Source organism: Oryzias latipes, chromosome 14 (assembly GCF_002234675.1).
Source record: "Oryzias latipes chromosome 14, ASM223467v1".
NCBI lineage: Eukaryota > Metazoa > Chordata > Actinopteri > Beloniformes > Adrianichthyidae > Oryzias > Oryzias latipes.
In genome coordinates, this window is record NC_019872.2 from 7,261,656 (window position 1) to 7,332,097 (window position 70,442).

At 38.4% G+C, this 70,442-nt stretch overlaps 5 protein-coding genes across 8 annotated transcripts; 2 read left to right on the forward strand and 3 right to left on the reverse strand.

Moving 5' to 3' along the window:
* Positions 1 to 5,843: 5,843 nt before the first annotated feature.
* plac8l1 (PLAC8 like 1) lies at positions 5,844 to 7,955 on the reverse strand. The gene is made up of 4 exons (XM_004076233.3): positions 7,825 to 7,955; positions 7,222 to 7,448; positions 6,248 to 6,384; positions 5,844 to 6,111 (listed from the first exon to the last, which is right to left on the reverse strand). Exons 1-4 carry the CDS (start codon positions 7,848 to 7,850, stop codon positions 5,980 to 5,982), a joined length of 522 nt encoding a protein of 173 aa, XP_004076281.1. The 5' UTR covers positions 7,851 to 7,955; the 3' UTR covers positions 5,844 to 5,979.
* A 3,877-nt stretch (positions 7,956 to 11,832) lies between these two features.
* Positions 11,833 to 32,353, reverse strand: lars (leucyl-tRNA synthetase). The gene is made up of 32 exons (XM_023962133.1): positions 32,218 to 32,353; positions 31,803 to 31,924; positions 31,535 to 31,622; positions 31,037 to 31,117; positions 30,533 to 30,670; positions 30,262 to 30,423; positions 29,485 to 29,597; positions 29,217 to 29,280; positions 28,986 to 29,074; positions 28,610 to 28,835; positions 28,296 to 28,383; positions 27,701 to 27,777; positions 27,430 to 27,483; positions 27,182 to 27,322; positions 25,889 to 25,966; positions 25,669 to 25,754; positions 25,419 to 25,484; positions 25,250 to 25,332; positions 23,846 to 23,984; positions 23,403 to 23,615; positions 21,875 to 21,932; positions 21,631 to 21,694; positions 21,132 to 21,315; positions 20,563 to 20,653; positions 19,017 to 19,157; positions 18,285 to 18,425; positions 17,491 to 17,601; positions 17,227 to 17,337; positions 15,867 to 15,971; positions 14,912 to 15,007; positions 14,551 to 14,683; positions 11,833 to 12,700 (listed from the first exon to the last, which is right to left on the reverse strand). The coding sequence occupies exons 1-32, from the start codon at positions 32,221 to 32,223 to the stop codon at positions 12,495 to 12,497; spliced, it is 3,555 nt and encodes a 1,184-aa protein (XP_023817901.1). The 5' UTR covers positions 32,224 to 32,353; the 3' UTR covers positions 11,833 to 12,494.
* Positions 32,354 to 32,570: 217 nt separating this feature from the next.
* Positions 32,571 to 49,702, forward strand: rbm27 (RNA binding motif protein 27). 4 transcript variants are annotated; one of them, XM_023962137.1, is made up of 21 exons: positions 32,571 to 32,778; positions 34,952 to 35,070; positions 36,186 to 36,322; positions 36,461 to 36,540; positions 36,663 to 36,853; positions 37,243 to 37,554; positions 38,058 to 38,282; positions 39,525 to 39,707; positions 40,143 to 40,289; positions 40,412 to 40,565; positions 41,221 to 41,374; positions 41,573 to 41,806; positions 41,891 to 42,022; positions 42,222 to 42,347; positions 42,483 to 42,557; positions 42,668 to 42,844; positions 43,055 to 43,162; positions 46,136 to 46,354; positions 46,813 to 46,896; positions 46,973 to 47,092; positions 47,496 to 49,702. In XM_023962137.1, the coding sequence occupies exons 1-21, from the start codon at positions 32,720 to 32,722 to the stop codon at positions 47,595 to 47,597; spliced, it is 3,138 nt and encodes a 1,045-aa protein (XP_023817905.1). In that variant the 5' UTR covers positions 32,571 to 32,719; the 3' UTR covers positions 47,598 to 49,702. The 4 variants fall into 4 exon arrangements, with proteins under 4 accessions (XP_023817905.1, XP_023817906.1, XP_023817902.1 ...); XM_023962138.1 differs by having other exon boundaries at positions 40,161 to 40,289; positions 47,493 to 49,702; XM_023962134.1 differs by having other exon boundaries at positions 32,572 to 32,778; positions 47,493 to 49,702.
* A 2,404-nt stretch (positions 49,703 to 52,106) lies between these two features.
* pou4f3 (POU class 4 homeobox 3) lies at positions 52,107 to 56,674 on the forward strand. Its single transcript, XM_004076131.4, has 2 exons — positions 52,107 to 54,487; positions 54,816 to 56,674. Exons 1-2 carry the CDS (start codon positions 54,335 to 54,337, stop codon positions 55,743 to 55,745), a joined length of 1,083 nt encoding a protein of 360 aa, XP_004076179.2. The 5' UTR covers positions 52,107 to 54,334; the 3' UTR covers positions 55,746 to 56,674.
* An 11,889-nt stretch (positions 56,675 to 68,563) lies between these two features.
* LOC100216003 lies at positions 68,564 to 69,764 on the reverse strand. The gene is made up of 4 exons (XM_004076236.3): positions 69,568 to 69,764; positions 69,413 to 69,463; positions 69,199 to 69,318; positions 68,564 to 69,021 (listed from the first exon to the last, which is right to left on the reverse strand). Exons 1-4 carry the CDS (start codon positions 69,697 to 69,699, stop codon positions 68,905 to 68,907), a joined length of 420 nt encoding a protein of 139 aa, XP_004076284.1. The 5' UTR covers positions 69,700 to 69,764; the 3' UTR covers positions 68,564 to 68,904.
* Between the last annotated feature and the right edge of the window lie 678 nt (positions 69,765 to 70,442).

Below are 70,442 nucleotides of genomic sequence, written 5' to 3' on the forward strand. Positions count from 1 at the left end.
CTTTACCATTAAAAACATTCGTAACCATCCTATAAATGTGTCCACTTGACCTAAAAATGTCCCAGAATTCCTGTATGCCTCTATGCTGATGACACAACTGAAAATAAAATTGCTGTAACTAGTGCTATATGGACATGGACATCTTTTTAAAGCTGAGAGTTTCAGTGAGATCCTATTCACATGACTATTGAAAGTTTACAGATGCAGTGGGACTCATTACAAACAATTTAAAAAGAAAAACAGATGGACCACTTGTACTAATCTATAGGATTTGTTTCAAATACATTCTTCTTCCAAAACACCAAAAAAAGGTATGGAAAGTTGCAATAGAAAAAGATCTGCATGGGTTTGATAAGTGAACTCTGCTCTCCTGGGAGAACGCTCACTACTTGTGTAACTGGCACCTTTTGCTTCCTTTCAAAGCAAGACATGCTTGAAAAATGGGTTGAACTGGTAATTTATTTAGTGTGAGTTGTATGGAGTGCTTTGATTATATAGATTTAGAAATTATTAAAATTAAGACATTTTTGAGTCTTTAGATAACTGGGATTTTTGTGGTTTTGAGACATTAGTGGAAATTTAAATATATCAGATGATAAATGAGTTTGTTTATTATTATGGGGACTCTTTTCACCCATTTAGATGTGATTTAAATGGAATGTTAAAACCTGCTTACATACTTCATGGGTGTCATTCAGAAGAAACACCCAGGTGGATTCAGGCTTAAACCTGGTTGGTACTGTAGATCGATGAAAAACAGCCCTAGGGCCAAGGCACAGGTGCTCTGGAAAATGGCTGAACATATTCTTACTGCAGACAAAGGACAGACTTTTCCCCTTCAGCTCATCACAGATAAAAGTACTCGTTACTTCTGAAGAAGTAGATATTTCAAGGGATTTTCTGATGGAGAATGAATGTTAATGGTCTGGACTTGGAAATCCTCAGTTCATTTGCAGTAGAAAAATGTCTAAGAAAGTTTGGACCCTGCTCTCATATGCCAAGTTTTCACTTCCAAAGAAAAAATGTATTTCCACTTACACAATAAAAACACCTTTAGATTAGATCATAATTTAGAATTTGTGGGAAACAATGCAGGAGTCAGAGATAAACATAGAAGGTTTTGTAGTTTCAAGACAGGAAAGATAAGACTAACTACTGAATACATCCAAGGAGAATCTGGAGATAAAAGATGGTGCAAAACCAAAGTGCAGTTGTCCAAATTGCTTTAACATGATTTGGTTAAAATTATGGCCAAACTTTTGCTAGAAAAGACCAATTAATGCTTATCTGGACATTCAAATGCATAACACAAACAGTTTTTTAAACCAGAGAATATAAATCGCCAAGTCTCCTAGCTTTAGGCTGAATAGCTGAAATGGAAACTTGACTACAAGAAAAATATATATGATTTTACTGCATCTTAGAAAAAATATGAGGGCAAGGAAGTGTGTGGTTCTATGAGTTATATAAACCCCGTGTCGTAGTTGCACAGAATTCACCAGGGACGATGACTGTTCCCGCTTAGCAGGTCTCTCCACACTTCTTTTATTCATTTCCTTTTCCTCACAATATGGAACCACCAGGATTCAGAAAGGAAAGAGGATGATGAGCACAGGCAGGTTACAAGCACGGATGAACTACTACATTGACGAGCTGGACTGTGGGTAGTAGAAGAGAGCATTGAAGAATTGGAAATGCCGGTAATTCCTCTGTGAGGCAAAGAAAATCGGCTGATATAAGACGTGGACAGAGGACTTTGGATGGATTTCAAATTGTGTTCGATTCATGTTTATGAGCACAATTATGGCATAAGCAGTTTTAGAAAGGCCTGTATATATTAGACAAAAATACCTCATTGAAGGGCCTTTGTCCGCGTGTACACTCCATCTGATGTCTGTGTGAGGGTTCTTGCATCTCCATGCTGAAGCTGCAAAAAAAAAAAAAAAGTGCTAAAGAAAAAATATAATAATACTGCATGTCTGACTGCTGACAGGCTTCTCTCTTCCAGATCTTGACCTCTACAACTGCTGTGGAAATCCCAACTCTAACACCACATCAGCACTTAAAGCTGATGTCACCCCAGACAGTAATTTGGAAGCAGGGGTGAAAAAAAGAAGAATTTGGAACAACACTGCCCCCTAACGGTTCAGCTGTGAATGTAAAGCTGGTGGGGATGACGTAAGGGGAGATTGCCAGTTCAGTTAAAGCCTTGAAAGATGTCCTGATTATTTTTTTTATTTTATTTTTTTTACAATTTAAAACAATGGGAAAATTATGTACCATATACTATTTTTTTAAATAAATGAAATGTTAAATTTCAAGACAACACAGCATTTGGAATGGAACATTTTCACACTGTGGACTTCTGTTCAATTTATTCAGAAACATTAGAAAGACCAGGAAAAACTATTAAACCATATTTAGTTTGCATTGTTTTGAAACATTGGTCTCTAAAAAAACCTAACTGGAAGAAAGAGAAATGAAAACCTCAAAATCCCAAAATTAAAAGGAATACATTTCAGAAAGAACATTATTTTTCTAAATTTCAAAAACAATGAAAAAAAAACCTGTTTTAATCATCGTCACTCCTCAAGAAGAAATAGTAAAGCCAAGACAAAGCCTCATTTTCAACAACAGCATCTTTTTTAAGGCTTTTATTAAGAAATGTGAAAATAAAATGTTTCCTATCACAAGTTAAAATTGTTAAGCAATAACAATGAAAAAATATTTTTTACTGAGTAATTTACTCAAACGTTGAAAACCTTTATTGGGATAGAGTTAGAAAGCTGATGCTGAGGCTGTGCTCTTTATTCAGGTTAGCTGACAAAAAATAAGCTGCAACCCAAAATATTTCATTTACAAGTTTTGCAAATGCAGAGAAATGTCAGATGTATTATTTACATAGTATAAACCAAAAACATACGTTCAAACAAACGTGGTGGATGCAAACATATCAATACAGTTACTGAATATTAAAAATGCCTCAACGGAGAGCAGAAGAAAGCACTGCTCACTTCAGTAGAACTATAACAAAAAAGAACAGTTTTCAATTATAAAAATAAAAAATCCCTTAAAACGAAGTTTAAACAGAGTAAACTTTGGACAAAAACAGAGCTCATTTAAATTTTGCTGAAAGCTACAAACGTTCCAGCTACAACAATGACAGAAACAGGACAACTCCACAACTTGGAGTAAAAAGGACAATTGAGATCTTTTTTCCCTTATCTGGAAATCTTAAACTTATCTAAAAGAGGAGCAATATTGCAATTCTAACCACATTACCTGAATGTTAACATCTGCCACGAACTCTTTGAGCAGCATGATTGCAGAAAAGGAAACAGGTGTTAGAGCGCCACCACCTGCAGCCAGTTAGGAGTTCAAACTCAGCACTAGTCTCACGTCCTGTGTTATTGTCTCTGTTAGGATCCTTTAAGACACGTTTAGAGCATAGTTTTTATTATTTTTATTAGTATCATTTCATTAAGGGATATTGGCTTGCTACCAAACACCTTGACCTTGTGTTGCTTCCTGAACTTTGGAAATACCTAATAAAACCTATTCCGTTTAGCTCTGCTTCCTAAAAATCTTTCTAAAAAAATCCCAACTGTGACTCAGTCTTCCCCTCCACCTACCTGCCACAAGTCTGGAGCAGTTCTCCAACCCTTTTCTGTTTAGTTAAAACAGATTTAACTCACATTCATCAGTTATGTTCCTTAAATGACACTCGCCCTGAAATGGGAAGTTCATTCCACAGAATTTGGTCAGATTTTATTAATCACATCTCTGTTCATTTTGATTTCAAACCAAATTTTCCCCATCTCTGGGGTTTCCTTTCTTTGACTGCACATCTGTATGAGTTAACAAATTACTTGTTTGCCCTTTGAGGATCCATCTCCGTTTGCGAATAAATAATCATTTTCATATCCGCTCAGCCCGGTTGGCATTTCAGGTTCAAGGAACTGTGGCAATCAGGACAGAATTAATGATATGAAGGCCTCGAGGAGAACTGAGAAAAATGGCTGAAAGAATAACTGGAACACGGAAATCAGATCTATTATCCCCCAACTCTACAAATACTGAGAAGCCAGGTTTTGGCCCATTCCCTGGTTAACTTGGGCAGGTGGTTTTGCCTAATGAACTTTGTTTAAGACCTTGTGATAGCCCGTTCCTTGGAAGCCAAACTAGTTCTTAGATCAATCTAAAGGGGCATGTGGCTATTTGTGCTTCCTTTACTAGATTTGCACCAGTCTAAAATGTGACATTTAAATGAGATCTGGATCGGTAATGCTCCAATGTAATTGCTCCAATATCTCACATGCATTTATGTGGTGACATTTAGCATGATTATGTGCAAAAGAACAGCTTTAAGTCTGGATAAATAATTTACGAACTCCTGGACTTTCTTCAGTGCACATTCTATTAATTGGCTTCTCTGTCTGGACGGGAAAAAGCAAAGCGAACCTGGAAAACACGCTCACTGGTCACCTAGGCACACCTGTCCAAGTGTCGGTTAACACAATTTCTAATCAGCCAATTACATGGCAGCAGCTCAATGCGTTTGGTCATGTAAGACGATCTGCTGCAGTTAAAACTGAGCATCAGAATGGGGAAGAAATGTGATTGAAGTGACTTTGAACGTGGCATGGTTGTTGGTGCCAGACGGGCTGGTCTGAGGATTTCAGAAACTGCTAATCTACTGGGATTTTCACCCACAACCATCTCTAGAGTTTACAGATAATGGTCCCAAAAAAAAAAGAGAAGGTTTTGTGGGCGGAAATGCCTTGTTAAAGGTCAGGGGAGAATGGCCAGAATGGTTCCAGCTGATAGAAAGACAACAGTTACTCGGATACCTCGAGGCAGATGGACTACAGAGGCAGAAGACCACACTGTTGCCACTCCTGTCAGCTAAGAACAGGAAACCGAGGCTGCAATTCACACAGGCTCATTAAAAGGGGACAAAAGAAGTTTGGAAAAACGTTTCCTGGTCCAATGAGTCATGATTTCTGCTGCAAAAATTGGATAGTAGGGTTAGACATAAAGCATTAAAGCATGGATCCATCATGCCTTATGTCCACGTTTTATGTTGGTGGTGGTGGTGTAAAGGGGTGGGGAATGTTTTCTTGTCACACTTTGGGCCTTTTAGTACAAACTGAGTATGGCTACAACACCATAACCTATCTGAGTGTTGTTGCTGTTCATGTCCATTTCTATCTGACCCCAGTGTACCATCTTCTGATGGCTACTTCCCAAATGGAGAGAACAGCTCAAGGAAAATCAAAGAGGAGACTGGCTACCGATAATTCTATCTATCTATACAACGTGCCATGTCATAAAACTAGAATCATCTCAGACTGCTTTCTTGAACATGTCAATGAGTTCACTGGACTCAAATGGCCTCCACAGTCACCAGATGTGGTTCCTTGGGATGTGGTGGAACAGTAGATTGGCATCATGGATGTGCAGCCGACAAATCTGAAGCAAATGTGTGATGCTATCATGTCAATACGGATCAAACTCTCTGAGGAATGTTTCCAGTACCTTGTTGAAACTATGCCACAAAGAATTACGGCAGCTCTGAAGGAAAAATGGGGTTCAACCCTGTACTAGAAAGGTGTGCCTAATAAAATGGCCAGTGAGTGTACATCTTCTATTATTTCTTCTGTTTTAAAAAGCACAATTACCCCAGTCATATTGCACTGGTCCCAGAAGATAACTAAGGCTGAGGTTGACACATTAAATGAGCTGCTAATAAGCAGCAACATTTAAGGGGGATTTAATCCCAGCGCAGTGGTTTATACTGTTTAAAGCTGTGATTTACTTGTACAAGCCATTAATCAAAGTCCTTTTGAATGACAAGCAATAGACTTAATTTATTTCCCAAAGGATCCTTGGAGGCATTTTAAAGCAAGTTCAAGAGTTACAGTATTGATTCATCGGGTTAATCTCTATTTCACTGTTAAAGGAAAGGTCTCCGGGTCTTCAGGAGCATTCCAGAGCCGTGGACACATGATAGGTCTGGGTCTTCATCCTCTGCTTCATCTCTCTTATCATCTGACACACAGCCAGAGGGTAGCAGCAGTACACAGCAGTCCAGTCCTCACACACACTTCCCTGTAGACAAAAAATGCAAGACACTAAATTTTGTTTTTTAAATCCGGTCTAATAAAAAATTCTGCCTGTCAGTGTGTTCAAGGACAGCCAGTAGACATCTTTGCCCCCACTGTGAAATATTTATTTGTACGCTCACCTGTATCTTGTAACGCTCCCTGATCCCCACCCGAATGGCAAAAGTGGATCCTGGTAGGAGAGGCAAGCAGAGGCACTCTCCATACTGGTGAGCCAAACTGAGGTCCAAGCAGCATGGCACCAGAGCCCCGAGAAGGCCTGCAAGTGCAGCCAGTGGGGAAGCAAAATGATTTCTTGTCAGATCCACATAGTCTTGCATCAAAACAAACTACAAAACCAGGAAAAGGATGTCAAACTAGTAAGCGGGTATCATCACGCTTTGTGTGATAAAAAGTCAATGTTATAAGAAAAGTTTTTCTGAGTCATTTTTGTATTTTTAAAAGTGATTCAGTCTTTTGTCCAGAAATTTTTGATTTAAAAAAAACTAATGCCACGGCTGTGGAGCATAAAAATACAATGGATTGATGCCTAGTTGTGTTTCCACAACACAAATTAGTGCTGTCAAAATTACAGCGATTGCAGTAAGCGTGTGATAAAGGGAAATATAAAACTGCAGCTGTCGCTGGAGCCTGTCGCTTCACAGTGATGCATTTTGCATCAAGCTTTGACGCACATGGACGCCAATTCTCACGCTGTTTAATTCAGAGAAGGATGGCGTGCTGAACTGAGATGGATGGACTTCTGACTGGTGAATCGAAACCTCTAATAAGACTACAACATCGTGTGAGAGGTGCTCTGGGCAAAAAAAATAGAGAAATTAAGAAGCATGATCCTCTGCAATCACTCAGGTTGTCAACATGACCTCTGCAAGACATGTCAGGTTTAAAAATGAACATTCGAGCCATGGCAAAACAAATTATCATGCGGAACAAGATACCACTTCATCCACAACACCGAGTCCTTGGCTGTCGAGGGAAATAATTTGTGAGGTCACTGTCCAAGCCTCACGTATTGATCGAGAGCTTTAAATTTCACATGTGGTGCTGATCAGATGGGTTCCAACTGTGTTCATGCGATGCAGCGCGCTCGTGTTACATGTCGTCTTGTCTCCCCAGATGTTGAACAGGCCAGTGCTCCAGTTTCCTCCCGTCTGGGTGATGGTGGTGATGGTCGTGGTGGTGACGCCGAGGCCGGGCTGCGTGAGCACGACGTCCTCAACTGCAGGGAGTTTGCTGAATTTGCAGCCATCTTCACTTCCTGCAGTGGAACTCTTCACTTCCTCATCTTCACCGGCAGACGTTTTCCTGATTGATGCCTCTGGCCTGAAATAAGTTAATAAAAAAGATAGGTGCTCTGTGTGTGAAGTTCTGCTTTGAAACAAGAGCAAGACCTCGAAAATCTTTGCATTTCTAATTAATTCTGTGACTTTATTTCCTTCATTCATTTTAATTTTAATTTACAGAAATCAAACTTATATAAAGTTTAATAATAACTGAATGTAAGAGATTTACTGCAGGAGTTTTCAATTAAAAAAGGCCATCTATTGTCTTCCAATCATAATTTATCACAGAGGCACAGAAGAATGAAGTAGCTGTGAGGAAAAAGCTGAGTTACACACAAAAAAAATAGCTGTTTGCTGTAATTCGATTGTGTTCGGTGCTGACAACTGTGTGTGTTGGTAGGGACAAAAACACTTACTGGTCTGTGACTGTTGTCTCCTCCATGACTAGGAGCCACTGGCATCCGAAGACGAGTGAGACAGGGAGGCAAGAGGAGAGTGAGCAACGGAGTCAGCAGCAGTGAGGAGGAGGTGGAGGGGGTGGAGTGACACTCTCCCCGTGTGAGGGTGTGTGTCGGCGCAGATAAGTCAGCAGTCAGATGGCTCGGCCAGAAGCTGCGTGGCCGAGATAAGTCTCGCAGTTGTCTTGTGTTTGAGACCTTCTTTCACTGCCTGCTAAAAACAGCAAATGACGAAAGGGCAGATGCACATCAGGGTGCAGAAGGGGATGAAATAAGGTGGCTGCTGACTTTAAACACACACGTGCCACAGCAGGTCGGGAAATTTGATGTGAAATGATTGCAATCACTTCATATTTACCCACTCAAGCTTGGCAATCTAAGAATCAAAAAGTAAAAGCATAAAACGATTTATTTTAACTAAAATGAAATAAAACGGGCTTGTTGGGGAACGGCGGAAATCATTTGAAAAAGAATGAAAGACGTGTGGTTTCTGTTTGAGAGGGGGCTCATTTTGTGTGTCTACAGTGACTTTTTTTGCACAACCCTGTGAAAAACAGGAAAAGGGATGCAGTGGTTGCTTCATGCATGGTGCAAGGACACGTAATGAAACCATGACAGGTTTGAAAGCTTAAATCAAACTCACGTTCACTTACCTCAAAAAGAAGTCTGCATAAATAAACATGACACATTTCACCTTAAGACAGGGACAACAGGTTCATGTATTAGGCACTAATGATAAATTATATTTATCTGGTTATTAACCCCTGTTATAACTATTATGTACCTCATTCCTTTTACATTTTGCTTCAACTCCAGTCTTTTCCTCAGAAGGATTATCAATACCAGTCAGGGTCGTTGCAGGAGGACAGGCATGTCCAACATCCAGCCCGCGTTCAAATTTCCACCGGCCCTCAGGTTCCTGTCATATAATCAATAATATGTGGCCCCCAGCACTTTCTAAAAAGTATTGTTTATTGATTATGATTGGCTAAATTACATTATAAGGCATTGTAAACCTGTGGCAAAAACATGTGGCCTTCAGTGCCTCAAGGGCCAAATGAAACGAACAGATTTGTTTCTGTGATCAGAACCACAGTTTGTAATTCTGACTAAGATAACTATTTGTTTTTTTTATTTTCCTGTTAACATGATTTTATTTTAGAAGTTCACAATGAGCATGTAACATTTCATCTGAATCCATATTTAGTGTTGGCAAATGTTGTTTTTTTCACAGACTTTTACTTTATTTTAATTCTGGTGTATAAATGTGAAATTCGCAGTAATTTTGATAAAAACGCATTAAGATGTTTATCAAGATTTTATGTAAAGAAATGAAAAGTATCCCATTGCAGTTCGTTTTGCATTTAATGTTATTCTAAAGGTTGACAGGATGCAGGACGATTGGTTGTCCCTCAAACCTTTTCACCCCACCAAATCCAGCTCTCCTTGAAAAAGACGTGGACACGTCCTGCAGTAGGACCTCCTGAGTCTCGCTCCTTGCTTTGAATGGGGGGGGGGGGGGGTCCTGTGGTAGCATCCTCTGTGAATGTGCGTTACGGGGGTCGCTGGTGGACACCTCAGTATAAAGCCAGATTTCTACTTTGCGTTTTGTTGATATACGATTTTATGTTTCATTATGCTGTTTGTGTGGGGGCATTGTGTGTGGTTAACTTTTTTTGTGTATGAAGGTTTTTGTTTTTGCTTTTAGTTTTTTTTTATGTAAAGTACTTTATGTTACATATGTATAACAAAGTGCTTTGTGAATAAAGTTTGCTTTTATTTGAAGTGCAATTTTTGAATTTTAGGGGTTATTGCAGACGTTGCCATGAATCCAACATTAAATGTTTAATGGGAACAAATTTTAAAAATGTCCCCTTTTAAAAACCTGTTCCAAGTGGCAAAGCAAGTGCATCATTTGTATTGTCTTGAGAGGATTTGCAAGTTTTTCCATTGATGTTTTTTCTCTGTGCTGTGGAAATCTCTACAATTTATGAGTAGGCACTTTCAGTTGAATTCGTAGGTCTAAATTGGATGTGAGCGTGCATGGTTGATTGTGTCATTAGTCTCAGTGAAGCTTGGTCCAGAGTGTAAGCCTTTTCTGCCTCTGGCTAATCCCAGCTGGGAAAAGCTCCAGTACCGCTGGGACTCTTGCGTGTTGTAAAAATGTCATAGTCTGTTTACTGGTAAAAGGTTAAGCTAGAATGAATCACCATTAAATCTCCACAGCCCTTGACATGAGAATTGTTTATATAAATATGTATTTGATTATGTATGCCTTTGCTTATGAGCCTGAAAAGTCACTATTCGACTTAAAGGGGGTTTTAGAGAAGGCAGAAACGTCTGGCTGCCTGCATTCAGGACAAACTTGCAAACCGCTTTGTTTCCTTCAGGTCTAAAAAAACCAATGGAAGCAAAGAATTTGGATTTAAAAAAGTGATCCTCATATTGGGAAGTAGCACAAACTTGTCAGAGCACTTAGACGCACAAATTTGAGGTCCAATAAAACTTTAAAAAAATGCGTTTACTTCACCTATTTTTTCTGCAGTGAAACTTCCTCAATTTGAGAGGAAAATATTCAGCCTGGTTACCAGGCAACCAGTCTCCTTAACACTAAGACCTGAATGGACATGTCTTTATCTGTGATTTTTGTTAGTGTTGTCAAACACAAAGCTGCAAAGTTAAATGCGCGGTTTCTTCCAGCTTATCTTGTGAAGACGGATTTTGTTTGGTCTGACAGATGGAGCAGCTACAAGATGAGCAGCGACCCACAGCTGAGTCGAGAACATGACATCGCAGTCAATAAGGAGGAGGAAGACATCTCTGTGAGCCCGCATTCATGAAAACCCCCTTTGTCGACAGCTAAAGCGGCTGAACTGATTTATTGAAATAGCTGTTGGGATTTGCTTTTGGCCATCAACTCCTCCGCGTGTTAGAACAGTTTGAGAGTACAGTGTACTTTTAAAGGAATTAATCCTTTGGAAGAAAAAGAACACTAATCTTAAGAAAATCACTAGAAAGTAGTAAAATTTTGTCCATACAGCCAGTCAGTTTAACTTAAAAAGCAATCTTATAAAATACTCAAATCTAGAAATGAGTATTTAAAAAGGAAAAATAGGCTAAAAAAAAGGAATACTTCAATTTGAATGTTATACAGTCCAAAAGTAGGTATTTATTGCTAGTTCTAGTTTTTTGCTAGAAAATGGTTTGGAACTTTTGAGTTTTTATGCACACAGTTGTGGTTTGTTTTGATTACGGTGATAAGATCACTGGTGTAATCAATGGAAATCACTAGTTTGAAGATGATCTAAGTACAAGTTGGCAAATCTAAATAAATCCTCAGATTGTAGAAGTGTCACTTATTCTTTGAACATAAATCTACATTTTTGTTTCCAAAAATAATGACACTGAGTGCCAGTCAAACTTTTTTTCATTTGTTAAACTTTAAAACAACAATCTTAAGATTGAACCACAAAATAAACGTACAATTTGATTTTTTCTTTTTAGTCTAAATCACATTTTTCTTTTGCCAAGAGTTTGGAGCAAAAGGATTTTGATTCATTTTAAAAACAATTTCCATATTTCTAGATCCTAGCTTTTAATGAGACAAAAATATCAAAGAGCAAATGTAACTTAAAAGCAGGTAAAACAGCTAAAAACAAGGTTTTAAATGTTATCCAGTATCCAGCAGTTTGCAGTGTATCGTTATGTCCCGACCATAAACGTACCATGTTTCGTCTTGTGTGCAGATAGAAGTCAGAGTGATATTTTTCTAATACCTAACTAAACAGAACATATTCTAAAATGTAACACAACAGGAGTTTTTTTTTTTACTGACGAGCCGAAAATCCTGGTGAAAAAATAGGAAAAGTTAATCTCCAGGGCACTTTTGACACCAGTCTCACTACAGCAACACGTCTCTTATTTTACTATGTTTAAAGGGGAATAAAAGAAAAAAACATCTCCACTTTTTTTTTTTTTTTACATTTTATTCTTTTACAAAAACCAGACGACTGTGATTGACAGCTAGAAAATAGGAACGCTTGCTGGCTGACAGGCTGACAAGCCATAAGGGAACAATATGCCACATCTTTGATGTATAAAAGAATACAACAGACACATTACCATCTATATGAAAGACATCAGGCATTCAGGATGGCGCAGGAGCAGGCTTGCAATGCAAAAACACAACATGAGTGGTTGAAGAGAGACATATGCTGAATTTCCTCTCTGAGGACCAAAGTTCTTCAAAACTTCATTAAGCAAATTTCTTTATTTTTCATCGTGTCGGGAAGGAAAATAGTAGGATTACAAAGAAAAAGTTACAAGCTGAACTTTTTTTTAGAAGAAACAAACCACAGATTGTGGTGTTATCCCTGCTTTCAGAGCTGAACAATTACATTAGAGAGATTTTATGTGGGACTGAACATTATACATTCACAACTAGGTTGCTTCTTATTTGAACAACACTAATTATCCAGGTGTCAGTAATATGTAATGTCCAAAACAAAGATTAAAAAACCCTGACATTTGTTATATGATCTAACGTCTGTTTTACCGTGACGTGAATGCATTTACAGAATGATCATTGCAACTGGCTCCTGTGTGCCTACATGAAAGCAAATGCTTCCCTAATGGATCAGATAAACCAGAGTGTCCCCGATGTCCACGGTGAGGCTGTTGTCGGCTAGAGTTACCCTCTTCTCCTCCAGGTTTACGTGGAAGACGGATTTTTCAGAGATGGGTAGTTTGCCTTTTTCTTCCTGTCCCAGGACAGGCACCCGGCGAGGCCCCAAAACAGGGTCCTCGTACCTCATGAGCTTCACCTGGGACAAATCTGGAGGGGGGCAGAAGTATAAAGAAGGCATTGATGATGAAAAGTGTACCTTGAGAGGAAAAGATGGTGATGAAGAGCTTTTAAGTGTGAGCAAGCAAGAGAAAAGTGGATGAATTAGATCAAGGGAGCAGTAAGGATTAAAAATAAAAAAAGGGGTGAGATGTGCAAAAGGCAGAAATGACTGACAGGTGACTAAGAAAATTGGATCATTTGTTGCAGTTTATAAATATATTTTTATGATTGAATTATTATTTTTTAACTTCATAATCTTTCAGCAGAGTTGAAGGCTCTTATTTTGTAAGTCGGTTCCCAATGGTTTTGTAAGCTGAAGGATTTGTGTTTTTCTGTCAAAGTCGTTTAAAGAGCTTCATTAGAAGGTTCCAGCAGAACGCTCCCAAATATGGAGTTTGCTAACTGCACCCACACACACCTCTGAGGGTCATTTTCATTCTAAAACCTTGTAAGTTTTCTTCTGAGAAGACGATTTGCTGGGTTTGTATCACTGTAATGTTGAAAGGACCAACCATCATCACACTTAAACGTCTTCATGGAGAACCTTTTCCTTAAAATAAAAATGCGTCTTAAGATAGATCATAGTAGTAGGTTTAGGGGCTGTCATCTGGACTTAGTTTTTAAAGTTAGAAGACGTTTCACCTCTTATCCAAAAGGCTTTGTCAATTCTGACAAAGGTCTGACTCCTCCCCCATGAGCGCATACCGTATTTTCCGGACTATAAGTCGCTGCGGAGTAAAAGTCGCACCAGCCCAAAAATGCATTATAAAGTAGAAAAAAACACAGATAAGTCGCACTGGACTATAAGTCGCATTTTGACAGGAAATTTATTTGACAAAATATGAGACCAAGAACTAATAACTTGCACAAACTCATATGACACAATCATAGCAGACTGTTTATCTCATAATTTCACAGTAATTCTTTCTCATACTTATTTATTCCTTTCATGAAGCATCATTGGCCAACTAATACTCTGTTTTCATCCTGTATTTGTAGAAACAGTTGTCATTTTTACTGCATTTCTGAATCTATGAAATCATTGGAAAATAGAATATCATGTTTTTAGCCTTCAAGATCTTATTGTAAAAAAAAGTTTACTGATTCTCTGAGTCACTTGACATACTCTTAACACTTAACATACCTCATACATCAAATTGACCCAGGAACATCATCTCTGTTCCTCACAAATGAACATAACAGGAGGGTTAACAATGTATTTATTTCAATTTATTTCTAATATAAGTCGCTGCGGAGTATAAGTCACACCCCTTGCCAAACTATGAAAAAAAGGGCGACTTATAGTCCGGAAAATACGGTATATACCAGCTCTTCGACAGGCTAATTCAGAATTGACAAAGCCTCTTGGATAAGAGGTGAAACGTCTTCTAACTTTAAAACAAAGTCCAGATGACATCCCCTAAACCTACTACTATGATGGAATCAACCTGGATGAATGAGTCTTCATAGACGTGTCTTAAGATAAATAAAAACTGACCCAAAAGTTGATCCGTATGTAATTGTTTCACAGAAGCGGCTAAAAAAGAATTTCTCTATTGTTGTACATGATGGATTTACTCTCTCTGCATATTCTCATTATTCTCAAACATTTTTGGATGACAGATGGTGAGGAACAGCAAAGTGGGGCAAGATGGGGGTGAAAAAAAGGGCAAATGAAGCATTTGTACATCTCGGCTGAACCTTGGAGATGCGTGATGCAACGTTTGGCACAAGAAATATGTGCCAGAATTCTGCTCAGATCATTAAAAAACAAAAACACTTTGATCCACTGAACTGAATATTATTATTATTTTTTGGTCTTACAGTCTTTAACTAACCTTTGATGAGTCTGTTGACTTTGGCCAGTCGCCGGATGACATTGTCTTTGCTGTCTCCCTGTCGGATGTCGACCTTTGTTGAGAACAGGCCATTGGACGGTTGAGGGTTTACCAGGGACACGCACACTCCGGGCTAAGAACAAGACAGTCATAGAATAAAAGGCATTAAATAGATTTATCTTTTGCTCATTGGTAAAGAGAACTACTGCTAAATAAGGTTGGTACGTATAAAAACAAGTAGTTGAAGGGATTAAAATGTGGACACACTCATAAAATATTTAAAGACCAAGAGGAAAAACCAAAAAAAAGGAACACACATACAGTCTATCAGTACAGCAGACACAGATCCAGAAACATTTACCTCTGATCTGAAAACACTAAACGGTTTCCCGGGGCAACAGTCTTCCTTCACTTTGTCATCAGCCTCAGTTGCAAATAAGACATCGATCTGCTCCAGCTGTCATGGAGGAATGATGGGAAATATATTAGTGCTCTGTTAGCTGCATAATCCACGAGTGAGGGGTGTGTTTGGTATGCACACCGGCCCATGCAGGTGGCATTAACCAGGCTGAGGGATTGATCTGGATCTGCTTTGCAGCAGCCTGTGAATGTGGATCTAGAACATGAGGGGAGAGTACCAGAGAGAACAATCCTGTTCAAAGGGATTCTATTTGAAGAAGAAGAAAAACATTTGTTCCTTTACACACTTTAGCAGATTTTCATGATTTCTTAAAAGTAAAAAACATGTGGTAGCAAGGACTGAACCAACTAACAATGGCTCAAATCACTGTTTTGGACTGAAAGAAAAAAAACCTCTTCAATATTTTATTTTGAAGAACGTAAAGCGATATCCTTTGATGGGGACTTGACAGAACAGCATTAATTCACTTTCATGAGCTCTTTTTCTGCTCTAAACCTGTCTTTGCCTAAGATTTATCAAAAACCAGGGAATTAAGGTTCAGGCTTTCCCCTCTGATGTGCTTTCTGTCAAGCCTTCCATTCTGAGCGCGTTTCCCCAAAGTATTTTCTGGACTCTGAGTTTTATTTCCTGACAAGTCTGAGCTTTTGTGCAGACAAAAGTATTAAGGGATTTCTCAAATGACAGTTTAGCTCAGACTGGGATGAAGCTCTGAAACAGAATTATGTCATAGTTTTACATTTATGCTTAAATGAACAGAGGCTGGTCAAGTTTAGAGTTTTTCACTAAGAATGAAACAAACACTGTTCAACGCTAAGCTCCAAGATTCTTATAGGGATGAACGGCTGGAATCTTTCTGCTGAGGGTTACATCTGTTGACTGATGGTGAACAACAAACCTCCAGAGAATTTGTAAGGTAGACCAGGTTCTCCATGAGAACGGTCCTCTCATCAAACTCCAGCTCCAGATCCAAGACCCTGGGTCCATTCTTCTCCAAGTTCTCCTAATGAACAAGACATAGAATGATCAAAGATAACTGACTGAGACTAAATCATGCCATTCATTTGAAATGAACTGCTGAACTGAAACATTAAAACAAAATTAAGAAAATATGTTTTCTATCAAATTCAATGACTTGGCATTAAAATCAGTCTCAGATGTAAATGAAAAAATATGTCTGAGAAATAAAAACATAATCTAACAGATTGAATTTATCACATTTAAATTAATGCCTGTTCTAATTCAGCAGCTTCAGCATATATGTTTCATTTGACAGAAAAACATAAAATTTCAGCCTAAACTGACGATTCTCTTGTGATGATAAAAAAAAGGAAGCAGTGTCTGATATAACACCATAACTGCAAGTGTGAAATGCAGCCATAGAGGTGTCGAAGTGTCAAAACAAACCTGCACCTAAGCTCACAAAACAAAACAGACAAAAAAATGCATTTCAGGCAAAAGTTGTCTTTCAGAACTCTAGGAAAAATAAAACATGTCTAAACATTCAAAGACGCACTCCGATGAAAACCGTATTTTTAACACGTTTTTGTGGCATTTTTCTTACGATGGAGGACGTATATCAACAAAATAAACCTTAAAATTGCCTTTCTGACTATTTCTTTATTCAAGTCTTTGTGAATCAGGAGCAGATGAAAAAATTGCAGTTTGAAAGAGCTTGTTGTTGTGACGCAGATGCTACAATGGACAGGTCACAAGCTCGGTGCTCCGCTCCATTCTGATTCATTCGCTTGCAGACAACTAGATCGTATGAGCCGGTATCCGGCTAAAAATTGTCGGCTGAATAGCTTCAATAAATTTCGCCACTTTTGTTGCACCGGTAATGTTAGGTTGGGGTTGTGCGCGTATGTAAGTTAGCAGGAGCGAGTGTTCATAGATGGATGATGGGAAGTGGGGGAAGGCTTGCTCAGTTACCAAGGGTCGGGCCTACAACCCAGAGGCAAATTCTTAAATGAATTCTGAGCTCTGCAGAAACTATGTCCAAGAAAAACACACAGGTTTGGCTAAAAACAGCATAACCATAAGTAAAAGACCACCGGGAACCCTATGAAAATACATCAAAAGATGATCAGAGTGGGACTTCAAAAAAAAGTATTCTATTGTAATTTCCCAAAAGCCTGAGAATCACAATATGGAGTTTAACGCAAATCATCTTATTTTTGTATCTGTTGGTCTCCAGACACAAAAAATACATCATACCAGGATAAAGCTGCCCGTTGGTGTTTGGTTGGATGGTTTACCTTGATCATGGCTACAAACGGCATGACTCTCTTCATGTACTTCTTCAGCTCAGGCAGGGCTCCCAACTCGCCTGCTATCACCTTGTTGTCTGGAAGAACTCCGTTATTGCTCTGAAAAGACCCCAAAAGAAGTGACAATCAGGAGAAGATGCTCCAGAAAATTTCGCTGAAAAATAACAGCATTCAATCTGTCTTTGTTGATTTGTGTTTCAATTCGCAGACTACATTCTGTGTACATGTCAGATTGTGGATTTGCTTCCCTACCCTGTAGTGCTTGCCAAGCAGGCATAAGGCACTGTGCTGCCAGGGAGGATAACTCTTGGCCACGTAGATGTTGCAGTGGGAGGGCTTGACTGGGGGCTTTGTGTCACCTTTCTGTTGGAGAAACAGGATTGAGAAACATTTTAGATTTAAAATGTTCATTTAGAATAACAAAAGAAAGTGGTTTATTCAAGATGCTTCTGTGTAAAAAATGTCACAATCTCTAAACTTAAGTCTGCATGACAGCTATTAAGTCGACTCAAAATGTGTTTTCTTGTAGAAAGAACAAAAATAGAGAAATATCACTGAAAATATAAATGCCAGAATGGAAAGGACTTGTATGCAGTTCTTCAGTTACGCCTTGACAGCAGAAGAGCAGCAAAAAACACAAAAATCTATATTTGTGTGCTGAAAGCCCAACTTATCACCTGACTATGAACTTGTCAATAATGGGTTGTGCTTTCCTCTCTCAGCTGCCTTCAGCCATGTATTGAACTGCACAAACTTGTCAGCAAACAATAGACCGGATTCCTGCTGTGAACACAACCATCCCTCCAGTCTTTATGCGAGTCTTACAGAATAGAGAATATCGTGAGGAAATCACAGAGTTTGACATCAATAGATCCACATTGAGAGTGTGCAGGTTTGGGCCACAAAAGAAGAGAAAAATACACAAAGTCTTAAAAGGGAAGGATCGATTCAGACGGCTTTCAGGTATTTTTGTTCTTTCCGTGTGCATTACAAGAAACACTGCCATGTGAAGTTAACCATGCAGCATTACAGAGCAGTTAAGTTACCTTGTTTTTAGGAGGAAGCATGTATGCTTTCAACCGCAAACGGAGGTCATGTGCAGTTTCCATTAAATACTGGGAGGAGCGGACCAGAATCTCATCGACTGGACCTGCTGCAGGCCATGATGCCTTCATCAGGGAAGTCGTCTGTCATGAGGAAAAGGATAAGGAGGGAGGTGTAAAAAAACAACAACAAAAAAGCCAGGTATAAGGCCGATCAAAGCTTTACAATCACATTCACACACAGCAAGAGGTTGCATTAATATTAGACAAAAAAAAAAAGGAAAGTCAGGAGTGTCTTTGCCATTTGGCAATTATGACAATTTTACAAAACACAGTAATGCTTCGAAAAAAGATTGTGGGGCTTTGTTGTTGCTAAGCGACAACTGAGGAGGCCATTACCAGCACAGCAGCACTCTTTTATATTCATAAATTTGAGTGTAAAAATATTCTGGGCTGTCATTGCTGGAAGTGTGCAACAGCGTGTGCATTTGCTTCACGCTGCAGAGACAACAGCTCGGTTTGAAGGCGGGCTCCCAGCAGACTCTGGGAAAGTGTTATCAACCGGCATACACGGGTTAAGCAGCAGCGGGACCGGCACTACCCCGGGCCCCTCATGAATCTCAAGGCAAAGAGTCCATCCCAAGATGCAAGAAAAACTTGGAAACACATTCCAGCACAGATATGACTCAGTAATATCTGTGTGGCAGGGTGGTTGCAAGTCTGATCACCACTTACTTTGACCAGCAGCCCCCATGTGTATTCGCAGAGGTGTGGACAGATGGGGGCCAGCAACAGAGTTTGTCTCTCGATGAACTGGAAAACCAGATCCCGGTGCATGCCTTCAATGGCCAGCTCACGGTACTTGTCTTTGGCAGCCTAGAAACACACATTCATGCCTTTTTAACATTCATCTATAGAAATAAAGGCCTGTTCCACTTTTGAGTTAACTATTCTTACTAGATAAAATGCTGTAATAAAAGATTTAAGGATTTAGAACTGTTTAAAAAAAAATCATACTTACACATACTAGAGTCACAATAAACTATCTAGTGCACATGGACTTGTCCCAATATTTCCTCACATATATTTCACATTTCCTCGCCGTCATGGCATCACTTGTTTTTAACAGATGAGGGCTATGTCCGAATACCTTCCCTAGTCACTACATAGTGCACTATGTAGTGTGTTCACCGTTTTGTAGTGCTGTCCGAAACTACAATTTCAAAATCAAGTTCCCTAGAAGAAAAACCAGTGTGCATCAATGCTCACTAGATTGGCGAATATAGACCACAATGCATTGCGTTTAAACAATTTTTGTGAAAAAAATTGTATCTACATTTATTTTTTTAATAAACCTTCAACGTTTTTATCTTCTAAATCATTGGATTCATAAATGGTTGCAGCAAAACGCTCATATAAATTAGATTTTCATTTTGTGAAATCTAGGATGTCATATTTGCCATAAAAAAAAAAAAAAAACAGTGGTGAACATGCTGTCCGAATCGCTTTTAAAATACAGGGCACCAGATAGTCCCACACTATATAGTTTTTAGTAGTTAGGGCTTAGGGTGGGAATTCGGACATAGCCGATGTCTCAAAGCTTTTACCCTTCCCAAAAAAATAAAACGAAAATGTCTTAATCCAAAAGAGCCGACACTTGGTTATAGATGCTCCAAATCTCTTGCACTCTCTTTTTGAATCAAAACACTTGTTACATGATCCTCTTTTTTGTTGTATGTATATATATTGTATATATTAACAGATTTGAATTTTTTTAACATGATCTTAATTTGAAGGAGACAGACTTTGTTGCCAAGCATTTTTAGAACGACAGAAATGTGAAAAAAGGACACAAATAAAAGTAAAACAAGGACATGTCTGAAAAATGAAACCTAAAGCCACCGTATGCAGACATGAAACTCTTGCATCTTTTGAGTAATATACCTTTCTTTAATTTTACTGATTTTGTGGTTCTGTGTTAAAAAGTTAAAAAAGAATAAAAAACACGTCAATGTCTAAAAGAACTCTAGACATTCTGGAACTACGTAAAGAGACCAAATATACAAATAAAATATTGCAGTGCAGTTGAACTTTTTCAGAGCAAAGAATAAAGACATAAAAGGATGCACAAAAATTTAACCTAATTTGTGACTAATTTTGTGGTCAGCATTACTTACTTTTAGGGCAAAATTAAAGTTTTGTACACAAATATTTCAATTATTTTTAGGACCTTTTACATTTTTCCACGTACTCCCTGCTTTAATCTAGCTCCCATTTGTACCTGAAACTCGAAAAAGCCGCTCTTCAGAGCCTCCTTGTACATCATTCTTTCATAGTGCTGCTCCGTCTTTATGATTCCTGCGTTCATTTCGCTGAAGAAGACAGAGAAAAACCATCAAATAAGGAGATCATGCAAGCAAACAAGCAAACAAACAAACAAACTGTTGTGTAGGTTGAAGCTCAGGAAATAGCGGTCATCCTTAAACACATTTATGGCTTGTTTCAGTTGGTCACATAAGGATCCTTAGCAAAGACATTTAACCGGCAGTCCCCTACTTTAGAGTTTTTTTTTTATTGTGAATAAACAAATGGATAAACAAAACAGGAAGAGACCATTTACACGTAATTAGGGCTGGGTTACTGTTAGGGTTAAAAGATGTGCGGGCACTGCAGCAATGTGCGTTTTGACCGCATGAATTACGAGTGGACAACATCCATTTTCATCAGTTTTGTACTTGGTCACACATAAATATGTGCAAATAGTATTGGATAAAAAAACTAATTATTCAAACAATCAAATTACAAAACCTGATTTTGCCAATCCATTTACAATTTCATCAACTTAACTACCTGGCAAAGACCCGATCATTAAAGGTATCCGCAGGTCCGGTTCTAAGGTTGTTCTGGTTGGCAATCATCTCCTTTACCCATTCCACCCAGGTGTAGAGGCGTAGGATGCCTGCATCAGCCATGGTCTCCACAAAGTTTGCATCCTCCACCGTGTCCCCGGCGTCAGCCAGAGCCAAGCGCATCCCTGTGATAAAAAAACAAACATCAGACGCACCGTGAAGGTCCTGATTGTTTTATTTATATCTTTGTTCATAGACATGTCCTAACAGGTTTTCCTTCAGAGACTTTAGACGAGATACAACATCTGAGTGCAATGTTTTCTTGACAGTTTAGTAAAAACAAGGTAAATTAATGACAAGTTTCTGATGCTATAAACCATCTTAACATCGCCAGTAGACAGAAAATATATTAAATTTTGCAAATAAATAAAAAGCATATACAATAGTCAGAAAAAAGTAGATGGTAGACAAAGAATAAATCAGAAATAAAGTGATTTTACCATCTGCTGAAAACTTTTCAACAGCTTGGCTAAGAGTGAGGAAGTTTCCGGTTGATTTGGACATCTGGTGGGAAAAAGAAGAAAAAAAACCCACAGATTTTACAAGGCAGGATGCTATTTGCAGGAGAAGAAAATCTCATCTTTCAAGAATAATCGCATTAAAACTGCCCCAAAATAAACTTCAAAACAATTTGCATTTGATTGTGTTACATTCTTTAATCTTTACTTGACATTCATTAATTACCTTTTCAGAGTTGAGGAGCAGATGTCCATTGGCTCGAACTGCTTGAGGCCACTTCTTACTGCAAACAACAGAACTTTAATGTTTAAAAACACCAATCACAATAATAGCATTTTTTCTAAAAATGTCTTGTTTGAGTCTGACGCTCCATACTGTTGACAATCTATGAAGAATTGCTTCAGAAATCGCAGATATTGGGTCCCTCTCTGAGCTCCTTCTGGGCTCTTAGCTAAGATGCATTTGGAAAAACTGAAAAATGTTCCTGTTCTGTAAATTTAGCATTTTGGATGTCAGTGGTAGAGAGAGCTGTCAATCACATCCATCTTAAACCTCCAAGTTGTGAACTGATGAGTGCAAAGGCCTTGATGATTTTAATTTCAAACCTTTCAGGAATCTCAAGTATGTCCTGCATAACAGTCCCATATTTCTCAGAGAGAAATTTCCCACCAGGATAGACATGTTTCACAACAAGAAATAACTCTGGATTTATTTGCAGTGACCCTTTTTCTGAATCCAAAAACAAAAGGACAATAGGTGGGTTGGTTGTGTCTGCGAAATTGTCCGTTTAGAGACATTATTGTGTTCCTAAATAGTAGTTGTGTTTATATAAATAAAAAAAGAGGAAGGTTTGGATCTTAAAACGTACAAAGAGGTGTAAAAACAAAGCTGTAAGTAAATCAAACTAAGTCACAGTCAACTGGAAAAAAACACTAAAATGTTGACTTGCATACAAAAAACTACTCTCTACATAAGTGAAATACATGTTGATTATTATTACTGATTTCTATGCATCTTGCTTAAAAGCATTTCATTGGTTTTTAGGCTATAAACATGCAAAATGTCCGTTATGTAAGAACTAGAACATATGCCTCTGCTTTAAGATTGATTTGAAGGTTAAATAGCTTTTAAATTTCTTAATGGTCTTGTGCTTTCTTATCGTACTGATCTTTTTTGTAAAGATCTTTTTTGTAAAGACCCAGAGATCCTCTGGCACTGATTTGCCACCTGTTCCCATTGTAAAAAATGAATTTTCAGCCACAAGACCTGAGGGCCACAGAAAGAGGGTATGTTTCTAAGAAAAGGCTTAAAGACCCACTTTTAAAATAGTTTTATTTCCAGTGCTTCCTTAGTTGGATTCTCTCCCTCTAGGTCGGCTGCTGATCAGTCACTGCTGATCAGTCACTGCAGCTCTAGGTGGAGATCTGAATCGCCGCCTTGCTGTGGCGAGGCTGCCCCCCTCCCCCCTCTGGGATGCTGGACTTGGCTGGCAGGCTGGCTACGCTTTCATCCACAGAAGAGCGGGTTTAAACTATTAGCATTTCAACCTACCAACTTTTGTCAGCCTGATGTCCAGTTCTTACCTCCACGGGTTAAAGAGGTGAGAGACGAGAGGAGGAATGTTGATGTTTGTTTTTATAAATGTATGCATGTGTTGGTGTACAGCACTTTGTGTTACCATGTATGGAAAGAGATGTATAAATAAAAATTGTGGATTTGATGTGTTTATTGTGTAATTGTTAGTCAAACTCACTTGTCTTTGGGCCACACAGCCACGTGGTTGTATAGAAAGTAGGACAGGTGGTTGGGCACCAAATCTTTGCCGGACACACGGACATCCACAGGGTACCAGTACTCAAACTCTCTCCTCAGCTTCTGTAGGTGCTCTTTAGGAATGTCTGTCTTTGGGAAAGGAGCCGTCTTAAAAAAGATAAAGTCCCACACCTCCCTGGTCATCTGCTCTGGCCTGGGTAAAGAGGAGGAGGAGGGACAAGAAATCATGGAAATGATCACAATTAGGAAAAAGAGCTGTGGTGGGTTCAAGAACAAACCGAATCTAACTTCTGTAAAGTCACTTAACTCCTGCTTTTAACAACAATTTTCCTTTACAGAAATGATTAAACAACAGTTGAAGCAGAACTCCATGCATTGCTTCAAGACAAGCACTTGTTTTTGTGTGCAAGTGCGTGCTCATACTTGATGCCCAGCGGCGAGTCTCCCCGTCCGTTGAGCACTCCTCCCTGAAGGAGGTGGGCTACTGTGTAGTAAGCCATGTAGATGGTGGAGTCCGATAGAGACTCAATCAGCCACTGTTCGTCCCAAGGCAGTCGTGTTCCTATGGTAACCGAAGGACAGGCAACCAGAGACATTAACACACATTCAGGCAGAGATACACACACAAACAGCAGATCGTTTAACATCTACCACATCAGTAAAACATGTCAATAGTCATGTTTACTTAAAAAAAAAAAAAAAAAAAAAAAAACTTGGTTTGCCATTTGTGTTAATATGTTAACAAATACCAAATAACACTCAACAAGATTTAGAAGTTACTAACTGTAATTCCTGTCTATGCATGTGAAACCTGAGCCAGCTTTAAAGCCTTAAAGATCCACTCCAAAGAAAATCGTGTCTTTGGTGTTTTAACACTTCTTGTGGCATTTTTCTTGTCATCATTTAAGAAAATTTTGCTCAAAATTGCATATTTGAGTATTTCTTTATTTAAATAACTGCTAATCAGGAGCAGAGGAAAAAGTGCCGGTATTTGTGACATGGAAAATATGCTGGGAAGGCCACAAGCTCCTTGCTTCAATCCGCTCCACAAAGGGGAAGGAAAAGGGGGCGGGGCAGTAGTTCTATTGAACGAGTGTTGCTCCGCAGAAACGACGACCTAAAAAACAACAGTTTTTCCTCATTTTGGCTAAAAACCGCATAATCAAACCTGAAAGACAACTGGAAATGCTTTTACAATCCATCAAAAGACGATCGTAGTGGGACTTCAAACATTCCTTAGTAGCAGCTGATTAAAATACTTCACTGAGGTACTTTAACTGTTTTTGATCAAAAACGTTTTTTGGCTAAGAGTCAGAAAAAGTTAAAATAACTGCAGCTCTCAACCAAAATCACAGGAAATCAATAGTCTCCAAAAGAATACCCCCATCAACATAAACTTGGCAACCATTTTAACCCCAAAATGTTAAAAAAAAAGTTAAAATAAGTACAAAATAAAATGTTACTTGTTTATAATCTGAATATTAAACTAGTTTGGTTCAAACTAAACAAAAAGCGTGAACCAGACACATTTGTTTAAAGTTTCTGATGGAAGTTGCTTTAATTTTTACAAATATTTGAACAGATTTAAGACTCTACAACAAGTTCGGCTTGTCCAGCAAAGGGCTGTCCTGCATTGCAACTGGCCTTTATTCTGCATCTGTTCTTATATGAACACAAGCAGACTGTTGCTAGGAGCTTCATCATCGGTCCTCTGCCTCCACCTATAGACCAGCAAACATAATCCACAGACTATAACGACCCAGTCCTGCTGAGGCGGGAAAGAAAAAAAGTTTGTACGATCAACTCCACCTGCAGAAGAAGACTTACCGAGGCCATAGGTACGAGAGCAAGCGTGTTCCTGCAGCCAGGCTAAGGTGGCCTCAAAGTTTCTCCTTGTTTCTTCACAAAATCTGTAATTTTGCACGATTGTACAGTAAATAAAACAACAAAGGAACAAAGTTTCAAAGTCAAGAAAACTGCTGGGAAGTTTTCCTACGTCTCCAAAGACTTGAGGGCCTCAGTGGCCTGCTTCTTCCACTCGGCATCCCCATAGTCCAAATACCTTTCAGATAAGAACATAGGGCTCAAAAATACAACTTAAAAAAGCCCAAACACACATTTTTAAGTGATGCTTGACAAAGACTGAACCACAATCCGATTAGGCGCAGTAGAAATAAATCATCACTACTACTTTGGAAATATTACTGTATTAGGAACAGTGAAAGAGAGGTTTTAGAGCTGCTCACCACTGGTCACAGAGAGCCACCACACATTCGTCAGCAGAACGAGACATGACCTGTTTCTCTGGCTCCATGTAGATCATGGCCTCACCCTTTGACAGAAATCATTTTCATTTTTTATTGTAGATGTACAATTACAATTCTTTCAAATGTGCACAGGTGTAAGAAAGAGACGAACTAAAATATGAAGAGAGTTGAAATATTTCGAAGAATCTTTGAGTTTTACCTTCTCGACCATCATCTTCTGGATGGGCTTCTTAACATCCTGGACTTTCTGGCCTTTGTAGCCATCAACCAGCATAATCTGAGACAGAGATTTATTTACAAATGAACATTCAAGTGGATTCCCTTCTTTCATTCGTTGATACTTCAGCTCTGTAATAGAGTGATCCCTCCCTACATCATGGTTCACCTTTCGCTGGCTCGTTGCTTTGCTGAGATTTTTTTGAGCCCAGCTTTGCATGCTTTTTTATGTATGCATTGTGCTCTGCCTCCTGATTGATCTTGTCAATAAATCTCTTCTGTGCCATGTCTTCTGTACAGAGACGCTTACATAAATCTCAATAGGGTTCAGATGTTTATTTTCATTCTATAATACTGGATTTATTTTATTTTTCTATGAAGGCTTTAGAGTTTAAGCAAGAGAGAAAAAGAGTCAAAATGTTCATGTCTGTCTATAAAGTGTGTACTGAGAGGTTTTACAGCCCTTAAAATATCTGTAGTTCTACTTCTCCAGTTTCACTTAATGCAGGTTGTTTAAAATAATAAAATAAAGCCCCAAAAGTTAAAAAAAAAAATTTCAAGGAACAAAAATAACATTTTCTCCTGGAATTCTACTAAACCTATATTGTATGAATGTTCCGAGTAAAATCGAAGAGTAAAATCTGCTGGCGCTTCACATAGGAGCTCTACCAGACTTGTATGCTGGGACTATCAAATTCTCATCTCTAATCAGTCACAACTTCTTTCCACAGATAATTTTCTCACATTTTTTGATGACACAAATTTAACGCAGAGCAGTCCAGACAGGTTTAAAGATCGTTAAGACACTCATAACAGCTCTGTTACTATGTGGAGACATTTTTCTTGCACATTCTGAGTACACTCAAATCTCATTGTCCAAAGGATGAGCCAATGATACTGACAGAAAGTAAGGGGGCCAAGTAAATGTTACAGGACATCCTAAAAATTGTCTAGGAAAAATTCTCAACTCAGGGGTATAACTGCACTGATTAGGTTGATTTTCTGGGTTAAAATTGTGTCTTCAAATATAAAAGTAAATCATTTAAGGGCATTTGAATCCTACAGCCAATGAGTAGGGAGTATGGAATAGAAATTTAGCCTGTTTGTGTGTTTTTCAGTGGCAGACTGGATTTAATAATCTGAGGGAAAGACATGGCAAACAGTTGAATATTTGCATACTTAGACTTGTACAGATAATAGGCTCCAAACCTGAATTCCACAGTGGGTTTACAAAGAAGCAGCAGTGTGCTGGACCCATGAAGCTGTTCGCACTCACCCCCTCATAAAAGCCCTTCAGGTAAACCTTCTCTTTGGCTTCAACCAGCTTTTCTTTGTCATTCTGGCTCTGGATCTTCAGCTCATCACAAACCAGAGGAGCAGACAGGTTCCCATAGCCTGGGATCTCAATGATTGGGATCTGACGTGCATACAAAACACAGCCAATCAGCAAATTCAGATCAATATGTGAACTTAAATTGAATATTGTTGTTATTGTTTTGTTTTTTTTAAATAGGATTTGCTTACCGGCTCAAAAGGCAATACCATCTTGTCCTCGATTCCGTACTTTTCCCGTAAAGCCTTTTGGAAATGCAAAAGAAGTTCTGGTGTTACTAATAAATAAAAAATGCTGAATAATCATTCAAGTCTTACAAAAAGGGGGGTTTTGCCGACATGATAACACAACAGACAACCAAATTTAGTTCATAAAAACTTAAATTCCATCACATGTTGGTGAAACCAACTGAATAAAAGTGGATTTATTGTCACTCTGTTTTTTAAAGTTTTGAAACATCACCTGTTTCTTCTTGATGTCCCTGAGAGCAGCGATATCGTCAGGAGCGTCAGATGGAACACTGGTAACCACTCCCGTACCTGGGGAGAGTAAACACGGTTCAAAACACCACATTAAATGCAGAAAGCTAACCTCTAAAAGTCGCACTGACTGCAAACAGAGCAGCTGTGAGAAGAGACACACAACGACCTATTATGTGCTTTACTGGTAATTACTCCACTTCATAACCATTAGAAGTGGTGACACACCAAGCCTTGGAGATTCATTATTATTTAAATTCTCTTAAAAAAAGGTTCAGCTTAATGATTTGGAAATTCCTGTTACATGGCTTTGCAGATATTCATCAACAGAACAATTGAATTATGGGTAATAACCCCCCTGAAGCCTGTTTAAGCAGAAGAATAGACAAAGTTTGGAGCAGAAAAAGATGTTTTTGGCTAATTGTCCAATTCCATAAGAAAATTCTTCATTACGTTTTCCTCTGGCGGTGCTATGGGAACCTATCTGCTCCTGTCTGTTCTCAAAACTTTGAGAAAACAAAAGATCAAAACTCAAGTTGAATCACAAAAACAAAGACAAAAAGGTCTAATGCGTGTACCTTTGTCCTCCTTGATGGTGAGCATGGGAAGAGCGTAGATTATCTTGTAGGAAGTCAGAGGAGCACTTAGGGCACAACCAAGGAGATCCTACAAAATAGAAATTTGAAAAAAAGCCTCATTTCATTTCCCACACCCAGACAACGATCTCCTTTATTGCGTCTGGAAAATGTTTTACTGTAATATTTGCTTTAAACGGATAAGAAAAGCTATAAAACGTGTTGCTATAAAATTTTAAATCATAGTAAAGCAAATTGCCTAAAATGACCACAGACTGCATAAAAAAAATAAAAAGATTTGGGGGTTTTTTAAGCACCTGCCCCAGGATTTCCATGATCACGGGCACCACTCCGTTCTCCTTGGTGAAGCCCTGAAAGGACATGTTCCTGGCAGACCTCCTGGTGGAGATGAAGACGTCTCCGCTGGCTGTTTCAAACGCCACGTACTTCATGTCGGGCCTCACCCAGCAGTTCGTCTGACCAAACATGGTTTCTGGTCTCAGAGTGGCGGCCACGAGGAAGAGGTTTTTTCCCTTCATGCCACTGTAAGGAGAATAACGTTCATTTAATGTCAAGTAGGAGCAAATATAAAGTCAATGCCTTTCAAAATAAATGTAGGCTTCAAACAAATAGTTTAGAAAAATCAGGTTAAAACTAAATGAGTTAGAAGTGCAACAGTTTTGGACTTGTTACCTGCTGTAAAATACTTTGGATTTGAATTTTGCCGTATATGGTTCAACTATCTTCATCTTGATGAGAGTGTATTCTTGAGGTCCGACACCCTGCATGCAGGGAAGAAACACAAGTTCTAAATAAAAACATCTTTCTCATATCATATCGGTAACACTTTTATTTTAAGCAGTGGTGGTTGTAGATTTACTGAGGTAAATTATGTTTTTCTAAATCAAAGAGCAGGAGGTCTACCTCTCCAGTCTGTCTGTCATGGTCCATGCATGGCTGTCCGTCCTTAGGAGAGTAGATGGTATACCTGCAAAAGATTGCAGAAACAACATATATCCATAAAAAATGAAAGTAAAATGTACATCAGCTGAACATATCATTCACCATCTAGTTCTTCTATGATGCAAAAATATTCTTCTTTCCTCCAGTAAAAAAAAAAAAAAACCAATACAGCTAAAATAGTCAAATGCATTGCTTTTTTATTTTTTAAATTTATAGATTTGAAACTCACCTTTTGCCAAACTTGATCTTCTTTCTCTCCTTTAGTGTGACAAACTGCCACCTCACAAAAGAGTCATAGAAGGGGTTCACATCTGTGGTGATGAAAGAACGTCTCCAGTCCACCTTTAAAGAGATGGAAGGAAAAAACTTTGAAATAAAGGTTCAGTAAATTAGGACCAACGAAGCTGGAGATGCTTGCTGAAGTCAGATTCAGCCAGATGTTCAATTTCTAATGCTAAGACCACATTATATTTTTAAATAAATTATTTCTATTTGCATATATTTTATCAATATGCACATATGTAGGTTTTAATGATGTATGTATTTTTATGATGGTGTGTAATGAGGCATGTATTCTTTTAAAGCAGACCCCAGGAAGACAAGTCTTACCTTTAGTTAAGGTTAATGAGCATCAATCAATCAATCAATCAATCAATCAGAAATTGAATGTGGGTTTGTCGGTTCATGACTCCTCCCACACCATCTGTGCTCACCTTAATCCTTAGGAGTAGCTCTTAGTATTTAGGGGTCAGTGAGAGGGAGGAGGAAAAGATTTTTTGAAACCACAAATCCTCATAACTTCTGTCCCCATAACTCTTGTTCGAGTAAAATAAAAGGCTTTTTTAGAAAGAGGAAGCCAACGAGTGTTTTTGCCAATGCGAGTTCCTTCCACAAGGTGGCCGCAAACAATGTTTTTCATTTTTATTTTATTTTTCTGCATATAATTTTGGTAACTTCTGGTGTAAGCTTAACTGAAGGAGAAAAAGTCATAAAAAATTACAATTACCTTGACTCCCATTTTTTTAAGATCTTTAATAGCCAAGGGTGGGAAGTACTCCAGCCAGTGTTCTGCATTCGCAAACCTAACAATTTCCTTGTCATTAAGGCCCAAAGATCTCATGATGTCCCACTGGAAGCTGGAGGATCCAGCTTTGGCCACTGCTTTACTCTGACAAAGAAATAAGAAGATGTTAAAAATAATTGTTGGTATTGGTAACAAAAACAATTCCTGCTGGAGTGTTGATAATTAGTTTACAAAATAAATTGCAGATTCTCACCTTCTTGCCCTTTGCTTTGTCCTTGATGATGATTTCATCAGATGCTTTTGGTTTTTCCTTCTCTTCTTCCTCATCGTCAGGAAACTGTGGAGGTGTCCCATACAGCTCCATCTCTCTCTTCAGTTTGTCTGCACAAGCCTGGTTGAAAAAATGTGGAGTTTAGAGATTTGCTGTTGCATTAATCAGAAGAAGAACAATGTTTCAGAAATGAAAAAAGCAATTAAAATATAACATTCTGTTTGGAGCTTTAACTTTTTTATGGCATATTGGCAACATCCTGAATACTATTGTAGCTATCCACATTAAGCAGAGACTGTATTTTGCTTAGATTGTTTCTTCATATTTTATTTATTTAGACATTATCAATGTAAAACAGTCTTTCTTGGTACATGGCTATTGAACAATGAAAATCTTCCAAACTAATTTTCCTTTTATTTCGCAAGTCATAAATGAAGAAACATATTTCAGACCTGGAAAAAATGCAAAACACAGGAATAAACTGACCTTGATTGGCATTCCTGTGCAGTGCAGCCCAAATGGGAAAAGGCATTTCCTCCCCTTGAGAGACTGATAACCAACAGCAAACTACAAAAACAAAGATCAGTGAGTTAAAAAGAAAATAAGATCTGGATATAAATATCAAACTATTGATAGATCAGTGAAATCATAGAGATCAGTTTTCCAAGAAGCCTTGCTCTGTTCTTCATGTGATGTTAGAATGCTTCTCTTTAAAAAAATATTTTTTTTTCTTAAATCCAGCCTCAAATAACAATAGGATAATCAAATCTATAAATATTACTTGAGAATTATTTATGACCTTTTAGCTCAACAGACATAATTGGTCAATGAATGCAAATGTACATCTCAGGCTTATATATATATATATATATATATATATATATATATATATATATATATATATATATATATATATATATATATATACACACACACACACACACACACACACACACACACACACCTTTGTAATTAAAAACTCACCTCACACTTGGACAAGCTGAATGTATGACCAAGATGTAAACGGCCATTCATATAAGGATAGGGAAAGGTGACGAAGTACTTGTTTTTGCTAAAAACAAATAAAAAATAAATAAAAGTAATGGGTAAGAACGGGCAGGAAGACTTTGTATTCCACTTTATTCTTAGCTAAAGGGGTAAAAATTGCAAGTCTTGGGTAATAGGATTCGGAACATTACATACAAGAAAAATGAATATTCAGATTGACACTCCTGACAATGAATGTACTCACTTTGAACTTTCTCCAACTGTTGTTGGTGCATCCCTCTCAAATGTTTTCTCCTTCTCCCATTTCTCCTGAATATCTAATTCAATCTTTCTGAGGTAGTCCAACTTTGCTGTTCCTTTTCGCTCCTATATATAAAATATATGAATGTGACAAAAATCTAAAACGATATTTGTAAAGCTATTATAGCCAAACACGGAACTGTAATAAAAGCTCATATGCATTATTTATCTCTATAAAAGAGGAACGTGCAGAATGATGCTATATTAATACCGGTTACATTTCCATTCCTGCAGCTGGTTCGACAGCTCATGATGTTAGCTAACTTAGCTAACAGTCGCACAAGTTGATGTACTTAGTTGGTTTCTTCTAAAATGACCAACCATTAGGAATTTCTGAAAATTTGTTAACTTAAACTTACCGTCATTTTCGGCAAATGTATCTGCTCTTCGTCACTCTGCTGTTGGTGAAAAAGAAAAGACGGTAATACTCTACAAATTTGACAAGAGAAAAACCACGCCACCGGTGTCTGAATGATGACACCCACAATCAGCTTTTCGCGGGGTTTCTTGGGAAATGTAGTTAGTCGATCAAAAAGCTGAAAATTGATTGTTTTATTATTATTATAAAGCTAATTAATTGCATTATTTTTTCTAGTTTTAAACGTTGTATTTGGTCTCTTCGTATTTTTAGAGCCACTGTTGTTGATTTTACTGCAAAAAAGAAAACAGATAAACGCGCGCTGCCAGGCAATGCGTTACGACACAGATCTGTTTGTGTCGCTAAAGCCGTAAACCGTTTTGTCCGACCTGGCAGAGAAGAGAGACATAAGGCCTTAAGGCTTATAAATACATATAGACGATGAAAATAGAGTTGATAAAAGGCGCTTTCGTATTATAGACAGTACTTCAGTCTTCCTCAAGATGATCATTGAAAATGTGGATGCCTTGAAGTCATGGCTGGCAAAACTCCTGGAGCCTATGTGAGTGCTGAAATGAAATGACATTTAGCTTATACGTTAGCCGGGTTAGCTCGGCATCAATGGGTCCGTGGTGGGACTCGGATAGCAAATATATGCACGAGTTAGCAAGCCACCATTGGCACGAGCTGGCCTTTGTATAGTGCTTATTACTGTAGTTCTATGAAAACAGAATTATTATTAGCGTGCCTTCTTTTCACTGCTATTGTAGAGCAGCTCCCCGCGATTTACTACTTGGCGCACAACTTTGTTGCGGCTCACATCAAATTATTGAGCGTTAAATTCAACTTTGAACAAAATTATATTTAAACGTTACTGTTGTTGGCTGGTTTCCGTAGTGACGCATCGTTACTGTGCTTGAACACGTTTAAAAATGTCACTTTTAAAGAACACATTACAAAAGTCAAATTATTACACGATTTTTTTCCTCCCCCAGTCATCATCGGGGTGATTATGAATCGGATTTATAATAAAAATGTGTTAAATGATGGGGGAGAGGGTGTAAAATACACAATGAAACGTATAGTTTTACATGAAACAGAGAATAAACCCGCCTGGAGATTTAAAAACTCTGCGGAATCATTTTCATTTTTCTCGTTTTTCCTATTTTACTGACCAACACAAATGAAATGAAATGAAATCTTGTTAAGATTTAATCTCTGAGTTTAAAATCAAGTCGAGATTAAATTAAGGGATTGAATTAGAGATTAGTAAAATTTTTAGAGGAAAGAAAGTTATTTTTACTTTGTTTTTTTGTTTTTTGCAACCGCTGTCAAAACTGCCCTTTGATGAGCAAAAATAAGTGTGTTTTAGCTTAATGTTATCAGTAACTGCATAAGTTGTTTTGCAATGTATCTTTTCTTGATCAATATAGACTCTAAACTGCCTGGTTTGGGTTGTAAAATGCTTTTTCAGTAACAATTATTAATATGGCATAGGGCTGAACGATATGAAGAAACATTTTAACATGAGCTCCTGATATAAAGAAAATCCCGATCTTAGTGATGAATATTGCGATAACGGTATAACTTGCGATACATGAACAAATAGAAAAACAAACAGAAACATCATTTCACTGCAACTGCTTCATTTAAATAACAGTTAACCCTAGTCTACATAGGAGGCGAAAATCTAATATAAAAGGGCTTCATCCGATTGGTCAAATGCATAAATGGATTTATTTGATTTGTTAAATACTTCAAGCTGCCAGAAGATTGTTTTATCACATTTATGGTAACCATAAATTGCAATTATTATTGCAATTACTGCAATTTTCGCCATCTTTTGCGATATGCATATTGCACAGCTTGATATTGCGATAACCATAAATTTGCGATTTATTGTGCAGGCCCAAAATGGCAGTGTATAATATATTTACCAATATAAATATTTTTAAATAATAAAATTCTGCTTTGTTTTTGTTCCTATGTGGAACCATTGAATTCGTTGTCTATGCAGTGACTGAAAAATAAATGAAGTTATGTAAAGCTCTAAAAAATATTAGAAAGTGGTATTTTTTAAGCATGTAAACTTAGTTTAAATGTTTGCTATGTTGCCTTCTAAATCTCCAAATATCCTTCTTTTGCTTTGATTTTAACCACCACAGCTGTCCTGTCCCAGCAAAAAAAGAAATTAAATTGAAAAGAGAAGGGAAAGAAACTATGACACCTTCCAGTTGTGACATTAACAGCTTCCTCACAAGTCTATGTGACATGATGCATTCTGCAGCTATAAATGAAATGGATAATCTTTTTTTAATATTTCTTTATGGTTTATTTTATGCTCTGCTGTTTTTTGTCACTTTATCTTTGTCTTTATCTGTACTAATTTTTATTTGTCGCACCAAATGTAGCTTTGACAGTGGTGCTACATTTTCATTGTCACGCTGAATATACTGTTTACCTTTTTCAGAATTGTTATTTGTGTCAGTCTCATAAAGAAATCTATTAAAAATGTTCTTCTTTTTACTAGTCTAGAAAGCACACCTTGTTTCTTTACTTCCACTCTTCTTACACATATTTGTCTTTGGTTTTACGAAGTTTTGCTTCCGTCTCTCCATTTTGTCTATTTGTTTATTTATCTTTCCATTAAAAAAAATGTGTTTGAGCTTTTATTTTGTCATTGAAGTTTCCCTGCATAAACTCAGACAGCTGTCGTGTTTCATCATTCCCTGCAGATGTGATGCTGACCCGTCTGCGCTGGCGAATTACGTGGTGGCTCTCGTGAAGAAGGACAAACCCGAGAAGGAGCTGAAAGCCCTTTGTGCTGATCAACTCGATGTCTTTCTACAAAAGGGTACGTCGTTCACAGAAGACGATTATGACGCTTTGATGAATGTTTTAGCAAAGCAGGTTCACTCCGAAAGGCATTGCAGACACACAAGTCTCTCAGACACAGATGTGGAAAACCAGGCTATTCTTTAAGCGTTACAGTGTTAGAGTTGAGTGGTTTAAACTTAGTAAAGTTGTGTTTTATTCATTTTGAACATAGTACGGTAGCTAGCCACTCTCTGCCACAGGAATTGTGTTACTGTGGGGATATTCATGCTCAGCTGGTCTGTTGCCAGACGAAATTTGCATTTTCTCTTGAAATGAGGAGGAGGAGGAGGACTTGAAGTTTTTTATGCAACAAGTCAGAGTAGATGATTGCATTTTTTAAGAGGATTAAGCAAAACGGAAACATTATCTTCATCTCTGCAGTGTAGGGGAAGGTGGTGCAACTTATTGGACCCTAAATGTAGGAATGAAACTGACTTAAACAATGGACAGAGAAGATCTTGAGTTCCCTCAATGTTTCCAGTCAGATGTCTTCTCTAAGTTTGTGGTAGATGATGGTTTTCTTTTTTTCTTCAAATCTGAATTGGCAGCATCACGGTCTGGAAGTGCTGAGTAATAACTTAAGAATATAGTTTTGTCACATAATAAAAAAGGGTTGGACCCTCTTTTCTTGGGGGATATAATCGGCAGGCCACTAGCTCCCCGCTCCGCTCCATTTTGATGCATCCTTGTAGACGACTAGATCCTCATTTTGCAGACACCTGACTCAAAAGTGTACGGCCGGATAGCTCCAATATTTCTCGCCTTTTTCGTTTCACCGCTAATGTTAGGTTGGAAGTGTGAGGGGCTGTAAGCTGGAAGGGAAGCATGTAAACGGAGGGATGATGGGAAATGAGGACAGGCTTGCTGAACACCCACAGTTCTGCCCACAGCTCAGCGGTGAATTTTTGATGAGCTGCAGAAACTGTCCTTGAAAAAGCCAAAGTTTTTTGTTGTTTTTTTTTGCCTAAAAACAGCATAATCGCATATAAAAGACCACTGGGAACACTGTGAAGTTGATGGGAGTGGGACTCTCATTCTTAATTTGTACCAAAATTCCTTTTGTTGACGTGTTTTTTGATGTTGTTGTTGCAGAGACGGTTGGATTTGTTGATAAACTCTTTGAATGCCTGACAACCAAAATCTACCTGGGAAATACGGCACCCAAAGAGGCTCCAAAAGAGGAGGTTCAAGCTCCTGCTGTAAAGACTGAAGGAGAGGAGGGAGCAGTGGTATGTATCCTTATTCAAACTAGGACAAAAGTACATTCAAACGGTCTTTACTGTATAAATCACTACAAGAGGATTTGCTTTTAGCATTTCATTCAAGTATTTTCTGTCTAGTTGATTGTGATTCCTGTTTTCCTTCAGACTGAAGGTCCAGAGGAGGAGAGAGAGAACCGGCGCAGAAGAAGCCCTTTGAGAAACCGCCCAGAATTCAACGATTCCAGGTTCGAAATATCTGACATTCAGTCTGACCTTATCACTACCTGTGTTCACTGTCTTCATTTAGTGAAATGTAATCAAAAAAGTAATCAAATTGATCACATTTTTCAAACTGTTTGAAACACAGGAGCCGTGACGACCGGAGGCGAGATGAGCGCAAACGCCGCGACTTTGAGCGGCAAGGCAAAGGCGGCGACTCCCACCGCGATCGAGAGCGGCACGAGCGGCGCAGGGGCAGCCCCCGTGGGAGGAGCTACAGCCGGAGCAGGAGCGGGAGCCGAGGAAAAAGCAGGGACAGGGAGCACAGAGGAGGCAGAGGTAAGAAGGCAGCTCTCCTCACAGCCAATCAGAACAGGACAGGTCATACACCCAGGTGTACGAGCTGCTGAAGCTCCTCTGTGCTTTAGAGATGCACCAGAGCTGCTGGAGACAACCTGCTGCTTTTTGTTTGAAGGAGATCAGAGGAAACTGTCTTTGTGTCATTTTCTGGTTCAATTGTAGTCAGTATTTATCAGAATTTTTTTTTTAAATAAAGAAACAATGTGGACAGCTTTGCCACCGCATCATTGGGGATTTAACAACCAGGGTTGGAATTGGCCTTACTATCCACAAGGTTAATCTACATCGCATTAGAAGAAGAACAAAAAAATCTGTTACAAACATTTATAAGTTTACCTTCTAAAACTCTGTTTGCTTCTCTTGGACAGACTTCAAGTCAAAGTTCGAGGTGGAACGAAAGGATCAGGACGGCTACAACTCATCGGCCACATCTGGATCCCAGCAGCAGCAGCACGCCTCGCCTCTCTTGCCTCTTCCTACACCTCCACACCCCTTCCCTCCCTCATCCTCAGCTGGAGCCACAGGAGCCGGAGGTGTTTCCGTGGCGACGTCTGCTCACCTCCCTGACAGCACCACAGACAGCTGGTCGGGCTACTACGCCGCTCAGAGGAAGGATGGGGTCAGCAAGGCCTTTGGCAACAAGGGGGCCTCGCTCAAGCAGCGCTGCAGGGATTACGACGGTAGGAGCTCGCCTGCAGTTTGGGGGGGAAATTAAGTTCAAGTTGGTTCAATTCAAAGGGCAGTTGGTGACTTTGTGTTTGATAACGTGATCATGATGAGGCGTTCTCAGCTTTATTTGTTTTGCTCCCACGAGAGTTTACTGCCTTGTTTAGTGTCTTCACTAATGACCACTGTTAAGTAGTCAGTCCCATGTCCCCACTGGAAGGCAGCAAAGCAAGCAGACCTGTACAACAGACACACAAGAGAGTTTACTCCCCCCCCCCCCATCCCTGAAGCCCTCTGCTTCACTGGAGGTTGTGTGTCTTAATGAGGCAGTTGGGTAAATGCAGAACCTGTGAGATTCTTTTTATCGTTCATGCTAAATGTGTCATTCCAGCCCCTTTCTACCTTTTCTTTCCTGTTTTTCTAAATACAAAGAAATGCAAATGTATAAAAAATAACTTTAATCAAAGTGTTTTAGTAACCCAATGTCTTATCTATCCTGTCTTTTTTTCCCAAACAGAAAAAGGATTTTGTGTCCGCGGTGACCTCTGTCTCTTCGACCACGGCAACGACCCCCTTATCGTCGACGATGTCAATTTACCCAATATGATTCCGTTCCCGCCGCCGCCGGTCATGCCTCCCCCTGGACTACCCATGCCGCCAATCCCAGAGCCACCCCCCTCCCTCAGAATGCCATCGATGCCACCCTACGGCCATCCGCCACCCGGCGTCTTCCCAATGGCCAGTGAGTAGAAATGTTACCCTGAATGTTAAAAGGATGCTTTGCACCGACAAAATATTGAAACAATGCAAAATAGTTTCCCACATTCTTGACTCTGTTTACAGTTTGAGCCACTTTGATTATATATGGATGGATCCTTTTTTTTTAGATCTCATTCAAAAACACATTTTTGGTCATCAAAACTGTTGACTACTGCTACTGCTACTAAACTACTGCTACTAAACTACTACTGCTAGGAGTCTTGAATTGTTTAAATGCAGAGCTTTCAATAATATAATCAGACATTTTTACATTTAAGAATCAGTTTTATTTCTTAAAACAGTACAAAATCTTGTTTTAAGAAGACATGGATCAATGAATTTTATGATTTATATTCTGAGGCTTTTTTTTGGTGATACGAGCATTGTTTTTTTAAAATTAACATCCCTTAATTCTGTACGTAGTTTTATGCAAAAGTGAACTTCCAGTTGAACTTTAATAGAGCAAAAATCTTCCCTTAACTTCTTAGAAAACCCAAAGAAATTAAGGATGGACGATATATTGGTGCCAGTATTGGTATTGGCTGATATTTGCATCATTTGAGTTTATCAGTATTATATAAAAAAATCTACCAATATTCTACCGACTGTTTTCAGAAACACTTTATTATTGTAATAAATATTTGTTTCTAAAAGATTGGGAAGCTTATGTTTACAGTCATAGTCAGTAATTAACTGTTTTCAAGTATCTGTTGTTTTTGATAGGGATACATGTTGTTCTTACCCTGGCAATTGGGAGCTTCTGGTTTACAGTCTAAAATGAAATAAATGGTCTGAATGCTTACAGATATATTTATATGAAAGTTTTAAAGTGATACTTGTTCCTATAAGATCCTTTGCTTTATGTTAAAAAGGTCAGGTACAAGATTATTGTCCAGTAAAGAAAAGTTGTGCATTTCTAAAACAGAAACAAAAAGGAAATCTAAACTTTGTGTTACTGTAGTAGACACTTAAGTATCGGCAAATATTGGCTATCAGCCACAGTTGCAGGGGAAATGTCGGTTATGTGTACCATCCCTAAAAAAATAACCATGCAATTGTTGCTAAGTGTTGGTTTTTTAAGAAGATGATTTACAAAATGTTTGTCCTCATATAGTGTTATGTTCTGTATTGGATGAATCCTGTTTACAGTTTAGATGTCCCAGACGCTCTGTGCCATTCTTCTGATTGTACCTGAAGTATTACCTGGAGGTTTTGTCTCCCTCAGGACCCCCACTAATACCGACGAGTGGGATCGACTCCCCCAATCACCAGTCTGCAGTCACGCCTTCTCCTCTCATTAGACCACCTTTGGTTGGGCTTCGACCTACTCTTCCTCCTCATCCTCCTCCTCAGCCTCCCCCTTCATCCTCAACCGTGTCTCTTCGTCCACAATATATTCAGTCTGAATGTAAGCAGAGGGGATGTTTTTTGAGCCGCTTCAGTAGAAGACATTTTTTCTTAAATCTTTGTTGTTTGTGTGTGTGTGTGTGTGTGTGTGTGTGTGTGTGTGTGTGTGTTTGTTAGCTATGTGTGACGTGATGTGGAAGTTTTAGGATGTAGTTACAGTTGTGCACCAGCAGGTGGTGCTATTTGTTAACAGGAGTATTTGTGGAGTTGATGTGAAGTCACCCAATGTTGGAGTCCCTAACATTTATAATCATTTAACCTAATTTTTGGAGAGATGCGTCTTGTATTGACACATTTTTTTTAATTTTATTTTAGACATTTTAATTTGAAAAGTTTCAGTCTAAATATATATATCAAAGATATATTATTATTATTATTATTATTATTATTATTGTAAAATGTATGTGCCGGTGCCTCTATTTGTTTTGCTTATTAGATAATTATGATCCTGAAGGCTACAACCCCGAATCTCCAGGCCTGACTGCTCCCGGTCCCAATTCATATCGGCAGTTTATTCCCCGGGTGCAGAGCCAGCGCTCCAACCTTATTGGTCTGACATCGAGCGAAGGGCAGGTCTCCAGAGGTAACAACTGCAGTCATTTGAGCCTAAAGCTGTTTAGAGAGTCAGGCTTTTCAGTTGGGCTTTTGTCCAGATTCATGAAGGAGTTCACAATTGTCCGTCTTTGTGTTGTGTGGAATGTTTAGCCGCCAACATAGTGATCCAGACGGAGCCGGCAACCGGAGTCGGTGCCCCTGGGGCTAACGCGTCACGTTTCAACACAGAACAGGACAGCAGGAAGAGGTCCATGGGGGCCATCACAGCTGAAGGACCAGTGATGAAAAAACCTTGGATGGAAAAGTAAGGAGTGGGGACCAATAGAAACTACCTATAGGAAAAATGTCAGAAACTGCTACTTCAAATGTCGTCTACAAAGCTGCGTTCGTTGTCAAACCGCATCTGCTCCTAATTCACAACACTTTGAATAAAGAAATACTCTGGCAATTTTAAGCTTTTTTTTCATAAATGTTGTCCTCCATCATGAGAAAAATGCCATAAGAACATGTTTAAAAACACAAATTTCATCAGTGGGTCTTTAAAGGTCACCTAAGCCTGAGGTATTTTCAGGAAACTTCACAGTAAGTCTTCAGAGGAACTCTGGTTTCCGTATGGAACTTGAGCTTCCTTTGACCCTGAATCTCTCCTATTTGAGAGTGTTATCTTATGTGACTTTCCTTGTCCCTCTCATGATCTAAGTACTTTGATAGATTACAAATTGAGATTATTTAAAGCTTCATCACAGTAAGATTTTTTTTCTGTCTTTAAACACAAAATTTAAGGTTTGTACTTTTATGCATTTATCATGACAAGCGGAAGCACTAAGTTCAAAATGCCTAAATTTATTTTTTCTTTTGATGACGATGGATTCATCTTTTATACTTTTTTTTTTTTCTTTTCTTCTGACAGTAAAAGTATTATTGAAAGCATAAAACATCCACATCGTTTGTTGTTTCAGGTCAAACTTCAATAACCGGCACAAGGGGATTTTTCCCAAGAGAAATTACTACATGAATACAAAGCTGGAGGTTCGGCGGATCCCCCCGGAGCTTAACAACATCACCAAGCTCAACGAGCACTTCAGCAAGTTTGGAACCATCGTCAACATCCAGGTAGATCCCGGCCTCATTTACAAAGTGTTTGACGCAGGTCAGGAGGAGGATGTGACCTGTGGTTAGAACGTCACCATAAACTGTGTTTTAAAGAACTGTTCTTTTGCATTGAACAATGCAGCATCTTCACTTAAGGAATATATTTTCCCCCTGCAAATCTTCAATATTGTCATTATTTTTTTTGTTATACAAATCAAGGTTGTGTATGGTGGAGATCCAAGAGCCGCGCTGATCCAGTACACAAAGAACGAAGAAGCCAGGCGGGCCATATCCAGCATCGAGGCGGTCCTGGACAATCGCTTTATTTGTGTGTATTGGCACCGCGAGCCAGACACCAACTCTGCAGGTCTCCAGCAGCAGGAGCAGAGTTTAGGAAACCAGGGGCCTGGGGCCACACCTGGCCAAGGGCTGCAGCACATCAACATGCATAAGGTTAGCATAAACGGCTCAAACACACAGAAAACATGCTTTTTTTTTTTGCACTTTACACAGTTTTATCATTTCATGTCACTGCAGGGTATTAAGCAGCACAATGCAGCTACTTATGTGTTGAACAACATCCCACCCAAGCATCAGCAGAACGCCACAGCTGGACCCACAAACCCATCAAAGACAGACAACCTGACTCCGACCTCTGACACCGCCACCGTATGTTTCAGTTTTAAACCATCAGACGCTCACAGCATAATCAGAATACCTTTATTCAGCTTCAAACCGTTTTTAGATGCCAGCAAACTTTGGTTAACAGTATATTTTAGTGTCAACCAAAGTTTGCTGCCGTCTGCACTCTAGTTTCGGTGAGCTTCATTTTTTATTTTATTTTTCACCTCCTCTGTTTAACCCTTAGGTGGCGCCTGGACACACAAACACCCAGAAGGGGCCCTACACATCCACAGCTCTGAAGCCGTCCTCAAAGAGCCTTGGGCAAACAGGAAAAGCTCTGGAAGCACAGGAAGCTCTCAAGAAGAAGCAGGCATGTTTCTTTACTGATTTCAATGTTTTGGCTGCTTTAGAAAGAGAGAGAATGAAGGTTTTGTTGAAAAAAGAGATAAAAGGATTTTACTTTTTGACTGCAAATTTTGACAGATTTGTCTTTCCTTTTTTTTAGGAAGCTTTAAAACTCCAACAGGACATGAGAAAGAAGAAACAAGAGATGTTAAAGACACAAATTGAGTGTCAGAAAGTAAGGAGGTTTTTCTTCTGGGTCTTCCTGATGTTTGAATTGTTTCCTGCCCATGTCTTACCCCTGACTTCTTGGGGAATTTTTTTATTTTTTGCTTTTGTTTCTATTAGGCACTGATAAACCGGCTGGAGAAGAACCGAAGCATGAAGCCTGAGGAGAGAGCCAACATAATGAAAACCCTGAAGGAGCTAACAGAGAAGATCAGCCAGCTGCAGAATGAAATGAACGCCGCCTCCCAGGTCTCAGGAGTTAAGACCAGCCCCAACCAGCCCAAGACCAAAACAGATGTGAGTTTACAAATGAAAGTTTCTGAGTAAAAATCTATAAGCCCCCCCTGAGATTGTTGGGAAAATTGTTTGTGGGTTAAAGTGGCACGACATTTTCTAAAATGTATTGTGTCCCTAAACCTTTGTGAAAAAACTTAAGTTCTAATATAAATAAATAATTTAATGTAAGCTTTCCCAAATATTATGTTAAGACTTTGTCCTGTTTTTCAGCAGACCCACAAGGAATTGCTGGATGCTGAGCTGGAAATTCACAAAAAGATGAGCTCTGGAGAAGATACCACGGACCTCAAGAGGAAACTGGGGCAACTGCAGGTGGAGGTAAAACCCCCCACATTTTCAGACACACACACCAACCATGCACCCCACCCACCCACCCACTCACTCCGGTTGCCCGTAAATGCCACTTTCACAGCAGCGGCTTTGAGCCAAAATCTGCTGCATTTATGTGTGTGCAAAATTCTTATCAATGACTTATGATCTGAAGAGATGCCCTGCACTGAAACCACGTCTCTAAAAAAGCGCCACAGAGTTATTCTGACAGCATCTTGCAGGTTCAGCACTTTTCTTGAGAGCCAAATTGAAGGAGGTGATACCAAGAAATGGCTGAGGAAGTTTGCAGATCAGATTGTTGTTGCAGTTTGTTTGTTTTTTCTGCTGAGAGGGAAGACGACTAAACAGAGTTAGTGGAAACGATTGCAAATAATATTAATCGAGCGATGAAAAAAAATTTCTAGGGACAAGAAACCCAAAAACAATAAGGTTTGTTGGTTGATTATAGATGTATATTTGCATTATTTGGCGTCATGCATTTCAGTCTAATTGTAAAACGTTTTGCAACCTGTTCCTCTCAAGATTTTAACTGGGAATCTCTTGTTATGCTAAGTATTGGTCATTATCTTGTTGGTATGGTAAATGATTTAGAATCAGAAGTACTTTGTTGATCCCACACGTGGATAATTTGTGCGTTACCATGGCAAGTAAACACAAGAGAAAATAGAATAATATAAAAAACAAAAATGTAGCATAAATTTAAACAAATAGGGTGGTATAATTGAAAGACTATTTACAAATAGGTAACAATGTGCAAAAGTCATCTGTTACACTGTGACTTATTGTACAGTGTTATGGTGTTGGGTAGGAAGGATTTCCGGTACCGGGCAGTTTTGGAGCGGAACTGTCTGGCCTCCTAGAGAAGGAGCTGCGCTGTTTGTCCAGAACAGGCTGGAGAGGATGGTCTGGGTTGTCCATGATGGATAAGAGCTCGTTCAGCGACCTGCTCTCCATCACTGCTTCCAAGGTTTCCAGTTTGCAACTGATGACAGAACCCGCCTTCCTAATAATGTGAGATTTGCAAGGCTTTGGTCTTAGACTTGACGTTTTTACAGTGTAACAGTAACCAGGAACCAGTTCACTGAGTCTGATTTTTAGGTATTTACTGTTTGTTTTAAAACATTAGAGTCACTATACACTCAGTGGAGGTGAGGCTTCTGTCAATCTAAAGGAGAAATCTCTCGTTTTTAACTTTTTTTAGGTTTTAAAAGAGTTTGATAAAACTTCACCACATTAGATATGTCAAAAATGTTAACTCTGACCAGGAAAATGGTAGGTTTGGGAGCCAGTCTTTTTTTTATTATTGTTTTAGTTTAGAACCAATGTGAGTTGCCCTTAGTGGTTTCTAGATACGCCATACCTGACTTTAGTCACTTTTGTTTTAGGGGCACACAAAACAAAGTGTACCACATTCCTGAATGCTTACGGTTTGCTGTGTCTTAATCAAAGTCCAGGTTTAAACCCATTTGACAGGCAGCCGTGGGACTGAAAACGTGCTGTGCATCAGAAGAGGCCGGGGTGTTGGTGGGGGGGGGGGCATGCTTTGTGTACGGTGGTCCCTCGCTATATGGCGGTTCTCCTTCCGCCATCCTTTATTTCTATTTTTTATTGCATTGTTTTTTTCTTAAGCATTGCATTGTGTTCTGCTTTCCACATCTCTGTGCCGTGTCTGCTGCACAGAATGTGTTCACTTGGCCAAATCCACATAAATCTTCAATCACTAGCAGATGTTTGATTTCCTTCTACGAAAGTTTAAACAAGAGAGGAAAGTGTGAAAATATTCATGTATGTCTGAGAAAAGTGCATCAGGTGTGTAGTGAGGAGCTTACAGCCTTAAAACATCCATTGTTGTCTTTTGTGGATTTCACGTATCTCAGGTTATCTTTGGAACGGATCCCTGGGATGAATGAGGGAACAGCGTTATTGATTTTTTTCTTCTAGTATTGGCTCTGTACTGTTAAATTCAGGTTATTAATATTGGCCACAGTTAATTTTAATCGCAAAAATTGTCAAAATAATTTCATATAGTCTCTGTATAATGTTCTATTTGAATAAAACAGTGGGCTGCTTTGCATTTTCTATTGAAAGTTGACACTAAAACACTAGAAAATTAGAATGAAATACATTTTAAGTTGCAAAATGTATTTTCTGTCAAATTATGACACCAAAACCCCATAAAAATTTCAAATGCAATTGATTTTGTTTTTATTTGATTTTATTTTTTTATTTTGCATATCGTATTCTAAATTGCAAATTGCATATTTTTGAGTTATCGAGTCAGAAATGACTATCCCCTTGACTTGTGGGTGAAAAAACATCGACACTCATAGATCGCTTTTCTTAATTGACACGCGGTAAATAAGTATTTTTCTTTGAAAGCATGATGACCACAGTGTTGCGTTTGTGAGGAACGTTATTTAAACTTTTCTCCGCTTTTAGCCCCAGGGTCCTTAATTAGCTTGTTGTTAAAAAATTAAAGGCCCAGCGCTTCTTCCACTTCTCCATCCCCGCTCTCATTCTGCACATTAAACTGCAGCCACTTAGGGAAACCCAGAGGAGCAGCTGCTGAGGAAGCCGAATCAGAGACATCAGTCGTGGCGCTGATGAAACCCCCCCTCTCATTAAAGTTTGAGCCGCCGCCCTGCGTTGGAGAGTCACAGAATGACGATTAAAGAGCGAGGCGACTGAGGGACAAATGGAGGAGAGGGCGGCTGGGAGGGTGTCGAGTCGTTAAGAGGTGCGATGTTGCTTCAAAAATTGAAGGAGTGACAACCAAAGAGACTGGCAGATCAAAAGATGGCAGCTGAACATGTAGAGAAGGTTTCAACTTCTCACATAAGTTTGCAGCTAATAGAAATATTCAAACCAGATCAAAAGTTTTACTGCAACAGGCGTTAACGTCAGTACAGTGAATAGTATGACACTCCAACTCCACATCTGTCCTTTTTGTCTTTCTTTTAGGCGACACGGTTGGGTTTAATTCGGCCCCCAGCAGGTCGAGGCCGGGGCCGTGGAAAAATGCTACAGGGGCCCGGTGCGATACACGGAGGCCGGGGCCGAAGGGACATGGCGGCGCGGGGCGGGTTGGTGAACCGCATGGTGATCGACCACAGACCCAGAGCTTTGGTCATTCTGGGGGTCACACAGGAAGAGAAGGAGGAACTAAGGCTGCATTTTGTGGTGAGGATTCTTGTTTGTTTTTGCTCAAAAGGCCTGTAAACTTTGCTAAAATGTGGTGGTTGTTGTTGTTTTTTTGTTGTGGACTCTTTAACACTGGCGACACCTCAGTAATACAAGCTCTTTGACATACTGGAACGAATCCACTGTTTACACAATCCACAGAGACGAGCGGCTTTTCAAATCGGATATGCAACACATAGCTAGTGTAAAGTGCTTCATAATGGCACAAATCCCCTTTTCTCTGGGACAGAATCAGCAGATCTACATCGATTGGCTAAGCACTTCGCTGCTGTAAAGTGTTTCATAGCAGCGCAAAGCTGCTTTTCTCCGCTTCAGAATCCACTGGAATTCTGTTAATTGCAGAATTACTGTATAGTCAAAAGACTGTAAACGCGGTTAACTTGCAGACATTTTGAGGATGTGCATCTAACTGATGATCTTTGTCCTGTTGTGTCCAGAAATTTGGGGAAGTTGAAGAACTCGGAGATCAAGATGCCAACAGTCTCATCCTGACCTTTAGGACAAGAAGCGAAGCAGAGAACGTAAATGAAAATGGACCATACCACTTCACTCTTCTTCTTTTTAAGCTGGTATTTATTCATGTTTCTTGCTTTCCAGGCGGCCAATCAAGGAGCTAAGTTCAAAGGTCGGATGCTCCAAATATCCTGGTACAAACCTAAGACGCCCTCAGTCACAACAGAGCCAGAGGAGGAAGAAGCTAAGGACGAGGACAGCACGGTAGGAGAGGTCACACAGCTGCTAGACAGCTTCACTCATTTAGCAACACTCGGGGCAGAAGACGGTAAAAGCAGAATATTTAACCAGTGAGAGTTTTAATTGAATTTGTAGGTTTTTTTTTTATTTTACTGGTACTCTTCTTTCTAGCTCTGCTAAATCTTTTAGCGTGACTCCCAGTGGAAAATCAAGCTGAGCCTCTAAGTACTAAGAGCTTCTTAGCCCCACGAGTGAAGCGGTATTGCAGTCAGGTGAAGTCCTTAGACCCGTTTGGAGACTTTAAAGCTACTTTAATATTTTTTCTGAGGTTTTAATGTTAGGATTTCTCTTAGGTGAAGCCGAAAAATGAGTTTTTTGTCGTCTTTTTAGCACTCAGAAATAAATACAAGTGTCATTTGAACAGAAGGACGCCAGCTCATATTTGCCAGGCGAGGACAGAGACGAGGAGGAAGAGGAAGAGGACGACGATGAAGACGACGAGAATGAGAGTCGATCTTGGAGACGATAGAGAGAGAGAAAAAAATCGGATTCACTCCATTGCTCTACTGAGAAGAACGGAAGAGCAAAGGAACTCACATTTTCCTTTTTACAGTAAATTTCCACACAAGTCGAAGGCAGAATGCTTTACTTTATGGTTCATCACAAAAAAAAAAAAAAAAGCTTGGAGGAGGTCAATAACCCTTCATCAACACAAAAAGCATCTCACTTTTGATGAGAAAAATAAATGTTAAGTTGTTCTTATAGATGGAAAAAATCTATGTAAGTTTTAGTGTGCTTACCAGATGAATAATATCAGTAATGCACAACATTTGTGTCTACTGTGAATAGGTATTTTTATACAAATACTGTATTGAAGCTCTTTTCTCACAAGTTTTTGTAAAAAGACTAAAGATCTCCATTCAGGGACAACCATTCCATCATCAGTAAATCATTCTCTTTAGCCTCAAGAGAGATTTATTTTTCCACTGCATCCGTGCTGGATCTATATTGGCAGAGTTCATCACGCTCCTTCTCTTCACATTTAGTTTTCTTTTTTCGGACCCTAAATTGTTGAAAGATACACTTATGTTTCCCTTCTAGCGGCACCACGGCGTGCGTTTACCAAACAGTGTATCGTCAAAGCCAACACTGGCACAGAAGGATGCAGTGCAATAGGTGGACAAGCGATGCTTACGGATCTCCGTTTGCATCTGCTTCAGTCTGGCGTCGCTCTGAATAATCACCCAAACGCGCGCGACAGTGTTCTAGGATTTTGCAACACTTTTGATCTGTGGTGTGGTTCTGCAAGGGGCCCGGCAGGACAAAGATCAGAGCTTCTTAAGAAAAAAAATATTAGCATCCATAGACAGGTGTTTGAATGTAATACTGGACAGTGGATTTTAATATAAACCTTAATATGTATAAACATTTCTTTGCCTTACTCAGTCAGCAGATTGCTGAGTTTTTACAGGATTTTGTGATTTACTTTTGTAAATTTTGTAAATGCTTGAAAGAGAAATTGCTGTTATTCTTTTTCTCCCTTAACGTTGTGTTTCTGTCATTTCTCAGAAATGGTTGTTTCAGGTCGATGAGGTCAAGCATGAATGCTTAACTACTTTATTTTTTTTTATTTTTTGCAAAGTGTAGTATTTATGTTGAACAGTCTTTTTTTTTTTTTAATTCCCCTAACTTTACTTTGATTTGTTTTAAAGACTGCTGCTCCAAGTTGTGGAGAACACTGTTAAAAAAAAACAAAAAACCTGAGATTTAATTAACCATCTTCGTATAACACTGGTGCAGCTTTTTGCCACTTTGAATGTTATTAAACTGTTTAGACACAATCAGTACAATCACATTTCAACTGAAAAGATTGAAAGATCCACTTTTGTCTTGTTTATTTTAAGTCCCAAATTCAATTAGAGCTTTACAAAACCTTGTACAGACTTGCCCCCCTTATCAATAGTTATTTGTTTACTGGTAAATGAAAAGATGCCAATAGATTTTCAGTCAAGTCTGTAGCAGTCTTTCCTTTGTGTTGATGAGCAGACAGGAGTGATGTACACAACCCACAAACCCACATTTCTAATTGGTTTCCTTTTACTTCTGAGCACACCTGTAGATATGAACAATTCCTTTTTCCAAGTTTTTTTAAGGGTTAATCAACTCCTCTAACTCATCTTTAAAATATAGAACTTGGTTTTTAATAAAAGTCATAGGCAGGTTTAAGTGACAAACCTAGGATGTGTTGTTTTTTCTTACAAGTCAGGACTTGGAGCGTCTCATTTCCACCTTTTTGTACTGTCCTCTGTATGCTACTATGACACAATAGTTCCAAATGTATAAAATGTTTATTGGATAATAGTTTTTGGATTTGTTACTGTTTATATTTGCAGGATGTGGATGTATTTTCTTGATGTTATTTTGTTTGTAAAAATGGATTTCTAATTTACTAGCATGTTTGCTTTTGCCAATAAAGACAGAGGAATGGGGTGCTTGTAAGATGAAAAAAAAAATTCTAATTGGATCATGGAAAGAGAAGAAAAGAGCTAAATTTGAAAGAAAAAAGGTAAAAAGATTACAGATGAGAGAAAAAAAAAATGCAAGCAAAAGCATTCCACAAACCATTGTATAAAATGATGTGTGGTCTCCTTTATTTTTCATGTTTTTATGCTTCATTTTCCATCAGCAGCTTATTTTAAAAGTCACCGTAGGGCAATTCCTGAAAGACGGTGACCATTCAACAACTATTTGGATTTTTTTTTCTTTACAGAAAAGGTTACATTTATTGCTTTTGTAGCAGATTTTTTATTATTTAATTTATTTTACATGCAAAGCCACAATAAAAGAAATAACAGAGCTTTATCAAATAATGACAATTATTTCCAGTAACATAGAAGTTTAAGCAGGTGTTGAAGTCCACACCTTATGCTTTTCAGACAAAATACACTCCTCAAAATTCAATTACATAAAAAAAGTTTGTATAAATAATTTCTTTCCTTAAAAATCACATTTTATTCCAAACATACTGTATAATAGCAAAAGACAAAGTTATGTATGGATTTCAACTTTCACATTTGCGAGCTTACATACCAACAGAGATATTGTAATCCATTTAATCCAGCCAGTGTTTTAGTAAAAGTAGGAAAAGGGAAAAGAGTATTTCACAAATGTCTCAATATAAAACAAAAATAATTTATTTTCTTTACACCTGTACTTGTTCTTGTCAATTCTAATAGTCTTTATAAAACATTTACACAAAATGTACAATGTTTTCCTGTGGGAAACCTGCTACTTAACAACCATAAAGTTTTGAGGAAAAAATATAAATGAAGAAAGAAATGAAGTAAACTTCATATATACCGGTATCAATGTGGCATTTACTTCAGGCTAAATATATAAAATTGTCCAGAAGTCGTAAGGAGACATTTTGTGAGTACAGTTTCAAATGTTGCTATTTTCCACTTTTAGTAATAGTGGGAAAGCACAAAAAGTGGAAACACTTTGTAAATATGTCAAATTCCCATTTAGATCCAGGGCAACCACACATCCATCCTTCAAACAGCTTTAGAGGAGCAGCTGAGATCCTCACTTTCTCAAGGGCATCCAATTTGTGTATTTTACTGGTGGGATATTGTTATACTTCAATGTACATATTTTACATCATGGTATCTGTATTCATTTTCTTTTTGTTTATTTTCTGTTTTCTTAATACTATGACCAAAAATACCATTGAAGTTTGATTTTCCCATCTTTTTTAGGCAGAAAAACTAAAATATTAATCTAACTAATTCTTCTTGGGTGCAAAAATGATCTTCATTACATGATGGAGGTGTTCCTACACAAAATATACTTTTTATGTGCAAAACCAAAGTTAGGACAAGCATAGATATATATGATGGTTTTAAGACAGATTGTAAAAACATAATCCAAAAACAGATCCCTTAGAAATAAGTCAAGAATTATTCTTCCAATAGATTTTCTTTACATAACCAAAAAAAAAAACATATCATGGGGTTCTTATTTTAACTCTTGTGCTATCTTAGATGACCCCACCGTTACATTGACGTGTTATTCCTACCATGACAAAGGTGGGTAACCCTTGTGCTATCCTAGGCACTTTAACATTGGGAGTTGAGTCATCTAGACCCACTAGACAGTGCGCTGAACCGTTTTTCTTCTATGATTTGTGATCTTCACTGGTGTCCATGGATTACATGAAATCTTTCCACCTTTATCCACCTTTGTCATGGTAGGGAGAACACGTCAATGGAAGGGTGGGGTCATCTAAGATAGCACAAGGGTTAAAATAAGAACGAATGGCGAAGCCATTCTAAAGAAGAGTAGTCAGAGGAATATAAAAAGCAAAGTTCCTTCAGTAAAATCAGTTTTCATTTACTGCATACAAAACCATGACACATGTCTCTGAAATATGCTTTGCTAAAATATTTTATGGGTAAAATAAAAAAATAAATCAGACATCTGCTTAGTGTGTTTGCAGCTGGATGCTATGATATCTTCCAGTCTGTGTTTGCTGAAGCTCTGTACATCACTGTGGTTTGAAAAGGACTACCTATGGACTAACAAACCAATTCAGAGGTTGGACAAGTCACTGAACAATAAATTTATGGAGGTGTTCTAGCCTGTAGGACATCTTGGATGATCCATCTCACATATTACATCAAACCTCAGAGAGGCAGGGAAGCTCGTTTTGAAACATTTTTCCAGCTCAGCTGCCACAGTGAAGATAACAGAACTTTTTACACATTTTATTGACTGCAGAAGTTGATAAGCCTCTGTTGTCAAAGATCATCAATAAAAACCCGTGTACAAATTTACACATAAAGTTATGATATATTGTTTATGTCTACTAACTAGTAGAATATTCAAAGTAAGTTCAAAAGTATATATATATATATATATATATATATATATATATATATATATATATATATATATATATATATATATATATATATATATATATATATGTATATATATGTATATATATATATGTATAATGCAATTACAATTACCTCGCTTATATACATGTGCCTGAGTCATGTCAGAAACATTGGGATGACTGCTTTTTCATTGCCGGCCCTCAGTTATGCAGTCGTATTCCTCCAAAACTGCGCATTACTTTTCCTTTACTTCATATATAGTTCTTTGCTAAGAGTCCGTCTTACCTTTTGTGTATGATGGTTAAAAACCCTTTGGATTTTAAAAACTGAGTCTGCATTGTCCTTTAAAAATTCATGTGTGAATGCTGACAGAATACAAAGATGCCAATAGGCTTTATTTAAAATTAAGAATTTTAAAAGTCTAAAATGACTCATACTACAAGTTTTGATATAAATATTTGTAAACTAAAGAATGCTAAATCTGGTTGTTATGATAAGGGCTAACCTATATCGTTCAAAATGTCCTTAATGAAAAATTATCAATATTTTTGTAAATGGAATCCTGTTGGAATCAACATCCATAGAGAATATTTTAAAGTAAAAGTGACAGATCTAAGTGTCATGCCTTTGAAGTATAAAAAAACTCTTTATTCTGTGAGAAACTTTTAATTTCTAGACAACAGAAGGGTTTTCTATAACTTTTTCTTGATTGAGACCAACAGAATAGGTCTGATGCTTTTGCTTTTCATTTTATCTCAAAATAAAACAGCTTTATATTTTAAATAAAACTGTAAAAGTGACTCAAACTAAAAGGTTCAAGCCCCCACTGTATGAAGAGCTGACCAATATAGGATAGTAAAAGCTTTAAAGCAGAAAATCTTGTCTCAAAAAACACAGATGAATATGAGACCACAGATTTTCTTTAATAAAAATGAAACAGTTTGAAGGTAAACACAGCTATTTTGAAACATTACCTATAACCTTTTTTTTAACTGAAGTCATCTTTAGTCAGATTTGTTTTTGTTGTTCTGTTAGAGAATTGCAGGTTTTTCTTTTTTTTCTTTTTCCTCTGTAGAAAGTGAAATTTCGGTAAGACTGTTAAAACTGACTGTTAAAATACAAGCTGGGGTATCTGATAACAGCACTTAAGACGTCCCACACACTAAAAACTCCATAGATATAAATGACCAAGGTTGGGTTGATTTTAACCCAACTTTGAGTTTAAAAGGGGACTAATTTTCTTCTGGGTTAATTTAGTAAAGAAAAAGAAAAACTCGGGGGGGAAAAAAACATAAAGGGAGTAAAATCAAATCAACATAACCCAAAAAAGTTGTCTTGCTCCAAAAAAGTAACCCAAAAGATATTTGAACATGACTGAACCAAGAAGGAAATAATCAAAGTATCTCTAAAGAAGAATCCAAAGTTTTTTTTAATGTTTTCTCTTAATATACGTTTTTATGGTTGTATTTATTATTATTATTTAAAACAATTTAGGCATTGATAATTCTGGAGATTCACCAGAAAAGCCCAGAATCAGGAAAGATTCCTGCACTATGTGTCTGCATGCAACCAACCAGAGGATGCATCACTCAGAGTTTGGCTGCAACAGGTTTGCCTGTTGAGAAAAGGTCTTGGCTGTTTTAATTTGTGTAATGAACAGAAGCATGCCTCTGCGGTAATGGATGCCCACCGTGCTGATGAATTATTCACAGCCTGGGGAACCAGAGAGGTGGACGGCGGGATCGGATGGACCCGCTGTGTCATCAGCCCGCTTTGGTCCGCACGGCTCCTCTTTCGGGTCCCGTCCACCCAAGGTTCTTGAGACTGTCGACCAGGCAGCCACGTGAGAAGTCTACTGAAGAGAGCAGAGAGCAGGGGCCTTCAGATGGAGGGAACGCGCGCGGGCCCAGTCTGAGCTGCGCTGTCCATGGTGCTGAACCCACTCTGTAGATGCAGGCGGGAATTTCTGCTTCATGTGACAAACAATTGTCCAAAAACTTCATTTCTGTGTTAAAAAGTTTCTAAATATGAAAGTAGCACCACATTTAAAAGCTATGACGTTTTAACGTCTAAAGGGGGTCAGAACCAATTAAAGGAATGACGTTTAATAGATTTATATTTGACTGAATTTGTGATATTGATTTTAGCAAAGATTTTTTTACACGCTTGCGCACACAGGCCACACATTCTTAACCTGTAAGTTGAGCAGAGGTGCAGTTAGGAGGGGAGGAGGAAGAAGAGGACTGAAAGAAGAGGAGGAGTAGGGGGGGAGCAGAGGGAAGCCGGGAGGCGCATCCGACGTGACGAGTTCAGTCTGGTGGTGAGGAGCAGCAGGAACCCTGTCTGTCCGCCTCCCTCGGCTTTCATGTCAGGGGCCACATTGCTTGCGGGGAGGATGATGATGACCATGAACAGCAAGCAGCATTTCTCCATGCACCCGGCCCTGCACGAGCCCAAGTATCCCGGCCTGCACTCAGGCACGGAGGGCATGCGCAGAGTCTGTCTGCCCGCCCCACAGGTACGTTTCAGGTCAGGGGAGAAGGGCTGGGAAGCGCAGGTGAAGGGGGGGAAATATGTAACTGTGGAAAATGTCTGTAAAGTTGATGTGACAGGACTTTGTTCTACCCCACTGTCTCCCCCTCCCGCTCCTCTCTGCCACCCCACCCCCCTTCCACATGTCTGTTCAAGCAATGCTCTAGCTTTCATATTAATTTTTATGACCTGTGCTTTGAGGAGGGTTCTCGCCTCTCCTCGGCGCTGCTTGCTTTTGGAAAATGTTTTTTAGATCCTGAGAGCTGCCTGACAGAATTCCCCACTGACTCCAGTATGCGCACTCTTGCTTGCAGCTCCAGGGCAATATATTCGGAGGCTTTGATGAGAGCCTGCTGGCGCGGGCAGAGGCTCTGGCGGCTGCTGACAGCATTGTCTCTCACGGCAAGAGCCACCCGTTCAAACCAGACGTGACTTACCATACCATGAGCAGTGCCCCCTGCACCTCAGCCTCCTCTTCTTCCTCCACCACCGTGCCCATCTCCCACGTCCCCTCCACCCTCGGCTCTCACCACCACCACCTCGGACAAACCCTGGAGGCCGGAGACCTCCTGGACCACCTCTCCACCAGCCTAGCTGTGACAGGGATGGGTGCTCCAGAGCCTCCAGGGATGACCAGCTCGGCGCACCACCACCAGCACCCGCACCACCACCTACAGACCATGGGGCAACTGCACCAGGCGATGGCCAGCATGGGCCATCCTCATTCCCTGTCGGTGCACGGCGGCATGGCGTGCGCCAACGACGTGGAGTCGGATCCGAGGGAACTGGAAGCCTTTGCCGAGCGCTTCAAGCAGAGGAGGATCAAACTTGGCGTGACCCAGGCGGATGTCGGCTCTGCGCTGGCAAACCTTAAAATCCCCGGAGTGGGGTCCTTGAGCCAGAGCACCATCTGCAGGTTTGAGTCGCTCACCTTGTCCCACAACAACATGATCGCGCTCAAGCCCGTTCTTCAGGCGTGGCTGGAAGAAGCCGAGGCTGCATACCGAGAGAAAAGCAACAAGCCGGACCTTTTCAACGGAAACGAGAGGAAAAGAAAGCGCACATCCATCGCCGCGCCGGAGAAGCGCTCTTTAGAGGCATACTTTGCCATCCAGCCCCGGCCTTCCTCGGAAAAAATTGCAGCTATAGCCGAGAAGCTGGACCTGAAAAAGAACGTGGTTCGAGTGTGGTTTTGCAACCAGAGGCAAAAACAGAAACGGATGAAGTACTCCGCCGTGCACTGAGTTTGACACATCATGAATAAAATAGCCTGCTACATTTTTGATCGAGTGATTAATAATAGCCTGAGTAGCCTAACAGGGATTTATCAACAAATCTTGGCGTGTCATCTGGGATCGTTTCCAAACAGACTTCCTCTCGTTTTCCATGTGGTGTTACGCACTTCATTGTTGCACATTTTACATTTGTTGATCTGGGAATTTACAAGTGTTACTAATTCGTGGGAAGGTTGTCGATGGATGGCTCTATTGCACACATTTTCATAAAATTCACCAGGACAGTTTGTCACATTCAGGGATCTTTTTTTTTTATTATTTGTTGTTTAGAAATCACATCTATTGGCTGCTTCAATGCGCAAAGCATAAGATGTTTTTTTTTTCTTTTATTTAACGGAAGACCTTTTTTCTTTTTCTTTTTTTGTTGTTGTAAAAACTGGTGGAGATCAGACCACGTGCCCCACCTCCTATATGCACAAATATACACTATTATTCCACTCTCTATGTCAAACTTCTGAGCTTTAGGAATGAAAATGTTTTTAAAGAGTTCACTTCTTTCTATCACTGCTTTTGCAAACCAATCCGTTCTCTTTGTTAACCGTGTGTTCGTGATTTCTGCACACAGAAGTGATTATTTAAACAGTATACCTCTCATCACACTATTTGACACTGTTTATCTTGAATTGTTAAGAAATATGAAACGGCACCGTCTTTATGGGACACGTCCATTTGGCTGTGGCTGATGCAATATTTTAAAATTTTGATGTCATGATTTAAAGAACTGCTGGTAATCTGTGGGTCTAATTATTTATTATATATAGCGCAGCTATATATGGTAAATAAGCTCAGATCACCACATTGAAAGTGTTTTTCTTCACTTCTGAATTCACTTGGAATAACGTGTGATTAAAAAGAAATAAATTATTGATTATTTTCTAAAAAAAAATAAACTAAAAAAAATCTCCATTTATTTATTGTGTTTTATAAGAATGTGTTGGTTTAATTGTTTTAGGTGAGGCGCGTGCGGGGCCCAAGTACCTGCTGAGCAACTGTCTAAACTGCTTATCGCGGTGTTTTGGGACACAGCAAACACGCTGTTTTTATGAGCTGTATTATTAATAGATCTCAGGATCTCCATCGTGATTAAAAATGCATTTTTTGGTGTATGATACAGTCAAAGAAGGAAAAGGTAGATGGTACTATTTCTCACTCCGCAGAGGAGCGTCCTTCACGCGCCACGCGGATGGCCTCCATCTGTGTAATTAGTAGACCTGCGGCTTCAATTATGGATGCCTTCGTGTTATCTGGTTGTCGTGCATGAGGCTTGAAATTATTAAGTACGTACGATGTATTATTGATTATAAATTGGTATAAAACCACGTGAAGCGGAGGAGCTGGGAGCAGAAGTCTGACGGGACAGACAGCGAAGTGACTCGGATGGACACGTTCAACAGGAAGTAGCTACCTTTTATCAATTCGTCAATTTACTTTTTTTTTGTTTTGTTTTGGAAAATTTTGTGTGTACCTTTTTTTGTAAATAACTGGTATGAAATTTTTATACGAATTATTTTAATTAATTGTTATAATTACAATTTTTTATCAGCCTATTCATGCATTCGGACAAATGCTTGGAAAAAGCTTTATTTTTTCTTCACGTCTCTCTTTTTCAGAGTTAACCGACGTCAACCGACGCTCGAAATATCTAGATATATTAAATGTGAAAATTTAAAATGATGAATACGAGCGTAAGGAAAAAAACAACAGTCTGATAAAAGTCTAATATTTCTTGTTTTTTGGCTAGTGAAAATGTGCTGGTAATATGACGGGAATCCTCTTCGTCATCTCGGTGGGCGCTCGTGTATTCCCGTGAGACTTCGGCTCCCGATAGTTGCAGGGCATCAATACTTTTTATGCGACGGGGAAACGTTTGTGACTCCTAATGAATATTCTCTTTGATGATAAGAGGCGCTTAACTCCCGTCAATAATTCATAATGTTAGCTAAATAATTCTTTTTTAGTGGCGAGACACCGGAGCGGTGGTGGTTTCTCCATTCTGCCACATTTGAGATCAACTGAGTCGATATGCCCCTGTTTCTTTCTCAGTAGTTTCTAAATGCTAGGTTATGGCGCTGTGAATAATTAATTTTTGTAATACCAGGGCAGCTATCATAACGTCCTGGCTCCACGGTAAGTTGAGCTGAAGGCCCGTGAACCTTAGCGGCGCGTGACGACTGAGGGTGCCTGAATTATTCAGCAGCAGCTGAAAGGTATATTGCTGTTTCTAGTGCAGTAATCGAGGTGTGTTCAGGGGCCAGGCTGGCCTTTTTTTCACATCAGCAAACTCATTTTGAGTCCAACTTTCGTATGTCTAAAGATAATTTGTGATAGAATGAAATACAACAGTTTAAAAAAAGTCAAGAAAAGCAAAGCAGGGGGAGAGGAATGAGAAAGTCAATGTTTTGTTGATGTTTCTTCATGCAGGAAGACCATTTTTGACAGAATGAGGATAGAAGTGCCGTTTAATTACCGAAAAATGCTTGCACTTTTTTTTTTTTTTTTTTTACTGGCCTGCACACATCAGATTTAACACATACACACAGGGGCGGATGTCATCCACTGAGCAGAAGGGGGGAATGTGAGGTGAGGGAAAGAGTGGGAGCCAAGACACCCCAACTCAATAATTCATTCAACGCCAGTAGCAACAAATGGAAATGTGACCAAAGTGAAAGAAGACAGCTACCTCTCTATTAGTCACCTTCGGTTATCATCAGAAGCCAAACCAGCACAGGAGCAGCCCGGATCCTGCTGGATTCTGCACACATACCTGTGTTCAGAATGCGCACACACACACACACACACACACACACACACACACACACACACACACACACACACACAAGAAGATTGGGTTTCCCAGTAGAAACCTGAGGCCGACGGGATGAAGTTCTTGTTTGTCCCCAGCTTTTGTTCACTCAGTGCAAACAACAACTTTTTTTCCAGACTTTTGACCGACAGTCGTTCTGCACTTTTACAAATCAAGACACTAAAACTCTACAAAAAGTACACAAAGCAGTACAAAATACGAGCAGAATGACTTTTCACAACAACAAACCGTAAACCCCACAAACTTTTACATTGTCTCGTAATGGGAAAACTGAAACAGAAGTCAATTACAGATCAACCTTGAGAAAAGCTAATTGGAAAATTTAGAAAATGATGTACAAAAAATAACTTAGTTTGCTGAACATTTATATAAAAAAAGACAGACTTTATTATAATTACATTGTGATTTCTCAGTTTTCTAACTAGATGCAATTATTTGTCTGTTGTCCAAATTAATCCAAATTCTTTGTTTAAATGTAGCTATTATTATTTTATTTTTTTCTTTTACAAAGGAAAAGTCATAATTTTAAAACTATTTGTCGGATTCTCTTTTTACCCTGTTAATACAGTTAGCAACATCTAAATAAGTGTTTAGTCATAAAAAAAGAAAGGTTGAGTTAGGAATTTGGATGACTACAACTTTAATCTGGATACTCTTAAGTATTTCTGTTATCTCGCTGATGCGGGATAACATATGGATCAAGTTATATTCCTACGATCCATCTATTGATCTGTCTGAGTCAAATTGTTAATCAAATTGACTTAGACCATTATAAAGTAGTATGAAAAAAGAACTATATCGGTCTTGGAAAATACCATCTGAATTGCGACACGATAGGTTTATTTCACTATAATGTAAAAACAGCTAAGTGCATCACAGCTGACAACAAACACGTCATGGCAGCAATAAAATGAACAGTCCATTATTACTGTCCAATGTGGGGAAAGACGAAAGACTGAATTTTACAGACATGTGACAACACAGTGTGGTAGAAGGCTCTAATAATGTTCCGTTTGGGTTCTTTTGATGTGGAAAAACAACAGTGGGCTGAATTGTATTAAACTAAAATGTGTCAGTAACTCAATTCAATTTTATCTCTAAAGCCCAAAATCACAATAGTCGTCTCGATGGGCTTCGTATCGGTAATTGAAAAAGTAAAACATAAAATCAAAAGGATCATTAATACATAGATATCAATAGGAAAACACTAAATTGAACTAACTAAACGGACTAAACCAAACTGGACATCCCTGCCCTTAGACCCCCCTTCGCGGGAAGAAAAAATTCCTACAAAAAAACGGATTCCAGAAAAAACAAAGAAACCTCAGGGGTGCCCACATACATATATTTGATTTACACTTGATTATCTTGCAAGAAATGGAAGGAAGCTGGAAAACCTCACCTGCTCTGTTCAGTACCAGCTATTTATCTCAGTCACACTGGTTGAATTCTTGGCTAAAGATGTCCTGGATTGATTTCAGGATCGTTCATAATGAACCGATATCGAATATGAATCATATCAGCAACCACAAATAATGCTGTGAATTGAATCATTGTTAAAATAAATTGTTACACCCCTAATAAATAATTTCAAAGTCCATTTATTTAGTGTTATACCATGTCTGAAGAGACCATGCACACTTTATAGTGTATTCGGATTTGGAGCTTGTGGTCATTTTGTCTTTTAACAAGCAGGAGGCAGAAAAAATGAGATGCACTTAAGATGCAAAGCAGCCATGACAAAAGCTTCATCTTTAATAGAACCCCCCAAAAATGTTTCAGGAAACTAACTCCGTATAGTTTATTCATGTGTTTATCAAATATTTCCGTTCCCAAAAATTCTAAAGTCAAATCTTGAAACTAAAAAGACAAAGTTGGGTCATGCTGTCTATTGGAGACACTTACAGCAAATTCACTTACGTGCACTCGCCTAATTCATTCTGTGGGTCTGAAAAACAGTATTATACACCCCATTCATTATTCAAGTCCTCTCCATTATCAAAGCGCCCAGAGAAATAAGGCTAACCCAGCCAGAAATAACTCACTGTGGCGTGATTTTTCTGTTTCATTCCTACAAAGCACTTAGCTGGTCAAGTGCAGGTCTGCACACAATCTCAAGTTTGAATATGTGAACATTCAGTGACCAAACCATCTCCCCATCATAATCAGATCTGGGAAAATGGGGGTGGGGGTGTAGCAACAGTTAAATGGGGGGGGGGGGGGGGTATTTGTCGAAAAAATGTGGTGTAAATGAGAAAGGCTGTTTTAGGGAAGAAGGGAATAAAATATTACAAAACATCGCATGAAGTATTAAGTAGAATGTGGAGAAGCAAAAGTAAAAAAATATATATAGTGCAAAGAAAACAAAGTTCCTGAACATTTTACTAAATAACGTATTTAGTTGAGAATATATAAGCCCATTTTTAAATGAAGTTAAATAAACTAAAGTAAAATGGTTTTATTGTGACCAAAACAGCAGAATTCATGGCAGGATGGTGAATGTCGACGTACCTGAATGGGTGGGAATTTGTTTCAGAAGTAAAGAAGTTCATACAACCTTTCAGAAAATGTTTATTTTATAAAAAAAGCAGCCTAGTGGTTTTTTTTTATGACATTTTTTGATATCCAAAAAAGCAAACAACTAGATGCAAGTTATAAATATGTTTAGAAGGATTTAAATGGGCCTATATCATGCAAAATCAACTGTTTGAGTGTATTATAATGTTAATTCACAAAAAAACAAAACAAAGTGTTACTTTGATCCATTCAAGCATTTCTGAGCATTCCTCTGAAACCTATGAGCACCAGCCCCTCCCAATCCAATCAGTCTACCCATACAGCGCCGCCCCCAAGCTAACACACAGACATACTTTCTCCACGGGGCTAGCGGTGATCAGCTAAACGCTTTCATTCTATAGCACAATATGCACATCCACCTTTGCAAAAGTTTGGATGTTGTTTGTATTAGAGGCAGAAACGCCGACATGCTGCCGAGGCTGACTCCAGGTTGATGTCATGATATGGCCGGCAGTCACCCACAAAGCAAGAGTTGGTGCCTCAGGGATTGGGTCATCTTAATTCCGAATAAGAAAATCCGTTGTGAAAATAAGTAAAATTTTATTAAAAAATCATTCTGTAATGTGCCAAGGGTAATATATTAGGCTTTAGGATTTAGGCTCTTTAATAAAACAGGATGTGAATTTAGTTGAAAAGCCAAAAGATGACTAATAGCTGTTTTTGACTATTTTATTGTATTCTTAAAAGTTTTTGTTTTAAAAATTTAAATACTAATTTGTAATTCTGTTATTCATGTACATTCTGGTTTTTAAAATAAGAGGAATGTGTAAAAATAAAATAGAGAGGTGACTGTTATGAGCCCAGGCTTCTACCTATTCCAGAGTTTTAGTCTGTTTTCAGATTAATGACAAATAAAGTGTTTTGGTTGTTTTAAATATGTATTGTGAACGTCTAAACTAAAAATAAAAAACGACCAAAAAGTGGAACTGATAAAGGGATAAGGGAAAAGGAATCTCCAATGACTGGTCTTTCTGTTATCCTGACTGTCTGCGTTCAGTTCTTTCATTTTCACGTTGAACTCGTCAAGGTGAGTGCATCCCCGCTGGCTCGGATAGTCTGACACTAAACCCTCGTGACAGCAGGAGCACCCAAAGGACCGGCTGCAAAATCCTGCAGAGCAGAAGCTTCATAAGTTTTACACTTCTGTCCGTGTGTTTTCAGGGCCTGACAATAGCTCTTCCATCCACATAGTGCTATAGTTCCATCATCAACTAGAAGAAAAAAAAAGGTCTACAAACTCACGGAAAGATAAAAACATGCAGTAAAAAAATTAATTAATGGCTTTGAAATTGAATTTACTTTGAACAACACTCATTGTGTTAACTTGCCCCATAGTTTTGTACTTTTTTAGATCTTCAGGGTTTTACCACCTTATCATTGCTTGTTCATAGAGGAGAGACTGTTCTTAAAAACTGCTTGAATAAGATTGTCTTTAAAAAAGTTGCCTACTACCATGAACTTCTACATTTAACAACCTAACTGAGGCATGCAGAAGCTGAGAGGCAGTTCCTTTTTTAAGGATCTTTTTGTATTTTCCTGAAGCACTGCACAGTCTGACCTTGATTTAAATTCACAGGGACATCTTTTAAGTGTGTGAAAAATCTTTCTCATTTTAGAATAGTGACTGTAAACTGTTTGAAAATAGCTGTAAGAATTCTTGAAGTAGAGCAAATGTTTTTTTGAGGTCACTAATTGAGGCTTTCCTCATTTGCATCAATTAATAAAAACACTTTTAAAAATTCAAACTAAAACCACTTACTAGTTTAGATTTAATATTAAACAGTTTAAAAGATGATGCAAATAAATCAGAAATTAATAGGAGTTTAAAAGGCAAAGAAATGGGAGACAAAAATAAAAAAATATATCTGATAAGATCAAGTTCATCTTTTAAACCTTTTTCAAAACTTTATGCTGTTTTGAGCCAAAATCAGAAAACCTGTTGTTTTCTTGAACATACAGTAGTTTTTGCAGAGCGATGGGCGATTATTAGTAATTCCTCTCTGAGTTGTGGGTGGAACTGTTAGCACAGAGTAAGCCCCTCCCCCTTTTCTGTCATTGTTTTTTTTTTTTTGACACGCTCTCCTATTAGCTTACAGCCCCTCACACTCTCAAGCTAACATTGTCAATGCAACAAAATGGCACACAATGTCTGAGGTATCCAGCCGTACAGTTTGGAGCCAGATGAGGAAAGGAAGATGTACACGGATCTATTTATCTGCAAGTGGATGCATCAAAATGGACCGGAGCTTGTGGCCTGCCAATTGTAGCACTTACGTCATAGCTACAAACTTTTTCCAAAGGAATTTTTTTTACAACTGCTCCTGATTCACGACAGTTTGAGAAAATAAATAGTTTGAATTGTAATTTATTTATTTATATCTTCCATCATTAGAAAAATGCCACAAGAACATATTAAAAACTCGATTTTCATCAGAGTGGATTTTTAAACATCTAATTGAAAACCTCTTTTAACACTGAAAAGGCATTAAGAGGTTAAAACTCGCATAAGTCTATACCTTAATGTATGAGATTAATATTATACAAAGCCCAAATTGATGAAACATGAATATTTACAGCATAGTGGAAAAGTGTATAGTTATGATAAATAAAACTTTTACCACTATTATCGTCAAAAGAACAACTTATTAATACTACCTTATTTTCAGTTTAGAAGAAAATGCATTTGTTTGCTGACAATTATCTTTCTAAATGTGTGTTTTTGTGAATGAACCTTTTAGATGTAGATGTTTCTTTTTAGGAAATTACTGAGAACAAGTCAAATTTGACACATGCTGAGTGTTTGTCTTTCTGAGAACCACAAATTGCTTTTTCATATTTATTTTTGTTACTTTGGTCATTCTTCTCCCTCTAGGGTGAACAGCAGCACAGGGTCGCCATGACCATCAACCAAGTTATTGTATACTGTCATTACCAGGTCAGTAACGGCCAGCCGATCAGTCTGCGCATGCACACGTATTACAACACTTCCTATATAATTAGGACAGTTAGCTAATTTGATTTACATTTACATATCTATTAGCGTGTAACTTGAATAATTTTTACATGTTTGTTGTTTCAAGACTGTAAACCTTGTAATTCATTATCAAAAAGATTAAAATAAAAATAAAAACATTTTAAAAAGATCAGCTGCCAGGAGCATTTCCTGACAGCTCTGACTCCTTTCCTGCTGTCAGAGTCTTTGAATCAGCGGATAACCTTGTGATCACAATTTATGTTTTTCTCAACAACAGAATTCTTGACTGGATTACAGCTCAGAAAAAACATTGCTTAAGTGCAACAGTGTATAATCGTACATTGTTATCATCACAGAAAATAAAAATCTCAATGATATGTGATAGAATGACTGCCACAAGGCCTTTGCTCTGTCTGATCGTTTTCATTATTAATATGTTGGCAACAGGAAAAGAGGAGAAGAGAGCACGTTTCACTCTGAGGGGACGTGACGGCCTGCTGCAGCTGCTTTTGCTTTTCATATTGGGTTTATGTTTTGGAGTTATTAAAGTGTCTGTAATTGGCATCGTGTCCTCTTACCAGGTTACGTAAGCCGCCATCAAACAAAACAGAAGAAGAAAACATTTGCAGTCCTTAGAAGAACGGCGCATTCTAGAGCCTTGTCATTTCTTTTTCTTTCGTCTTTTTCAACATTAAAGTAAACGTTTTTTTCATTGTTCTTACCATTCCAAGAGGTAATTTTTGTTATTAACATCTGAAGACATACCCTGACCGTAAACCACTTTAGAGGAAGTGACGTAATATTTGCGCATGCGCAGACTGAATGGGTAGCTGTTACAGATCGGGTAGGGACATATTCCAATAGAGGCCATGTGGAAAAATCACAATGGCAGTGCGGCTCTTTAAGGACAGACTTTCTCTGTACCTCCCTCCACAGAGCTGAGTCTTTGAAGATAGACATAAACTGAGCCAGGCCGCAGAGGGGCCCCTGAAGGAGGTCCCCAAGCAGATGCAGTCACCCGCCCTCCCCCTTGTCTGCTCCCATAAGCTCCAGGCCCTGAAGACAGCCCTGAGGCTAAGCAACCAGGAACACCATGCAGAGGCGGCCAGCAGGACCATGTGCGTACAGATCAAGGGAAGAACACAACAAAACAATATTTAGACAGATAAAATGTAATTCCCACTAACCAGCTTGTAAGAACTTTGAAGACTTGGAGCAACGTTTACTTTGAGTCTGATCATTGCCGTTGTTGTGAAACATTGCAGGAAAGTGTGTTAAATGCCATCATATCTGCTAAATCAAATAAGAGAAGCTTTTAAAAAAGCTTTTGTTTTACATTAATATATATATATATATATATGTATGTATGTATATATGTATGTATGTATGTATGTATGTTTGTGTGTATGTGTGTGTGTGTGTTACTGACAATGATGTCAGTAATACACACACACAGTAATACAATCCAATGATTTAAATTACATCTGAACAAAAACACGATCAAAGAAAAATATGATTAATCACTTTCCACAAACTGATTTAATTAAAAAACATGCACCATAAAGATTATTATTTTCTATAATCATTAAAAATACATTAGGATAAATTATTAATCTTGAGTTTCTGTCATTACCTCCACTGAAAAAGACATGCACTGACACATCTGAGAAAATGACTGAACCTGCAATGAGTATCAAACAAAAATTGACGTGTCACACAAGAATGTTGAACTTCTAAAGTTGTGGAGCTGAAAAAAACAACCAAAAAAACATGAACAAGTGGTCAAAAATTGGGTAAAAGTATGTGCAACAATGAATTTAAAAATATGTTCATTACACAACATTTCTGCCGTTACTACTAGCGTAAAAACTATTCAAAAAATATTTTTAATAATTGGTTCAAAAATGTGGAAGAATACAAAGACAGACATTGATCTATGGGACATCATTGTCATTTATAAAATGAAGGAGACCGTGTTATTGACAGTGGTTTGTCATAGTTATGATTTTTTATTATTATTATTATTTTATTACATATTTGATTTGCACAATTTGAATTTTTACACATAAGCTAACATGAAATCCCTTCAGAAATGAAGGCAAACACCAAGATAAAGTGGTCACTAAACTCAGGGCTGTGCTCATCCTCAGATGTAAGCCTGTCATGCTGAAGTCATGCCTGAGCCGAAGAACAGGAGACTTTTTTTAAAATCAAGGACTGCCTTAAATCAAAGTCTGCTGGACTTTTGCCTCACCAACAACTCCAAACAATCTATCAATGAATGCAAATTTTTGCTTGGGTTGGTGTTGACTCAATTGTCCTGTGACCTGGCCATCAGTTCTAGGTTTTAATTTTACAAACACTTTTATTCGGACATCCAAAGTACATATCTACTTTGTGTTCCTCTTCTCAGGTCTTAATTTGGGTTAGTTGACCCGGGCTGCCCCGGTGACCCTAGACAGGAAAAAGCAGAAATAGAACGGACAGTCCTAGCTAGAGGGTTTCTGTAAGTAGTTCTTCCTGTTCGAAAATGTTATTTTGTTTTATTGTTTTTTTTTTTAATTGAACCTTTATTTATTCGGGGAGGACAGATTAAGAACAACATTGTTATTTACAACTGTGGCCTGGCAAAAGGCAAGACCTTTTGAGAAAGGAAGGAAAGAGGTTACAAGAACAAGAAAAAGTGTATTGAATATAATCAGATGAAAAAACCCAATCCAAAAATTTAAAACCCCTAAAATCATTGCACTGTGTGACAGCAGCATTTATCTTTAAAATGATTCTTTCCTAGTACACTTTCTCAGTGAAAAAGCAACTTGTCAGTAATTAGTGCTTAGTAATGTTGAATTGTAATGTTTCAATCTGTGTGACCCTGTTGCAGACCATTCTGTCCCCCACATCATCACATCTGGGATAGGTTCCTGTTCAAAATACATTATTAATTATTTATAATTGATAGAGTTGCACTAAAAATGCTGATGTTTTCACGCTCAACCTTGTAGTTTTTTTTAATGATGTTGTAAATATAGGACTCTTATGATGAATATCAAACAAAAGACATGGTTCTGGATTGATCTGCTGTCCATACAGAAGTCTATCCTCTCCCTAAATGATGTCAAACTTTTCAGAGCTTCTTTGCCCTCTATGTCCTTCAAGAAAAAATACGGAAAAAGATTGCAGAAAGTATCAGGAATATTTCAGCAGTTCTATAAAAAGCCCTTCAGAAGGAGAGAGTGATTGTCTTTATTAAGTAATGAGGGAGCCACGGTTCAGTAGCACAAAGACACACAGCTGTATGCCACATGGAGATCCAGCCACCACCTAGAGCAACCCCCCTTAGCTCTCACATTGCATCAAATCACTGAGTGATGGGTACATTGTCCAAGGCAAGAGGGAAAAGAGTGGTGAAACATGTTTCTCTCAGAGCGGAAACCAGCTCACTAGAGCCGAGTGGAGCATTTACACGTTTGGATTTCTGGGTCACTCCGATTAGCTTAGTGCGCTGCACGAAAACAGGGTTCTCGGGAAGTTCGCTGGGGGCTAAATGATTTACAGAATCATTAATCTTTGAGTGATTATCTAAACTTTTAAATGTTTTTGCACTATGATGTAAGGTTAGCCCTCAGAACAAATGATTGGGTCAGATTGGAAACTTGATGTGGATGTGGTATTACAGGACATGTGTTAAGACTTTAAAAAAAAAAAAAGAAATTCCTGCTTTAACTGTTCTTACTGTGTCTTCCTGATTGTATTTAAGTTTTTGAGTTTTATTTTTACTTATAAAATGCTATAAATGTGCAACACTGTCACATTAATGCATTTACATGTTTTTTTTATTTGCTTAAAGAGATGCCTTCACCAAATTATTTTTAATGCACAGGCTCAAAAAAATATTTAAACTGATAAAATTTAGGTTTAATAAATTATTAATCTATGTAGTTTAAACTAAGATAAACCTTGCTACATGGCATAAATCTTAAAATGAATCTGTAAAATCCAAATGTTAAACTTAGTTTTACCAAATACAACAGAATGACAGGATTATCTTCACACCATAAAACTAGCCAGCTGACCAGTGGCAATTTTTTTTTTTTAGCATTTATCATCAAACAAAATCATCTACACAATTTTCATTCAAAGTCATTCAAAGCAATATGTATTGTTTTTAGGAGTTTTGCGCTATGTGCATGCGTTCCTGGGCCGTTGTGACATCTCAATGGCTCAATAATTCAAACCAAGCATCTTTCTGACAGTTTAACTGACCATGGTTTAAAAGGAGAAATACTCAGAAATGAAAAAATGAAAGGATTTCTCATTACATTTGATCTCTTTAATAAGAAGAATTTCACATGTACTTGGAAAAACACTGAAAAAACATTATTTTTACTGGAGGGGGAAATAAATATGTAAATAAATATGTAGGCATTGCGTGTTAGCAACAGATCGAGTAGTTATAAACATAAAAGTGCTTTTTAAACACAATGATTGGGACATACCACAACAAATCAGTGAGATCCGAATGAAAAATGACCCACAAAGCATTAGGCATTTAGTCACTGCACAACACTCGTGTCACTTCAGAAGATGCACAAATAGCACATTGAAAATTTAAGTAATAAATAACTATATAAATATTCCATATTTTAAATAAACTGTCAAAACATTTTTCTGTCAACAACTAAACATTTACTAAATGTGAGTATCTAGGAGGAAGGCAGCAACAAACAAGTGTCTCAAGCATTTGGTTTCCCGAAGGAGAGTCTTCTCTTACAGCAGTCTTGGAGGAATCCCAGCAGAGTTGTGATGGGGACCTTATTTCCATTTGTCTTTGGTTTATTTTCACATTTCATCTAAAGAAACACAAATGCACAAGACTTTAAAGGTATTCATTCCATTTTACCCTTATTCGTTGTCTGTCGTTGAGAATGATTGTAGAATTGCAGAATAATTGTAGAAACTAAAAGCCTTCTACTTCACTGCACACCGTTAAGAGTTTACTTTGGAAAGTTCTCGAGGAGAATTCTTACCTCTGATGTTTTAATGAATACTGCGAGGTTCCTTATCACTATTTGCTCCTGCTCAGATTTTTTAGGTTTAAGGTTACCCCTGTTTTTTAGAACGCCATGAACCGTGCAGAAGAATTCATCCTGTGTGGATAAGTAAACATGAGAAAACAGAAGTCCATAGATAGGAACTCATTCATATTTCTTAAAGCTTTAGTTTATTTCTAATTCTTCTTACCTTACATCCATCAGCATCAGCCAAGTCCTGCACATCTTCTACAAACTGGCTCTGTCATACAAAACAAACAAATGAGACGTCAAAGGTTTCATTCAAAGGACGAAATTCTTTCATCATTTTGTAAAAGCTGTTGTAAAATGCAAACAAGCTCTTACCGTAGTGTCATTGTATTTGTCAATCACTGAAATAATGTCCTTGAGGTTTGGCTGATGCCCCCGTGGAGCACAAGCAGTCAAGTTACACAGATAGAGCACCGCAGAAACCAGCACAAGTGCAGAATGATCCATACTTTTGACTTGTTGACGATTGAAGGAACTCTTTAGAGGATCCTTTGTAATCTAGATTGCAACCTTTCAGTTTGCTTTGAAACGTTTTGCGAGAGCAGGACATTTATACTCCGTTTACCCACGTGGCTGCGCCTTTTCAAATATGGAAATTTACACCTCACTTTTCTGTGAAAAGTATGACTTTGCTGTTTAATTACGTATACAATGAAAGCCAAAGGTAAAGTATTGTACAATATCTCTGATAGGGCAGTTCCTTTGATGTTTAAGAGGAAATATGAGAGTGCTTCATTCTGAAAGCTTACCAAAGGAAAATGCAAACCTCAAACACCAAACAGTAACTTCGGTTACTGGTCATCTGATAACATCCAGTGACTTTGTAAATCTCACATACAGCAAAACAAAAATCCCCCTATGAAATCAAAAAGAGGTGACGAGTCTTTAAAGTTTTATTAACCACATTAAAACACTTAATGGAGGACTTTAGGAGTCAGAACAAACAAACGAATGCAGAAGAAGATACCAGTAGATGTCAGCCTGTCGCTAAAATGTAATTACAAATGACATTTAAACTAAATGCATTTAGATTTAAACTTCTTTTTGTACTTTTTATAATTTTTTAAATTGAAGATGTTTTCCTCTAATGTAGACAGAAAGGTTTTATTTAATAGACAGGCTTTTACTTTCTGGACTCGTTACGGTTTAAAAAACGTTAAAAACTGAATCAGTACAGCGTATCTCATAGG

Excerpts from the sequence above, each read along its gene's own strand:
- lars (XM_023962133.1), bottom strand. Across the intron at positions 29,598-30,261 it reads TTAAAAAAATGGGAGTCAAG|GTGGACTGGAGACGTTCTTT; the intron begins GTAATTGTAATT and ends ATCTCTTTAAAG. Across the intron at positions 15,008-15,866 it reads ACCTTACAAATTCTCTGGAG|CTGGAGCAGATCGATGTCTT; the intron begins GTTTGTTGTTCA and ends CCTCCATGACAG.
- LOC100216003 (XM_004076236.3), bottom strand. The coding sequence starts at position 69,699 with ATGGATCATTCTGCACTTGTGCTGGTTTCTGCGGTGCTCTATCTGTGT. Across the intron at positions 69,319-69,412 it reads CTGATGCTGATGGATGTAAG|GATGAATTCTTCTGCACGGT; the intron begins GTAAGAAGAATT and ends TTATCCACACAG. Across the intron at positions 69,022-69,198 it reads TATTCATTAAAACATCAGAG|ATGAAATGTGAAAATAAACC; the intron begins GTAAGAATTCTC and ends GTGTTTCTTTAG.
- pou4f3 (XM_004076131.4), top strand. The coding sequence starts at position 54,335 with ATGTCAGGGGCCACATTGCTTGCGGGGAGGATGATGATGACCATGAAC. Across the intron at positions 54,488-54,815 it reads TCTGTCTGCCCGCCCCACAG|CTCCAGGGCAATATATTCGG; the intron begins GTACGTTTCAGG and ends TCTTGCTTGCAG.
- rbm27 (XM_023962134.1), top strand. The coding sequence starts at position 32,720 with ATGATCATTGAAAATGTGGATGCCTTGAAGTCATGGCTGGCAAAACTC. Across the intron at positions 42,348-42,482 it reads AAGCTCTCAAGAAGAAGCAG|GAAGCTTTAAAACTCCAACA; the intron begins GCATGTTTCTTT and ends CCTTTTTTTTAG. Across the intron at positions 46,355-46,812 it reads AACTAAGGCTGCATTTTGTG|AAATTTGGGGAAGTTGAAGA; the intron begins GTGAGGATTCTT and ends TGTTGTGTCCAG.
- plac8l1 (XM_004076233.3), bottom strand. The coding sequence starts at position 7,850 with ATGGAGGAGACAACAGTCACAGACCA. Across the intron at positions 7,449-7,824 it reads GAGACAACAGTCACAGACCA|GCCAGAGGCATCAATCAGGA; the intron begins GTAAGTGTTTTT and ends AACTTATTTCAG. Across the intron at positions 6,112-6,247 it reads GGGAGCGTTACAAGATACAG|GGAAGTGTGTGTGAGGACTG; the intron begins GTGAGCGTACAA and ends TTTTGTCTACAG.